General features: G+C 36.8%; 1 protein-coding gene and 1 non-coding gene across 2 annotated transcripts; one reads left to right on the top strand and one right to left on the bottom strand.

Moving 5' to 3' along the window:
• Positions 1–16,981: 16,981 nt before the first annotated feature.
• LOC131854030 (U12 minor spliceosomal RNA) lies at positions 16,982–17,130 on the bottom strand. Its single transcript, XR_009358013.1, has one exon. It is a non-coding gene; the product is annotated as a U12 minor spliceosomal RNA (small nuclear RNA).
• Positions 17,131–49,945: 32,815 nt separating this feature from the next.
• On the top strand, positions 49,946–70,899 carry LOC131853986 (calpain-D). Its single transcript, XM_059205104.1, has 21 exons — positions 49,946–50,187; positions 52,353–52,484; positions 53,268–53,326; positions 53,825–55,127; positions 56,010–56,167; positions 57,227–57,343; positions 58,762–58,915; positions 59,534–59,655; positions 60,663–60,750; positions 61,113–61,255; positions 62,270–62,382; positions 62,820–63,051; positions 63,737–63,936; positions 64,282–64,378; positions 64,833–65,020; positions 65,682–65,944; positions 66,421–66,585; positions 67,680–67,791; positions 68,779–69,051; positions 69,530–69,672; positions 70,623–70,899. Exons 1-21 carry the CDS (start codon positions 49,946–49,948, stop codon positions 70,810–70,812), a joined length of 4,494 nt encoding a protein of 1,497 aa, XP_059061087.1. The 3' UTR covers positions 70,813–70,899.
• The last annotated feature ends 1,190 nt before the right edge of the window (positions 70,900–72,089 follow it).

The following is a 72,089-nucleotide window of genomic DNA, read 5'->3' as shown; positions in this document are numbered from 1 at the left end:
AATAAACTGACAAACTTATCCTGGCTGTCAACTCTGTTTCTCGTCCTGTATCGTTGCTACTTAGGACAGGACTTCGAGAACACAGGCTTTTGTGAATACAAAGGTAGCCTAGGCTAGACACTTACTGCCAGAGGGCAACCGCGTTATAGTCCCTTGTGAACATTAAATCGAGCAAAGAAAGAAAAATAGATATAGGAGAGATATTTGTTGCGGTATCTATTTCTTTTTTTTAATAAAAAAAGGTTTGTTGTGTTGTTGTGTTGATTATTATTTCTTATTAAACCTCTGGTGATAGTAAATACCATTGACGTCAGTGCTCTAGCGGTTTCGCATACCGCTTTACTTCCAATGGTCGCAGGTTCGATTCCTCGCACGGTGCAAACATTTTTATTCATAAGTATGATTGTTTGCATCAGTCCGGGTGTTTTGTATGTATTTAAAAAAAATATATCTAAGTATTTATATCAGTTGTCTAGTAATTAAAACACAAGCTCTGCTTACCGTGGGACTAGATGGCGCTGTGTTAATTGTCCAGGGAAAAAATACAAATCAAATTTAAATAAAGTCCGCGCTAGACTGGTCTTTTGCCACATTCGATTCAAATATACTGAACGAAATGTGAGCTTGTCAAGTTTTTTTTTTTTATAACACAGGGGACAAAACGAGCATGCGGCTCACCTGATGGTAAGTGATTACCGCCGCCCATGAGCACCCGCAACACCAGGGGAATTGCAAGTACGTTGTCGGCCTTTTAAAAAGGAATAAGCTCTTTTCTTGAAGGTTTCAATATCGTATCGGTTCGGAAATACCATTGCTGGAAAGTGATTCCACAATGTGGTTGTGCGAGGCAAAAAGTTTCTAGAAAACCGCACTGTGGAAGACCGCCATTCATCCAGATGATCAGGATGGTATTTCAGTTTCTGGCGGGTGGTACGGTGGTGAAACTCAGCAGCTGGTATTCATCCGAACAATTCCTCAGAACACTCCCCGTGATATATGCGGTAGAAGATGCACAGAGATGCAATATCACGCTGCAAAGCCAATGGGTCGAGTCTGTCACATAGACGTTGATTACCAATGAATCTGGCTGCTCGGTTCTGAATGCGGTCAAATGGAAGTAGCTGCTATTGTGAGCTTGTCAAGTGTTGCATTCATAACAACATTGACAATATTGTCTCTGCTACGGGGAAGGGCATTATCAGTAATATGAACTAATAACCCCATTGCATTATTTATATTATTACCATAACATTAGTTCGTGTTAAGACCCGGTTAATAATATAAATAATGCATATTAAACACGAAAGTTTAAAAATAACAACCCCATTGTACCACATCAGGTTGACATCCACGCGGTTTCCCCTGGAAACCATCGCGGAAAATTCCCATTTGCTAAGATGTGCTAACTGATTTGACTTCATACTCATCTTATCATCCTCCACTGGTCCACCGCCAGCGTAAACCGTTAGCGCAGGCGGGTGCATCATTTTATTGTCATCCATATAAAAAAAAGCTTCTGCCTACCTTATTTATACATATAAATAAAATTGGAGTGTCCGTTTGTAATATTGAAAAATAACCGTTTTTTACTACATGCGTACGAATATAAATACGATACATACAGCAAAATAACATTTTTTACAATCTTTGTCTGTCTGTCTGTCTGTCTGTTTGTTCCGGCTAATCTCTGAAATGGCTGGACCAATTTAGACGGGACTTTTATTTGCAGGTAGCTGATGTAATAAGGAGTAATTTAGGCTACAATTATTTAAAAACAAATGTTTTTTTTAGAAAAAATAAAAATAATTTCCACGCGGACGAAGTCGCAGAAACAGCTAGTCAGATATAACAACTGTGATTGTATATATTGCCTATGTTCATAATTGTCGTTATTTTCATTGCATTAGTGAAATCTGAGGCCAAGCTAATATTTTTCGTACTCCGTCCTAATTCAGAACTTTGCAATCAAGGAAGTTTCGAGGCGACAATGGAATGGATTAGTTTTGCTTTCTCTAACTGCAAAATGTTTTTGTTATTTATTCCAACCAATGGCATTTATTGTTAGCTTTGTTTGTCTACATGACGTAATGTTAAAAATGTTTGTATTTATAATCACTTAAATATGAAACAACATATGTAAATAAGTGTACATAAAATCTTAGGTAATGATATTTTGGATCTCATCATCATCATCATCGCAGCCCGGAAGACGTCCACTGCTGGACATAGGCCTCCCCCAAAGATCTCCACGACGATCGGTCCTGCGCTGCTCGCATCCAATGCCTTCCAGCGATCTTGACCAGATCGTCGGTCCACCTTGCTGGAGGCCTTCCCACGCTGCGTCTTCCGGTCCGTGGTCGCCACTCGAGGACTTTACTGCCCCAACGGCCATCTGTCCCACGAGCTATGTGCCCTGCCCATTGCCACTTCAAGGTCGCAATTCTTCGGGCTATGTCGGTTAATATTTTGGATCTACCTTTTAATAAACCAAAATTGTTATATGAAATTCATATTCAATAAAATAAATAGCAAAAAGGTTAGTCGACATCACAGGAGACGGAAGAGCTGACAGCTACCTCGGACAAAGAATTAGTCTAGCTATTCAAAGGGGGAACGCTGCCAGTATCTTCGGAACCTTGCCTAAAGGGACCCCTTTTAATAATATATTTTAATTTTTAGTTTTTGTATTGATTGCCGCATGCATTCTTATGTAAAATGTGAATACTATAACTATCAGATGGCAATTGTAAGTAGCTTTGACGTAGTCTAGTGTTTTGAGTAGTCATGCTCACTAAAATGTCCAGACTTGTGGCGGCGTGGTGGGCCGGGTCATTGGGCTCCCTAAAATATGGTCGAGCGCAGTGATGGCTGGCTCATCCGTCATACTCGTGAACAGGTGCTGCTTGTAGGGACTGGTCTGCTCTAATCACTATGACTGATTTCCTCTGATTAATTGTTTAACCAGTTGGTTATATATTCAATATTTTTTCTATTTGAGTATTTAATAGAATTAGTGCTAATTGGTGGTTTGTATTCACACACTTAAACTTAAAAATGTAAAGTAATAATAAAATTATTTAAAAGAGCAACACGCAAGTTTCTTGCTCGTTCTTCTTGTGATGAGACAGCTTTCCGAACGAGCGGTAGATTAAAAAATGTAATGACTATTCAAAAGTGCTTCAATGTAAGTTTATTTGAATAAATGATTTTCTATTCTTTCTATTCTATTCTTCTTTCTAGTATTATACAGCACTAATATATGAATCAGCATTATAGCCCGGAAGACTCCATCCAAGATCCACCGCTGAACAAAGGCCTCCCCTAAAGATCTCCACAACGCTGGCTGGCTACTAATGCCAGACAAGATCGGATCTCAAATAGTCATTTACAAATTTATAGACTTTATTCAAATTTTATTCATATATCATTAGGCATTGGATGCGAGCATCGCAGGACCGATTATTAGTAGTTCAGGTATTTTCAACATTTTATATGTGTTCGAATACTTGATCGCTAAATAATATTTTTTAAATATTGAATCTCTGACTTAAATATGACGATGACGATACTCCGCAGTTGTGGATACGCATTTTTTTGCTTTGTTATTGTTTTTGGTTTATGTGTTTGTATATTTTTAATTTTCTTTTGTTTGATTTTCTTGTTCGCTTTTTTTTCTCTTAATGATTTGTATTGTATTTATTATTTCTATTTTATAATAATTTATATGCTGCTGTGAGTATCGTCATTGTTGTGTTGTGATGTGTGATTGTAAGAAATATTATTCTATTCCATTCTAAATAAAAGTTCATTTGAAACATACTACTAAAGTTTCTGGTCAGTTCTTCTCATCTGCAGTAGATAAGAGAACTAGACAGTAGAAATAGTGAAAAAAAAATGACATACATAAGCTGCCGAAAGTGACCTATATGTTTAGACAATTTTGAGTTTGAATATTGATTTTCTAGTACATTTTTTACTAAACTAATTTTCAGGTTTACTTCCAATGGTCGCGGGTTCGATTCTTCACGTGGTACAAACATGTGTATTCATGAGTATGATTTTTTGTACTGGTCTTTTCCTGTGTATTAAGTTACTTATCAACAAACTGTTTTTTCAGTTTGTTTATAAAGCTGATGATAGTTCCTAGTTTTCAATAGTGGGTTGTCAGATAGTTCGCCATTTCTATTATTAAAAAAAAACAATATCATCCATCAAATTCAGTGCACACTTATTGGCGCCATTTTGTTATTCGCCCAAGAAGTACCAACGCAATATACAGTTGACTGATTCCCTTGGATTGATTCCCATTCCTTTATATTCCTCATTCTTACAACAATTTCGCTTTGCGGCTAGCTTCTCATTATGACAGAATATTGTTGTTACTCTTCCATTTATTCCATTATTACTAACTACCCACCCCGGCTCTGCACGGGTGTACATGTTTTATATTATACATATAAACCTTCCTCTTAAATCACTTTTATCTATTAAAAAAAACCGCTTCAATATCCTTTGCGCACTTTTAAAGATTTAAACATACATAGGGACGGACAGACAGCGACAGCGACTTTGTTTTATACTATGTAATGAAGCTTATTTATAGCTACCGGCCTCGGGTGTACATGTAGTATACACATAACTAAAAACTGTATAAAAATACATTGCGTACTTTAAAAGATCTAAGCAAACAGACAAATTTTGCACAATGTTGTCTGTGTTGGTATCTCCTTTTTTTTAAATGGGGAAATCAGTCGTAGATACCAGTCCGCTCAAGGTTACAAACGGGTACTGCTCCTAAAACCCTAAGGTACTCCCACACTAAAACCCTAAGGTTCCCAACTCAACCCTCCATCGCTGATTGCCGGAGTCACGGGTATTTGCGACCATTCTTCCTCAGCTCCTGACGGCGGTGAAGAAGAAGAATAGTAGCCAGTCTATAGATCTCTCTCTCTATATACGAAGATTTATATGCATAATACTGGTGGTCATTCTTTTCTCCCAAAATTGAATTTAAAAATGAATCTGTATTATTGTAAACATATACAAGCTCATTCGAATAGACTAAGAGCCGAGTTTCCTGTCAGTACTTCTTAGCTCAAAGGCACTCCGAACTGACGGTAGATTTGACATATCATAAGTCTGTAATTGACCTATATGAATAAAGATATTTTGATTTTATTTATATTCAGTTATTCTCAGCTCGAAAGCACTATGAGCTGACGGTAGATTTGACGTATTATAAGAGTCTGTAATAGATGTAATGTATAAGATATTTACATTTGATTTAATACAAGTACACACATGCGAACATGGAATAGGAGAACGGGACGGCAGGCCAGCGAAGTCGGGACGGGGCTAGCAATAAATAATTTATTTGTACGTCAATATACGTCGGAATTGAAGCGACGAATCTGTACGATATGAAAAATGTAATAAAAACGTCGGACGTATGTCCGTCTGCGCGGCAATAAAACGGAAGACGCTGCAGGAACGTGGAGCATGCACCGTTAAAGTTATTGCAATGTTGTAAAATTTAAACTCCGCGTAACGACAGTGTCTTTTATATGTGTAGTACCTACTTATACAACTTTGCAATGTGCCCTTTGTTATTTTTAACACACGGTGCAAGTGTCTCTGTATACAGGGTGTCCCAAAAGTGGACGATAAACCGCAAGTGGAAGATAGAATAAGTCTAATAAGTTAAAAAAAATCTAAACCCTGTGGTTGTGAAACTATAGGCATTTAAAAAAGCTGAAATATCAACACCCTGTGATGATTACTTTAACTTTGTTCTACAAATTGTAACTTGGTGGGGGGAAGGGGATTGTTAGTAATGTGGACTAATGATCCCATTGCTAGCAATGTACCATGTCAGATCGATCTCCACGCGGTTCCCCCTAGAAACCATCGTGGTACATTCCCGGTGAATTTGTCACGTTGGGCTAACTGATCTGACTTCATGTTCATCCTATCATCCTCCACTGGTGCCCCGCCAGGGTAAACCGTTAGCGCAGGCGGGAGCACCATTCCATTATCATCCTTTAAAAAAAATTGTAACTTGGTGGGGGGAAAGGGGACAATATACCATGTTAGGTCAACCTCCACACGGTTTCCCGTGGAAACCTTCGTGGTTAATTTATGGTCATCACGATGGGCAAACTGACCTAATCTCGTGCTTATTATCCTCTACTGGTGCCCCGCCAGGGTAAACCGTTAGCGCAGGTGGGTACATCATTCCATTATCATCCTTGAAAAAAAAACTGTAACTTGGTACGATGTGCTAACTGACCTGATCTCATGCTCATCTTATCATCTTCCACTGGATATTATTAATATTATGGATAGATAGATAGATGTATCGATGTTTGTTAGTCTTTCACGCAAAATCTATTTAACGTATCAGAATACATAGGCTATAAATTTCATGCGGACGAAACCGCAGGAACACCTAGTCTAAAATAAATCTACTTATACTGATGGAATATAGTTAAATTTATATATATATATTTAAACGCAGGACCGTATAATAAAAGGTTCTTTGTTCTAATGAAACCACAATTTACCAACATTTCTAAAGAAGAAACGTGAAAAATTTTAAATGTATACAATTTTCTACCTAAAATACGTGCGTTTGTGATTAGGCTTACATATAAATATTTAATGTGCACGAAAATAGACTGCCGAGATGCTTTCTCGCAGGTGAGACGTTACAGAGCCAGGGACGCAGATGACGTAATACTTTCTAATTTTTTTATATACCTGGAATGAAATGCTATGGACCCATCTGATAGATAGATAGATAGATAGATAAAAATTTTATTCACGTTAAAGGCACACACACACAAAAGGCACTGTAATAATAAGAACAAAAATAAAACAGATATACACACTACATTAGCAAACAAAATACAATACACAACAATTATACCGATAAAATAAAATGCAATACAGATAACAAAAAACGGAATATATAGTGGGTGTCATAGCCTTTTATTGTTTGCAGCATACAAGCAGCAATATTCAGGCACTCAGAGACATACGCCATGTAACAAGGCTTGTAATCAGCCCTATTACATTATCATAAATATTAATATATTAAAAAAAAAACTATAATAAAACAAGAAATAGATATTAACATATAGGCATAAAATATATAGGAAATTATTATCAATTCATATAATAAAATAAATATGAAAAACAAAAGAGAAAATAGACAGCCTAAGACTGTTAAGGTTTAAAAGGAGTAGTGTTGGTTCAGCAACACCCTCTCATGCATTAGCATTCTGAAGGTCTTATATGTCATGCCTTTTATCCTGTAATTTCACTGTATCTATTACTTTGATTGGGTATAGCGGTTCAGCTGTGTAAATTGTCTTCTAAGTATTTGTATTATTACTTTTTACAGATGCTGTAAATTGTCTTCAGTTATTATTACTATTTACATGCTTTTAGAGATAAATAGCGTGTACAAAGAGAAGTTTATAGATGACAATCCAAATCCTTGTACAAAATCATCATCGCAACCCGGAAGACGTCCACTGCTGGACATAGCAGGTCCTGCGCTGCTCACATCCAATGCCTTCCAGCGATCTTGACCAGATCGTCAGTCCACCTTGCTGGAGGCCTTCCCACGCTGCGTCTTCCGGTCCGTGGTCGCCACTAGAGGACTTTATTGCCCCAACGGCCATCTGTTAGAAAAGTAGTAAGAAAGAAAATGTAGAAAATGATGGGGCTGAATTCCAACTTCTGCTCAACCAATATGACTTCAGTCTGTAAGCACAAGATAAATAGTAGGGATTCGAATCTCAGCTCAGTCCTTCATAATTACGATCCATTTGAATGAGTCAGGGTATTGCACAGTGGGGAATTAATGATATAAACTAAAAAACAGTTTCATCTTTATAAAGTCGGGTGGACACTCTAATTAAAGCACTATTCACAAAGAGCCGAGCGTAATCGTCAGGGCGTGTAAAAAAGCCGGTTTCCGCGGAACATAATAGGATTTGCTTTGTATAACGTAACTGGTGAAAATGCATGGTCGTTAATACTACGCTCTCAATGGAAGAGACCTATTAAGAAGGAATGCGGGCGTGGAAACATTTGAGGAATAAGTATTTAAGAATTGTAGAGTCTTATAGTACTCTCTCAGATAGTAACACGAAAGTGTCTTGCTCGTTCTTCTAGTGATAAGACTGGTTGCCGAGTGAACGGTAGATTTAAAAATATTTATTTAGTTCAGGCTACACGGCCCATATTAGAAATACCTTAGACATACATAAGAAAAAACAATAAAATATAAATTCAAATAAACAATAAAATATAAAAAAGGGACTGGTCTGCTCTAATCACTATGACTGATTTCCTCTTATTAATTGTTTAACCAGTTGGTTATATATTCAATATTTTTTCTATTTGAGTATTTAATTCAATTAGTGCTAATTGGTGGTTTGTATTCACACACTTAAACTCAAAAATGTAAAGTAATAATAAAATTATTTAAAAAAGCAACACGCAAGTTTCTTGCTCGTTCTTCTTATGATGAGCTTTCCGAACGAGCGGTAGATTAAAAAAATGTAATGACTATTCAAAAGTGCTTCAATGTAAGTTTATTTGAATAAATTATTTTCTATTTCTATTTCAAATAGTCTCTATGGTCTCGGCACGCTCCTCCCCTTAGGCCAGTAGTCCTCCTTCATGAAGGTGGTCAGCATGTTGGTGGGAACCTGGGATATGAACGCTTTAAAGCTCGCGTTGTGACTTGATTTCAGCTGCGTCACCCTCGACGTCAGTTTACTTTTGGTCCGTATGTAGTCGACAATATCCTGTTCTTTGGTGGCGTTGTGTAGGCGGGACAGGTACATTGCTGTGGTCGATGTGTCGGCAGGTATATGTGGCGGCATAAAAGGATGTCTATTCATAATTCTGTTCTGAATGTGCCTGAAAAAAGATTTAAACGACGTATAAAACACTTTCTCTGTAAAAATGCGTATCATAAAATTTAAAGGTTTGTAAATGATACTAATGTTTTTGTAGAAAAAACTTAAAATTCATAGTGCTGACAATATTATCTGATTGTACTGGCAATGTGTGCGTAGTGATTTCTATGTTAATTATCGCATGCCTCTTGCTTGTTATTGTGTAATTATTTATTTAAAAATTTATTAAAAAAAAGAGCAACACACAAATTTCTTGTACATTCTTCTTGTGATGAAGCTGCGTTCCAAATGAGTTGTAGAATAAAAAATATGACTATTCAAAAGTGCTTGTATTGTGTAGTTTATTTGAATAAAGATTTATTCTATTTCTATTTCAAAAGTGCTTAAACTTAAGTTTCTTTCAATAAAGAATTTTTATTCTATTCGCAATGTCTGTCATCCGTCATACTCGTGAACTAGAGTTACTTGTGAATGGACTTATATTATTTATATGGACTGGTCTGACCGGGTTGCGGTCACTGATTCATTTATATCCTTTTGACAATAATGCATAATGCTAGTTGTCACTACATTCTCCCTAATTTAAGTTAATAACGAATCTGTATTTTTACAATCATGTACATGCTCATTTAAAAAAAATAAGAGCCGAGTTTCTTGTCAGTTCTTCTTAGCTCGAAAGCACTATGAACTGATGGTAGATTTGGCATATCATAAGACTAATAGACTGACTTGTAAAAAATATATTTCAGTATTTATATAAGTTGTCTGGTACCCATAATACTAGCTCTGCTTAGGCTGAGCTAGATGGCGCTATGTGAATTGTCTTACACTATTATTACGTATTATGTATGTAGTTTTGCCCGCGATTTCACACGCCTGAAATTTATAACCTATATGTTATTCTGAAGTATAAGTTATACAGCCACGAAAAGACTTGTTCACGGACCATCACGTAATAAATCGTCTATAACAGACGCATGGGCCATTATATATATATAATAAGCCCAAATATACTACTGTAAAGTTTCATCAAAATCCGTTCAAGGATGTTTGTTACTCTTTCACGCAAAAACGTACTCACAAATTTTCGCGTTTATAATATTATTAAGATACATACGAGATGAACAGAAATATATTCCTCTTTCTTACATGAGCTTTCTTATTTTCTAGGACTTTATACCAAGCACGCGAGTCGCGTTTGTGTTCAGAATACTAAGTATTTAGTTCCATTTGCAACTATTATGTAACTTGGTTTCTTTGTTGGACGCATATTTCTTTTAGATTTCCTTTTTCTTCATACAGCGCTGGGAATGGAAAAAAATGACGCAGCTACATCCCTACCGCACAGTGTGTATATGAAGTAAGTCGAGAGAAATAGTTTTGCGAAAGTAACACTTAATGATTTAAACTTTAAATGTGATTTTCTCAAAACAACCAAGTTGGATTTATTGTTAATGTAAATTGTGGGGCAGATCGGTGCTGAAGGTCTACTTGAGAGAGATATAATAGTTTTTTGGGATATCCTATTAAATATTATTATACTATTTAAGACGGTTTTCATCTTATTAATATTATAAACGCGAAAGTTTGTGAGTGTACATCGATGTTTGTTACTCTTTTACGCACAAAGTTGCGTAAAAAAGTGTTCCGCTCGATCACACAAATTTCCGCGGAGTTTCGAAAAACAAAACAATTTTGTGTCCTCAAGATATCATTTTGAGGACACCGGGACTCGTAATTATAAAAAGGGACATCCGATAACGTTTTGTATACTAATATTTTTGCGAAAACAATGCGAGAATCGATCCTACGAGCATGGAAGATAAAGCGCTGTGTTAAAATTGCTAGATTGTAGAGGCCGTTAAACTATACAAATTAGATAAAGAACCTCTCGAGCATTTTTCACCAGTTCTACCACGTCCGGAATCGGAACTCGGAGACATTAGCCCGGGGCGGCACATTTCTCAAACGGAGAACCAGTTTTATCTGGCTATATTCCATTTAAGCCAGTATTGAATCAGATATGTTAAATTTTCTAAGTTTTTTTTCTATATCTACTAATATTATAAAAGATAGAGGTAAAGGTATAAAAGGTATATTAACGAGTGATATATATATATTGTGTAAATGTACTGCCTCAATGGTTTAGTTTAGCAAATTTCAAATTCAAATTCAAAATATCTTTATTCATGTAGGTCTATTACAGACTCTTATGACATGTCAAATCTACCGTCAGTTGGAAATGATTTCGAGATGACAACTGACAACAACTGACAAGAAACTCATCTCTCATCTCTCTCGTATTTTTTTTTTTAATGTTGTACTTTACTTCCGATGGTCATGGGTTTGATTCCTCGCACGCTACAAACATTTGAGTTATTCAAGAGTATCAATGTTTGTATTGGTCTGGGGTTTTTTTATGTACATTATATATGTAATACATATACAAAAATAAATAACTGATACTAGTACATAAGTACTAGTATCAGTTGTCAAATACCAATAACACAAACTCTGCTTAGCTTGGGGCTAGATGGCGCTGTGTAAATTGTATATAATATAAAGTTTGTGAGTGAAGCCGAGGCAATCCACATAGAAAACGCGAACACTTTTAAATGTATCTGTCCCTTTTCACCCTTAATTCAATAGAAAAATTAAATTATACACAACCTATTTTCAAATTTTAAAACCATAAAATAGATCTAATGATATATTATGAATGTGACATGCGGACGTAAGGAATGATGAACGATTGAAATAAAAATATTAATTACACAATTAATTGTACTTAAATCTCGATAAATACAATAAGTGCTTAATTTAGTGTGGAGTGGTTTACATTACATAACTAGCTACTCGCCCCGGCTTCGCACGGGTGTACATGTATTATATATATAGACCTTTCTCTTGAATCACTTGTATCTATTTAGAAAACCGCTTCAAAATCCGTTGCGTACTTTTAAAGATTTAAGCATACATAGTGACGGACGGACAGCGACAGCGACTTTGTTTTATACTATGTAATGATAATGGTAATGAATAATTTAATCTATTAATGAATAGTAGAAGTAAAGTTCTTGATGTTGGTTGTAGTTTATCTTAAGTAGAATAAGATAAACATGTATATAAATATCTTTATTGTGATCTGGTAAAGTTGATACAAAAAATATGCAACGTCTCTATGTTGGAACATAGCATTTTGCAATACCTTTTTGAAATACGCTCCAATAGAATAGCACAGCAATAGGCATATATATAATATATATATATATATATATATATATGTACATTTTCATTTGTCAGGAATAAAAGTATAGTTATCTGTCAGTTCTTTTAAGTTTATAAATTCAAAAATCATTTATTCATGTAGGACATTTTAGCCGCTTATGAACGTAAAAAAGTTTTTTCCCTACCGTACAGTTCGCTATATAGATTCAATTTAAAAGAACTGGCAAGAAATTCAATTGAATTACTTTTTTTTTAAAAGGCAGTTTATTTACAATGTATATACATATAATATGTATTTATATAAGTGTCTATGTTTAACATTAAATGAAATCCCGTGCATTAACAACTATTGCCATGCACGCTCGTCATTCAAGTAATCGTTTAGTGAGTCGCTTTGCTCAGTAAATATGATTATACTACTATACGATTAAATGATATATTTTACTTACCATAATATCATAAATTAGAGGTTTATATTTTTTATATTACTGGAATGGCAAAGAAACAACCAGATCCTGATTTTACTGCCACATCTCACTCTCTAATCGAAAACAGCCTTCAAAACTGCTTTTGTGAGTAAGATAGAAGAAGAAAAGAAGATAAGGTAGTTTATTTACTTCTATCATGCTTTATATTAGTTAATAAGATCCGAAACTACCATGTCATTCAAGCAAATAAATAAATTATTATTATTGAATAAATTATTATTATTATTATTATTATTTATCTTCTTTTCTTCTTCATTAAGACTATTTTGTCTTCCGGGCTGCGATGATGATGATGATGATGATGAAGACGATTTTGTGCAAAGTCAACCTGTATAAAATTTTTAATTTTGATGTGTAAAGATGTTATCCAACTGTAGGGACCGTGTGTAGTATTCCCCTAAGGGAGTCTTAATAATAAGCTACGCGTTCATAAATCATCTGCAACATAATTAAATATTAAATCATTTTTATTCACACGGTAAATCAGAGCGGCTGATGACACGACGTCGTGATGCATGGCTTTCATATTAGATATATTAATCGATAAACATACAGTAATAATGTACAGTGTTATTCATATAGAGTATGCTAAGCTGAAAGCCAGGTACCATACAGATATATCCGTGGACAATTCACACAGCGCCATCTAGTCCCAAGTTGAGCAGAGCTTGTGTTATGGGTACTAGACAACATATACAAATACATAGAAACTTTTTTTTTCAAATACATACATAATATATATAGAGAAAACTCAGATCGATATAAACAATCACACTCATGAATACAAATGTTGGCATTAGGAATAGAACCCGCGACCATCGAAAGTAAAGCGGATTGCTAAACCGCTAGGCCTCGGGGCGTCGTCGCCATCAAATTAAAACAGAAACATCACAACGAAGCGGGTGTAGTTGTGAAATACATTTTTTTTTCGTTAACCATCTATAACAGTTAAACAGTGGTGTCAGTTAAAGAAACTGTAAGTTATCCGTCACCGTCTAATTAACTCTCCCTAATGATTTAACTGCAGTTACATCTGTTTGGTTAATTTTAACTGCTGTGTGACGCAAGATGAAGGTTAATATATTTTGGGAAATGCATCGGTAACTGTTGTTTAGCAGGGTTTACAAAATAATGAGACAAGAATTTATTATTTTGGAAAAAATAGACTAAACATAGAAGTATAAAGTAACTGTCGCTGTCTGTCCCTATGTATGCTTAAATCTTTAAAACTACATAACAGATTTTGACGAATGTCCGAGTGAGTCGCGCCTTCAGCCTCGTGTATAAAACGAGCAACTGCGTCTTCTCGATTTCTCGTATAATATACGCAGTCGCCTGTGTGCCTGGTGATGGCTACCACGGCATGAGAGTAGCTGCCATGCACTTCCAAGGGTTTACTTCTTTTCCAGGCAACCTTAGGATGGAGTGGAGTGATTGACTTGAGTCTGGTCGAGGTGTAGTAATAATAAATAGTGAGAAGTGATACTAAAATAAGTTTTATCATATTCTGCTGTTCCCAGCGTACAAATATGAATTCTATAATCCAAGCATAATAAATTCTAAACATTAGTCATCATAACTTCTTACTTTAAAAACAATAGATAAAATATAAAAATTACTTTTGTTATTGTTATATGTAACAAACTAATTTTCTTTCTTTCTTTCATTCTTATATTATTCGACGACCTCGATGGTCCAGCGGCCTAGCACACCGCTTTACGACTGATAGTCGCGGGTTCGATTCCTCGCACGGCTCAAACATTTGTATTCATGAGTATGATTGTTTTTATCTGTCTGGGTGTTTGGTCTATGTATAATATGTGTATTTACAAAAAAAAATCTATGTATATATCAGTTATCTAGTACCCATAACACAAGCTTTAGTTAGCTTAACTTGGGTCTAGATGGCGCTGTGTGAATTGTCCTGAGATTATTATTACTATTTGTGTGTTTCGCTTTCTCAGCCTGTTTGCTGGGATTTATTTTTATTATTATTATTATTATACCCATAAAGGACTCAGAGTTTTCTAAACGATACTTAGGAAAACTTTGTCTAAATCCAGTATTAATGCTATGATATTCATGAAAGCAGTCACTCCCCTGGCTCTGCTTTCGTCATAGTGCGCCCGCGTGTGTGAATATGTTATATGAAGTCTAGTGGACAATCCGCATAATGTCCACCTCGCAATGAGCTCCCGGACAGACGCGAGCGGAATATGAAATGTGTACGTAATTGGAAAAGTCCACAAACAAGAGATTAATTCCTGTACTTATAATAACTAGGTGACATATATTGTATGAATATACAAAGAAAAACGTATTTTTATGAAACAATTTGTATAATATATTTTGCTATGTGTATATATATTAAAAATATTGTTAAATACATATAACTAACATATATTGAAATAACATTTTTATTTTTTATGAAACAATTTGTATAATACATTTTGCTATGTGTATAATAATGTGTATTGAATAAAAATATTGTTAAATACTTATAATAACTAGGTGACATATATTGTATGAATATACAAAGAAAAAAGTATTTTTATGAAACAATTTGTATAATACATTTTGCTATGTATATAATAATGTGTATCGTATAAAAATATTATGTTCAATCTACCTATTTGTAACTAGTCCCAAGATAAGTAGAGCTTTAGTTATGGGTTCTAGACAACTGATATAAATACTTAGTTATTTTTTTTTGTAAAGACATATATAGAAACACACAGACAATAATCTTATCTCAATAATATTATAATCAAGAAAGTTTATGATTACGGATATTTGTTACTCTTTCACGCAGAAACTACTAAACGCATATAACTTATACATCAGAATAACACATACCGTGTGAAAACCGTGGGCATAGCTATTATTAAATGATATTAAGACCCGATTCACTATGTCAATATTTAAAAAGAAACCACATCAACCGAGTAATGTCACAAGCAGGGATCAATAAACTTTCCGCGTATCAACATACTAAAATGATTTCCGACAAACAGGAAATTTAAACGCCTCCAAATACGATATACGGAGCCCCACGGAAGTGCCGGGAGGGTGAACTAACCCCGATTTCCCCAAATTACTAGAACATAGAGGGATGACGCACTGGGGTGGAGTCGGGTATAATGTACACTATGGATTGTTTGAGTAATAAACAAATTGAAAAGCAAACATAAGCACAGAATTCGACGTTTAATATGGACCTTTTTTATAACTGGATTGGCAAACAACGACGGCCTCGGTGGTCTAGCGGTAGCACACCGCTTTACTTGCGATGGTCGCGGGTTCGGTTCCTTGCACGGTGCAAACATTTGTATTCATGAGTATGATTGTACCGGTGTGGTCTGGGTGTTTCCTGTGTATATTATGTATGTATTTAGAAAAAAAAAGTATCTATGTATTTGAAACAGTTGTCTAGTACCCATGACACGAGCTGTGCTTACCTTGGGACTAGATGGCATTGTGTTAATTGTCCAGGGTTATTTATTATTAATTTATTTATATTGTCTCTTAGTCTATACATCTGTAATCATGTCTAGATGCACTGGTTTTGCAGCAGTAGAGTGATTGAGGAAATCAACAATAATTTAAAATTTTTGATTGTATTGACAAAGGATACTGTTTATTTTGTCATCATTGACCTTGTGATCATCATTGAACTCATAGCGCTGACAATATTATCTGATTACACTAATAATGAGTGCGTAGCGATTTCTATGTTGATTATCGCATGCCTCTTATTTGTTATACTGAAATTATTTATATAAAAAACATCTATTCAAAAGAACAACACACAAGTTTCTTGCTCATTCTTCTTGTGATGAATCTGCATTCCGAATGAGTGGTAGAATCAAAATATGACTATTCAAAAGTGCTTGTAATGAGATTATTTGAATAAAGATTATTGCTATTTCTATTTCTTGTTTTTTTTTTCTAAACCAAGTGATGTATAAAGGCAGTAAATGTGAAACCCGTTAAGTCACATCGACTGTGATAAAAAAATTTATATTTATTTATTTAAGATAAAGGAGATGCATTATAATGTTAATAGTAAACATAATAATATATAGTAATTTATTTATAACTTGTTTATTAGCGTAATATGGATGAATATACGAAATAAAATAATTAATTATGAAAGAATACACACATAAAAAAATTAATGATTAATGATTCATTAATTTTTTTGTGTAATGATTGATTTTGATGTGTGTAGAAATAAATAAATTGTTTATAAAATTGACTATTCATTATTAATGAATTTCTTATGTTATTACATGAAAATTGTTAAGTAAGAAGTAAAGTTAAGTAAGAAGGGCAGATCGCTTCACCCAAACCGCTCGCAAAGTAGGCGAGCAATTCAAGGGGACGACCTGTACCCTACAAAAATACTTTCGCCCTATTAGGACATTGCCGAGAGTTACCAAGGCCCAATAATTTCCTTACTCAATAGATTGAGGCACGAAGAGTACCGCGTTCAGCATCGTATATACATCCAACGCAGTTACAAAACATAGCGCCGTCTAACTCGATCCCAGCGCCATCTAGTATCAGTCTGATGTACTTCTCTATACTAATGTAAAGAGGTACAATTCTATATTTCTTTGTTCGATGTAAACACCGATTCTGCAGATCCGATTTAAAAAAAAAGCTTTTACTATTAGATAGGTATGTTATCTCCGAGTGCTATAGGCTATATAACATCACACTACGACCAATTGGAGTAGAGCAGCAATGAAAAATGTGGTAAAAAATATTCGTTTTGAGAGTTTCCGCTGAGTGCGCTGTGTAAACGGTTAATGTTACGCAAAGGATATGTATGACGGAATTGTTCTCCTTTAAATGTTCTAAAAAAAAGTCTGCGACAGCATATGTCTATCTTTTAAGGTTAAATCACTATAACCTTATTTCATTGTAATCGAATTTCTCCTAAAATAATACATTAGTTGAGAAGCTGTTTTAATAACACGATATTTATTATAAGTATTAATTAATTTTTAATATTGTCCTTTACATAATTGTATTTAATAGAACACTTTAGGAGATATTTTAGTTTTAGTAAAAGGAGAACTTAGTTTTAGTAAGCTTTGAACAATATTTTTAAATTACAAGTGGTCAAAATTTATAATTTAAAATTATGATCGAATTTTGACCTTTGTGCGACCACTAGACATAGTATAGACTACATATAAATAAAATTGGAGTGACTGTTTATAATATTCAAATAACCATTTTTTACAACATACATATGAATGTAAATACGGTACATACACCGAAATAACATATTTTTGGAATTTTTGTCTGTCTGTCTGTTTGTTTCAGCTAATCTCTGAAATAGTTGGACCGATCTTATAGGACTTCTTTTGACAGGTAGCTGATGTAATAAGGAATAACTTAGACAACTTTTATTTTAGAAAAATGAAATAAATTCCACGCGGACGAAGTCGCGTGTACAGCTAGTGTAAAATATAGCATAAGCTATATTACTATAGCTTTTAATGTAAATCCGTTCAGTAGTTGTTGCGTGGAAGAGTAACAAACATCCGTACTTACAAACTTTCGTATTTATAACATTACTAAAAAATATTTATTTTGTGCAGACAAACAATACCAATTAGGTATATTGCTTAGCAGTTCTATTTATTGGTATGAACTTACCTTAACAAACTAACGGACCGTATGTTCATTGTCTGTCAAATTAGGAATGATATTCTGTTAGATTAACTAGTAAGGGTTAAGGTAGTATGACCATGCTAATTTTCACTTCTATACATGGTATAAAATTGTGCCTACACTTGTAATATTTCTGCCAACGCTCGGCACTTCCATTAGTTCACCTCTCCTAAGGGCTTTTTGGGCTGCAGCCAAGGGCCCCGAGGATACAAAGGGCCCCCAGTCCCCACTGAAACGATATTTAGAATATAAAAGAATATCTAGAATGTTAAAAAACCTACCATAAGGTTGGCAACCCTGAGATCAATCAACCTATGCGAGTACGCGTCTATCGAAAGGAACGGGGAATTTCTGGTCCCTTGCTTATTGTCGGTGTGTTTTTTTAGTTGAGTAACATAATTAGGTAGGCCCCTAAGTAGATTTAGCCCAGGGCCCCACAAATTCACGATTTGCCCCTGCTCTCCAGATAACATAGATTTAAGTGAAGTGCAAAGTCAGTCTACGTCCTGACTCCGCGTCGAATGTACGCGTTACTAATAAGCCATGTAGCACACTACCAAATAAACTTACTGCTGTACAATAAATAGTACAATTATATCACCTATATACTAAAACTAGCTGTTCTCGCGATTTCGTCCGCGTGGAATTTAACTTGATTTTTCTAAAATAAAAGTAGCCTAAAGAACTAAAAATTATTTTGTTCGTCTTAATTTATTCGTTCCAATAGGTTCAAACTAATACATTTACATCCTGCATCACCCATTATTTTATCCCCATGGGGGTCGAATTTATCAAAATCCTATTTAAGCGAACGTCTTCATCATAGTAGCTCCAATCTTTAATTTCAATTCAATCAGTCGAAAATCTAAGAAAATTTATTCAAACTTCATCAGTGTATATATCGGATAAAGTAGGATAAATCCTTTCTTAGGGGATGCCTACGTCATAGTAGCTTTATGCATGCAAAGTCTCAGCCCGATCGGTTTAAAATTGACAAAGTTTCATATAAACTTTCATCCACTATAATATCCCCTTGGGAGAAGAATTAATCAAAATCCTTTCTTAGCGGATGCCTACATCATAACGTCTACCTGCATGCCAAATTTCAGCCCGATCCGTCCAGTAGTTTGGGCTGTGCGTTGATCACTATGTCAGGCAGTCACCCTTGAGTTATATATATTTAGATAAACATGATGTATTATGTACAGACATCACATCATAAACAACGATACAGTAGTGAGGTGAAAGCCACCGCGTTACAAAATAAAGTTGCATCCGCTGTCTCTACGCTTAGATCTTTTAAACGACGCAACGATTTAATGCAGCTTTTAGCAATAGATAGAGTGATTCAAGAGGACGGTTCATATATATATTACAGCCTCTGTCGTCTAGCGGTTTAGCACACCGCTTTACGTCCGATGGTCATGGATTCGAGTCCTCGTATGGTACAAATTTTATGTCCTAAGAAAGGACGTAGGCTACTTTTTAATGCAATAAAAATGTTATAACGTAGAAGCTCGAACTTATTTTTTAGGCTGTTGATAAATGAATATGACATACAAAGTTTGTAAAAATTTACCCTTAAGGGGGTAAAATTGAATAAGGTATATAAGTTTTAATAAAAATTAGTCATTTCTTGTCTATTCCACGCAGACGAAGTCGCGGGGACAGCTACTTATTTGAGCTACCTCTTTTTAAAGTGGGTAGAAAGTATATCATGGACGTACAACCTTAACAAATATACAATAACGGTATATGCGAGTGGGCAAATACTCCCGGGGATATGTCAGCATGATCCAGAAACTAGCACGTACCATGCCTGACATTCATAATGTCGTAACCGCCAACTGGATGTCACGTGGGCTTTGACGTTTTTAACCTTATTAGTTATATTTTTTATGACGTGGTTCTTCCACAAAACATGTGTAAAGCAATTTGTGTAAGGGTTTTAAAAATCACATTTATTTCATTGAAAGGACATTTCTTTATAGCGCAGGGGACAATCGACCTTATGGATTACCTGATAATAAGTGATAACCGCCTTCCGTAAACACCCGCAACATCAGGGGAATTGCAAGTGCGTTGCTGCTCTTTTAAGAACGAATAAGCATTTCTTGAAGGTTTCGTATTTCAATATCGTATCTGTTCTAAAATACCATTGCTAGAAGGTGATTCCACAATGTGGTTGTACGTGGCAGAAAAAATCTAGAAAGACACACTGTGGAGGACCGCCATTCATCCAGATGATCAGGATGCTATTTTAGTATCTGGCGGGTGGTACGGTGGTGAAACTCAGCAGCTAGTATTAATTCGAACAATTCCTCAGAACACTCCCCGTGATATATGCGGTGGAAAATGCACAGAGATGAAATATCTCGCCACAGAGCCAATGGGTCGAAAAATGAAAAAAAAATTGAAAAGCAACTAAGTACCAAAGGCGGGTTTACTTAAGCTGCCAAGCATAATCATTCATACAAATGTACTCATGCCAGGAATGAACCCGCTACCATCGGAAGTAGATCGGTGTGCTAAACCGACCACCGAGGCCTTCTATATACATATAGTAATTCACTCATAACTTGTCTGCTAATGTAATATATATTAATATTCGAAATAAAATAATTCATTATGAAAAAATAAATATTACACATCAAAAAATCAAAGAATAATCGATTTTATAAACAACTAGCTTTTGCACGTGGCTTCGCTCGCGTTAATTTATCCCCTTGGGGGTGGAATTTATCAAAATACTTTCTTAGAGGATGCCTACGTAATAGTAGCTTTATGCATGCAAAGTCTCAGCCCGATCGGTTTAAAATTGACAAAATTTCATACAAAATTCATCCCCTATTTTATCCCCTTGGGGGTAAAATTAATCAAAATCCTTTCTTAGCGGATGCCTATGTCATAACATCTACCTGCCAAATTTCAGCCCGATCCGTCTAGTGGTTTGGGCTGTGCGTTCATAGATCACTATGTCAGTCCCCTTTGAGTTATATACATTTAGATTTCGTATGTTATGAAATGAAAATCATTAAGGTAAGAATGTTATCCATATCCATTACATAAAAAAACTTAGATAATAATATTAGAAATGGCTACTAGAATTCCTGGCTAACTCTCGATAGTGGTCTGCAATTTGTGAAATTCAGATGCCTAAACTCTTAGCGGTAGAAATTCTGACTTAATTTACATGTGGCTACGAAATCTGTATATATACATATAAATAACAATGGAGTGCCCGTTTGTAATATTTAAATAACCGTTTTTTAATACATGGATATGAATATAAATACACATACTCCAAAATAATTCTTTTTAGAATTTTCGTATTCATGACTATGATTGTTTGTCTGTTGATCGGTCTGGGTGTTTTCTATGTATATTATGTATGTATTTTCAAAAAAAAGTATTTATATATAGTGTTGTCTAGTACCCATAACACAAGCTCTGCTTACCATGGAACTAGATGGCGTTGTGTTAATTGTCCAGGGGTTATTTATTTATTTATATGGAAGGACTAACCATTATAGATGGAAGTACAGTAGAGGGAAGTACATAGGATGTTATTTTGTTATCCAAAAAAAGGCAGTATCCAAATTGTAGGATTGCACTACGCTATTTTAGTAGTCACTCTGTGATGTTGGGACCAATTATTACACGTGGAAGGACATAGGATGTAATTTTATTATACAAAAAAAGGCAGTATCCAAATTGTAGGATTGCACTACGCTGTTTTAGCAGCCATTCTGTGGTGTTGAGACCAATGATTACACGTGGAAGGACATAGGATGTTATTTTGTTATCTAAAAAAAGGCAGTAACCAAATTGTAGGATTGCATTACGATGTTTTACTGGTCACTCTGTGCTGTTGGGACCAATTATTACACTTTATGTTATTTTGTTATCTAAAAAAAGGCATTATCCAAATTGTAGGAAACTATACACGTGGAATAGGATGTTATTTTTTATTTAAAAAAAGTTAGTATCCAAATTGTAGGCTTGCATTACGCTGTTTTACTGGCCAATCTGTGGTGTTGGTGTTAGGAATATTCAAACTTACACCAAGCCAGTTGATTGTATCTAAATTGCAGCGGCGTCGGATGCTGAAATCTACCTAAAACGTACCTTAGTACCGTGATACCCAACTTTATGATCTTATCCTTATTATCCTCTAGCTACCAAAATGAAATAGAGTCTAAGTTCCTCTTATAAACTATTTCCTCTTTCATGGATGATAATAGAATGGTGCACCCGCCTGCGCTAACGGTTTACGCTGGCGGGCCCCAGTGGATGTTAAGATGAGCATAAGGTCAGGTCAGTTGGCCCATCGTGACAAATTCACTACGAATTTATCACGATGGTTTCCAGGAGGAACCTCGTGGAAGTCGACCTAACAGGGTATATTGCTAGCAATGGGGGTTATTAGTTCCTATACTAACAATCCCCTTCCCCCAGCTGTTCATTTGGGTAGCCCAGAGCCAAGTTACTAATAAAGCAGCTTCCTGAATACGAAAGTATATGATGGAGGGGATTATTGAGGGAAATAGAAGCCAACAAGCTGACGATCTCCGGATGTTAAACGATAACCATCTTCTATATAAATAAATAAATAACCTTGAACAATTAACGCAGCGCCATCTAGTCCCAAGCTAAGCAGAGCTTGTGTTATGGTTACTAGACCACTGATATAAATCTTATTAATATAATATTACTAGCTGTCCCGGCAAACGTTGTTTTGCCATATAAATTAATAACGCTATAAAAAAATAGGGGTTCATGATAGAAGGGTGAAAATTTAGGATTATATGTATTTTTGTATGTTGTATCATAAAAAAATAGAAATTAAAAAGGTTGTCTTAAAAATTAAAAAAAAAAATTAGGGATGGACTACCCCTAACATTTAGGGGGATGAAAAATAGATGTTGGCCTATTCTCAGACCTACTCAATACGCTCACAAAATTTCATGAGAATCGGTCAAGCCGTTTCGAAGGAGTATGGGAACGAAAACTGTGACACGAGAATTTTATATAATATTATATTATAAACGCGAAAGTTTATTATTATGGATGGATGTTTGTTACTCTTTCACGCAAAAACTACTGAATGGATTTTGATGAAACTTTATAGTAATATAGCTTGAATAAAAGGTAAATGTAAGTTGGAGTCAATTTTCCGCAATTAGCCTCTCATCTAGGCCGTTATACATCTGAATAACATATAAGTTATAAATTTCAGGCGGATCAAACCGCGGGCACACCTAATATCTGTTTAATTTTGTTTAACAGCTTAGCTACTTACATATTTTATCTTTATAGTAAAAAAAAAACTGAACGCAGCTAACAAAGTACAGACTGTAGAATATACAAATAAACATATGTACAACGACTTTATACAAAGTCTGATAAACATGTACAGGAGTTTTATTTACAAACAGTAATCTGTTTTTATGTGTACACATAAGAGTGGGTGGCGAGATAATGTCGTAACTTTTATGGTTATCATAAATTTTACCCCCTTTTTAATAGAAAAAAAAACTCTTACGCACAATATGAGTTTTTACTTAGCGAGAGATTTGTCGCGAATTAAATTAATGGCTTGACGCTGCTATATAATGTAAGAAGCACTAATTAAAGATCACAACTTAGGCTTTGAAGCCGGCTACCGCAAGGGAAATCCTAAGTAGAGCCCGTGACTTGTGACACGGGTGTAGGTTTAAAAGGCCCTTTTAGAATGCATTAACACTCACCCCCCAGGCCCAACTATGACCGGGATAAACCCATTTCTAATACAATTCACTTTAGTATCCAAAACACAACCGGCACGCTTTGTGCTCGTAGACTGAATGCCGCAGTTCACCCAACGAAATAGGATTATTCAACTACCGACCTCCATTTTTATAGACCGTAGTCAGTGTAGTAGGGTAGAAGCGGGGGTAACGGTTATCTTGTGATACACAACTTAGTTCGGTCTATAAATACTAGATGGCGTTATTTACAATATTTGTAATAATTATTAGTACTAAACCAAAACTAAGGTAGTTTTGGTTTAGTTTTGGTGTAGTACTTTTAATATATTTTTGAAATATATATTAAAAGAAAATAAAATATATAATGAAATGGAATATATATTAAATATAGACTTTTTCTACAATATTGATGTGAACTCCAACAATAATAATAATAACCCTGGACAATTCACAAAGCGTTACCTAGTCCCATGTTAAGCAGAGATTGTGTTATGGGTACTAAACTTCTGACAATTTTTTTGTGAACACATAGAAAATGCCAAAATTAACACAAACAATCGTATTCACGAGTACAAATAATTCTACTGTGCAAGGAACCCGCGACCATCGGAACTAGGGCTGTGTGCTCAACCACTAGACCACGCGACTACCTAATTCAAATCAATGTAGTCAAAATATCTTTATTCATGTAGACTCTTATGATATGTCAAATTTACCGTCAGTTCGGAATGCTTTTGAGATGAGAAGAACTGACAAGAAACTCATCTCGTATTCTTTTCAAATATGGTTGTACATGTTTACAATGAATATATATTATCCCACTAGCAGTGTTTAGATTGTCACACTGCCATACCTTCTGATGGTCATAGGTTCAATCCCTACACAATACAAATATTTAAGGACCTCTATGGATTCCAATTAGGACTTTATACAAGATTTCCTTACAGTAAATATATTATGCGAAATGTGTGAAAGTACACTAGAGTTGCGTAAATATTTAGAGTTTGTTTTGACTTCCGTTTCCACTTCTAATATTGGCGGGAACTCTCGAGGTATCCTTCAGTCAGTATGCTGTCAGTAATGTGATATCAAATATCATTAGCTGTTCCGAAAGTGTAGATTGTTACCCACCCATTTTAGTCGTTTTGCTATGGAACCTATTTCGATTTTTATCTATAATAATAATAATAATATCAGAACAATTCACACAGCGCCATCTAGTCCCAAGTTAAACTAGCTAAAGCTTGTGTTATGGGTACTAGACAACTGATACAAATACATAGATATTTTTTTTCGTAAATATACATATTATACATAGAAAACACATACCTATTAATACAATAATACCGTACAAGGAATCTAACCCGCGACCATCGAAAGTAAAGCGGTATTCTAAACCGAAACACCACCGAGGCCATGTTTGTACACATGCTATCTTTTAACTCTTAAAAAGCAGACGAGGTCGCGAGTAATAGCTTGTATATTTTATATAATGTTATGATATATTTCCTGATTCTAGGAAAATATGTTTTAATGGCAGCAGAATGATGAGGGTTCAAAGCAAATTACCAATTAAAGTTTGTATAACTTTGTTTATATACTTACTATTGTTACTTAATATACATATATATATATATACATAACTAGCTGTGCCTGCGACTTCGTCCGCGTGGAATTTAACTTTATTTTTCTAAAATAACAGTAGCCTAAGTTACTCCTTATTACATCAGCTACCTGCCAAAAAAGTCCCGTCAAAATCGGTCCCGCCATTTCAGAAATTAACCGGAACATATAGACAGATAGACAGACCAAAATTGTAAAAAATATTATTTTGGTGTATGTACCATATTTATATTCATATGCATGTAGTAAAAACGGTTATTTCAATATTACAAACAGACACTCCAATTTTATTTATATGTATAGATGAAATTAAATTAAACAATCGCATCAAACAATTAAATCACAAAAAAAAAAATCCTAAAAAATATATATCACGACTTTTCATAAATCTATTTTGGGTGGTGATTCCTGTAAATTGGGATAATCAATGCGAGTGAAGTCATGAATAAAAGTTAGTATCCGATGAAACTCTAAATACAAATAGGGTTCTAGTAAAAATATCGTTCAAAGTTAACTGGCGCCCAACGTGGGCTACCATTACCTACATCTGTTCCCTAGATTTATCCTGACACCCTTTGATGGATCATGTTTTACCGCAAATACCATTTTACTTTAAAAGAAACGCGAATATAAACCTTGTGATTTGTGGAATAAGGGCGTAAATTGTGATGTAACATATTCGAGTTTATTTGAATAGTTCGTAGCAAGTTAGAATTGAGTTGTGAGAGATTTGTGTATTCAATCTACTGAATTCATATATGATATGATTTATACGATAACAGGTGGTTGTAGACAGTTCACATTTGTGGAAGAAATAAAACAAATCATTTGTTTATATACAAATAAGGTAAATTTATCATTCTAACTACCTACTCGCCCCGGCTTCGCACGGGTGCACATGTATTATATATATGAACCTCCCTCTCGAATCACTCTATCTATTAAAAAACCGCTTCAAAGTCCGTTGCGTAGTTTTAAAGATTTAAGCATACATAGGGACAGACAGTGACAGTGACTTCATTTTATACTATGTAATGATTAAACTCATTCAACTTCCGATGGTCGCGGGTTCGATTTCTCTACTTCTCGATACTTAGATACATTTTTAGATTACATACTTAGAAAACATCCATACCGATACAAACAGTCATATTCATGAATACGATTGTTTACATCTTCCGAGGATCGAATCCGTCACTATCGGAGGTAAGGCGATGTGCTAAATGACTATACCACCGAGGCTATATATATATCTATTATATAAAATTTTCGTGTCACAATGTTAGTTACCATACTCCTCCGAAACGGCTCGGCTTATTTTTATGAAATTTTATATTCATATTCAGTAGGTATGGGAATCGGCTACTCTATACCTATGTATTTTTCATACTCTTGAGTAATGACCTATACATTTGTTTTTTTTATTTTTTTTTACTTTTTTTATAATGTGGCATTTAAAATACATTTTCACTCTTCTATCCTATTTATTATATATATATATTTCTTAATAGCGATTTTAATTTATATAGCAAAACATTTGCGGAGTCAGCTAGTAATATATATAAAGACTAGCTGTCCCGGCAAACGTTGTTTTGCCTTAAAATAAAAAAAAAATTAGGGTTGGACTACTCCTAACATTTAGGGTGAAGAAAAATAGATGTTGGCCGATTCCAGACCTACTCAATACGCTCACAAAATTTCATGAGAATCGGTCAAGCCGTTTCGGAGGAGTATGGGAACGAAAACTGTAACACGAGAATTTTATATATAAGATAAATTAACATCCTGACTATACATATAGATGCCGGAATAAACTGGGCCGTAAAATATGGAATTTTGATTAAAATATAACATTAAACTGATTGAAGTGGCGTATTTACGAGGCGAGGGACCCAATGGTTGCCTTAAATTATTACGACGATGCATGTTAATTTAACATTGAACATTTTATTAGAAGATTCTCCAGTGAGACGTTTTACGATGTAAGCGCCTTTGTTTTAATAAATAAATAATGTTGATGCCTTGATGGTGTAGGGGCCGGGCCGTATGGTTATTTCAGGCTCCAGGCTGAGGCTTAAGGAGTGGACTAGTGCAGGGGAAGAATACCAGCTCCCCTTCTAGCGATCAAGGAGATTTAGATTGCTACCGGGCCAGGTGGGGATCTCACCCCACCGTAGCAGGTCTGAAGGAAGGAAGGAAGGTAGAAGTAGGATGTTATGCTTTGTTAATAGTGGAGGGGCCGTATGGTTATTTCCAGGAAGGCTCCAGAACTAGAAGGAAGAAGTAGGATGTTAGATGCTTGGGTGTTAATAGTTGGAGGGGCCGCATTATTATAGGCTATATTTCAAGATCATCTAGATCGTTACCGGGCTGAGGCTCGAAGAAGTTTCGCATGCAAAACCTTTCCTTTCCCATGAAAGAAAGGGTAAGATGCGGGTTCCGTTAAGGAACCCACAGAGATGAGGTTTTCTTCAATTAAAAAACAAAGGGGCGTATGCTTGAACGGGGCATAGATCGGCAGATTGTATTCAAATTAGGGTTCATGATTTCTCGAGCTTTTCAATTTCTCGGGTCTCGAGAATTCTCGAGGTCAATTTCTCGGGTCTTCTCGGGTTGTCGAGAAATTTACATTTACACCCCACGTCAAAAAATTCAGTGGTTTTCCTCTCAAATAAAAGTATCAAATTAAACTTTTGAGTATATTTAAAAACATTAATATTACATATGTATAAATTATTATTTTTTTAAATAGAGAAATAATATTAGATCCTTACATATGAAATTGGCGTTTTGTGGATGTTATGATCTCTTTGGTTAATTCCATTTCCAAATTTATACAGCTATTCACTTTGGGTCACTCACAGCATACAAAATGAAAAAACTTAAAATATCGCGTTATTTACGAGTACGAGTTCCGTTGTGGCACCAGTGCTAAACGGTGCTAAACGCAAAAGAAAACACGTGCATTTTTGGTTCCAACGTTTTTGTTCTGGAAATTTCGACCTGCAAAGCAATCTCCGTGGTCGGCCGGAATCCAAGGTTGATAATAAGAATTGAAGGCTATTGTGGAAGCGGATCCATCGCAAACCCGTCCGAGTTAGCTGCAGGCTGAAGTGACAAAACTGTTTTAATTTTAGCAAATTGGGAAGCGAAAAAGCTACCGGGCCAGGTGAGGAGATCTCACCCCACCACACCGCTAGGCCTGAAGAACCCAAATCTCCATCGGCGTTTTCTTTGCTCATTCTCCATCAGGAAAGAAGAACGGTTCAAGATCTAGTAGGATGTTATGCTTTGTTAATATCCTGTGGAGGGGCGTTGATATATCATGGTTTTTCATTTGCCTCCTCAAAGGCTGAGGCTTAGTGCATATGGAATAGTGTTCATCTCTGGGGAAGAATACCAGCTCTTCCATTTGACCGCATTCAGAACCAAGCATCATTGGTAATCAACGTCTAGATTTAGATTGCTCTCTACTACGGGCATATATCACGGTGGGGATCTCCACCTTTTCACCATACCACCCGCAGGAAATACCATGATAATCTGGATGAATGGCGGTCTTCCAAGGAAGTTTTCTAGAAACTTTTTGCCTCGCAGGATGTTCCAGCAATGCTTTTCCGTTAATAGTGGAGGGCCGACAACGTATGGTTATTTTGGGGTCTCATGGCTGAGGCTCCATCAGGTGAGTCGACTAGTGAAAAAAAAAAAGGGAAGAATACCACGCGCGTAGCTCCTTCATTAATCAACCGGCATAATAATGAAGGGATTTTAAATCAAATCATTTCCTGTGGTGGAGATCTAGATAATCGCTTAGCAATGTGGCGAACCAACCAAATCCTGTTATGGCTCAAAAAATTGTTGGTGGTGTATTTACGGTGTTCTTATGGTTAAATTATAGGCTATTACGGTGTATTGTCAGCAATTGAGAAACCATGATGGAAAAGCTGATCAAGAACATCTAGATCGTTACCAGCTCCAACAGCCATTTTTTTTCGGTGGGATAAAATTACCCACCCCAAAAACAAAAGGCGCATAAATAGAAATGGTACATCTTTGATTAAATAAATATATTTTATATATTATTTACTTTGATATATTTTGAAAAAAAAAAATACGGTTATTCCATTACAAAACGCAAAACCTTTCCTTTCCCATGAAAGAAAGGGTGAGATGCGCTTATTTAGATAAAAAAAAACAATGTAAACAAAAATAGTTCCAAAATAAAAAAACACAGAGACAAAAACGTTTTCTTCAATTAAAAAATAAAGGGCAATTTAATTTCTATATAGTATGCTTGAACGATTTCCCGGGCATAGATCGGCAGATTGTATTCAAATATATCACTTATAATATTAGTAAGACTAATATTACGCGTAATTATGTATAAACGCGAAAGTTTCTGAGTATATATAGATGGATGTTTGCTATTCTCTCACACAAAAACTACTGAACGGATTTTAAGGAAACTTTACTGTAATATAGCTTGTACATCAGAATAACATATAAGCTATAATTTAAAATGGTATTATGTAAATTGCGCGAAATATAATGATGAATGTCAAGTAAGTGTGATGCAGACAAAGTTTCACGCGTAAGCCAGCATTCAAATATTGCGAACATGTCCCTCATAGTGGGCAGAAGCAGTGGACATCTCAACGGGACACAAGGTCACTAGTGACAGGTAATAATAATAATAATAAAGCCTTTTATTTCCATAACCATCCAGAACTTTGTACAAATATAAAAAAAGAAATTGTTATTAATTTTTTATGATCTATTTGTTAGTATTATAGTATTACAATTATAATTATATTATTTGTGGACATGGACCCCTCTTTGGGTGAAGGCCTCCTCCATCTTTTTCCAATATTCTCTCGTCTCGTTTTTTCCTATAGCTAACCAGTCTTTTCCTATATAGTCCACAATATCATCAGCCCACCGTTTTAATGGGCTTCCAACTTTCCTATTTCCCTTTGGTCCTTTCCTTTTTGTAGCTTTAATAGTCCATCTGTCATCTGTAACACGTGAGATATGACCTGCCCATTGCCATTTGAGTTGCATGGCTTGCTTGCTTGCTAGGTATAGTGACAGGTAGTAAATAATTATTATTATACAAAACGTTCCAAAACATTTTATTCTTTGAACCTGTATAGAACTTCTTACTTTAACACATCACACTAATCCTGACCGACCTAAGTCTAATTGATCCATAAGCTCGAGCCCGCAACGACGCCGACTGTCACTTATTCAAGATCAAAGGCATTTATTTTTAAAACGAAATGGCAAAGGAACGTATAACATACAGCTTTGTTTCGTTGCGGTAATGTTCATTCTTTATGACCAAAATATAACTGATAAAAAATGTTTATTTGTGTTGCTCTATATTTCGTTGGCTTTAGTTTTATTTTTACCTATTTATAGGCCGCTTGAAATACCGTCTCACTCTACTGAGCACACCTAACTTTTTAGAGGCTATTTTAGCCTTGTCCTGCAATTGACCGCAAAACTGAACGTCACTGGATATATTGACGCCAAGGATCTCGAGATTTGGATTCATATCAGGAAGTGTCTTGAAACTGAGGAGATACAATAAGTGGAGATTTATCGTAACAAGACACTCATATGGGATAAATTCACCATTGTACAATACTTATTTAATTTATTTTGTATCCTGTTATTTTAAATGTGTTTACTGTACAAGAAAGTGTTAACTAGCGTTGCCAGACGTCCCGTATTTCCCGGGACGTCCCGTATTTTAGGCTTAATTTAAAGTGTCCCGGCGGGACTGACTCTATCCCGTATTTGAATCGTGCTTCGTTTTTATTATTAAATCAATCGATCGATGCTGGTCAAGAATACTCATATACGCATCGTTTGTACCCCTAATTTAATAAAAAGCGAGTTAATGGCCGTTTTTAATTACGATTATAATTGTATTGATTTTTAACCAATAATACTTTTATTGGTTAAAAATCATTCAAATCATTTATTGTTAAAGACTTGCTCCTCAGAAAAATATAAAAAAAATAAAAAATATCACTCTATAACTTTGTTTTTTATTTGTCCCGGGTAAAAAACTAAATTCCCATATTTTTTGCTTATTTAAGCATTTGCCTGATTTTTTTCCAGCCTATAAGGATATAGGCTGGAAAAAAATCAGGCAACTCTAGTGTTAGTGTTAATAAACAAAGATAATTTAAATTGAAATGAAACAAACGTGTATTTAATAACGTTTTTTCAATTAGCTGAAGTTAGCGAGAAAGTTAACTGCAGTCATAACGTTTCTTTTTAATTCATAATGAAATCCCAGTACAATTAATCGTACAATAGTGAGCAATGAAGCACTGGCCGGCTGCCAGCACAGCTAGTTAGTTGGCACATTTGTCTAAACATAGATATATACATCTAGAAAGAGTAAGGAAGAGGGAGAATGGAGGCCGTCATAACCGTATAAACATAGGTGTAATTGTAATCAGTGAAACAATATTGTTTGGATACAGCGGCAATAGATGGCGCTGTAACAAAATTGAAACACGCTAATGTTTCGTTTTATTGATTTGTCATCTGTTATTGCCCCTCCGATAGATCCCCCGTCCAATTACGGGGACCGATGTTACGACGGCCTGAGTCGAGGTTCGAACCCCTAGTGGTGCCTTCAAACTAAAGTCGTATCCGTCAGGCGGGAGTTCGCCTTCAGCCGCTCCATAAGTCCTTCCGCGGGTTTGGAGTGCCATCTGCACTCGCCCCCTATCGTCCAGTGAAGCTGTAAAGGCCAGCTGCGGCTAACAGCATTAGAGTAGTCCGAAAAAAAGTACCTGAACCTGTATTTGAAACCAGCCAATAAATCTTATATACACGAGTGTAGTGTTTTGGTTTATACGACCTTATGGTTTTAACAACCTAGTTTAGTTTATCCCCAATGTGAGAAACATTGGGTTACTTAACTTTCTGCCATTTAGTCTTAATTTTAATTATTATGTTTTGCTCCATTTATTTTTAATTTTTTTATTTATATGTTACTAGCTTCACGTCCTGGTATCCCATGAATTACCCATTATATATATAAACGTAAACATAAAAGTGTTGTAGTTAAAAATATTACGCGAACAGACTACGACTTACGTTTCATATTATGAAAAGATATAGCAATTATAAGCAAAAATAATAATGATCATCACTCCCGGGAAAGAAGCAGAAAGCGGTGCTCTTAGATTCTGCCCGCATTGTACGCCGGTTTCTCTCCCTAGGACCCTGAACTTCGGTTGACTGTGCTTCTGCCGGGGGTAAGTGGCAACTTACTTCTCCTCTCCTTAAGAGGGGAGAAACTTTATTGGCCAATAAAACACTTTTACATTTAATACAAATAATAATAATAAACAGAATTTATGTTAGGCCAATAAAACACTTTCTACAGTTAATACACCGATGGTACGGCGAACCACACACTTTGACATGCAATTGTTTGTATCGGTCTGGGTTTTTCTATGTATAATATGTATGTATTTACAAAAAAAAAATTAGTATATGTAATTGATATGTTAGGTGCTCGGGTCTAGATGGCGCTGTGTGAATTGTCCTGAGATTATTATTATTATTATTAACTTAATAATGTCATGCAACACTTAGATAAAGCATTAATGCTCATTATTATTTTAGAGAGAGAGAATTAGGTTAACTAGTGAATCTATACATTGAAACCCTAGTAAAACGAGTATAGAGAAAAACATAAAATAATAAATAGACAAGAACGAAGACAAATCAACAAGGACAAGGACGGACATATTTTTATATAAAAATCATGACAGCTTTTCTTTGCTGAATGTTGCAAATAGAGTATATTCTGTCTATCTGTCTGTCTATCTAATTTCTAGTTTATATATATAAAGTTTTTTATATTAATCAATCTACTGAAAAATTCCAAAAATGTATATGATGTATATTTTATAATTTTTTATTTTATATTCAGTTATTTAGTAAACCCCTCTTGAATAACACAAGCTTTATTTAAGCATACATAGGTATGTATTTACGAAAAAAAATATCTATGTATATTTCAGTTATTTAGTACCCATAACATAAGCTTTAGGTAGCTTAACTTGGGACTAGATGGCGCTGTGTGAATTGTTCTGAGACTATTATTATTATTATTATTATTAACAATTTGCACGCTCAGATGACTTTTCTGTTCGGTTCTAACTTAATGCTGCGACATATTAGGGGAACACCTGCAACGCAAGCAGATGTATTGTTACATTTCAGTTTCAGGTACATGGTACCTTAGGTACTTCATTTATGTTATATACGTATATAAAAAGAATATGTCAGTACATAAAACTTTTTTAAGTTTAAAATTAATGCTAAAAATTTTAAATTCAAATTATTGTGATGTACAGCTAACAAAGTAGATACTTATGTACTATTTGTTATTATTGAGTTGTTTTGGCTATTGTCGGGTGCTTAGAACTATAGCACTGCGACCTACATAGATCTATTGTGCTCGCCCTTTTTCAGAGATCGCTACCTATACCCGTCAGGGACAAGAATTGAAGGATATTCTTAGGAGCGATGGTTTTTATCTCCTCGGGATAGAGTGTAAACTTTCCAAAGGAGATTACGTTTATCCATGAGTGGGCTACAACGACATAGGATACGTAGTGGCATTTCTTCTCCAGATTAGCAAGCTTGTGTAAAAATAATATTTATTTATTTATTCTTTATTGCACTTCTAAGAATTGTACAATTTGGCGAGCTTAATGCCATATTGCATTCTCTATCAGCTAACCATTAGGTAAGAACTGAAAGCGGCTGATGGGCAGTGGTGAGAAAGGACTAACCTATATAACCATTGGGCATAGGCACATTTATACACCAATAAAAATAAATAAAAGAGATACAGATAATATATAAAATAAAAAACAATAAATAGTAATAGCTTGTTTCATTATCATCAAATTGTCTAAAGGTCCATGCCTGTTCCTACCTTCCAGTAGCAATGGTCAGGTATCCGCACTGAATATTTGTGGTCATACAATGGCAATGGTACCGGAATTAAACAAAATATTATAAATCCATTGAATAGTGAAATATTTATGTATATCCGTTCAGTTTTGCGAGTTAAATTTCCATATAGTAAAATCCGTTTTCGCACTTTATAATATTAATATACTTACATAATTCCTAGTATTAGGATTTTATATTAAATCTAGTAACATGTGAAAATATAATATTAGATGAATTCAGACAAAATATCAATATCAAATATATTGAAATTAAATTCAGAATTGTAAAGCTGCTCTCACAAAGTATGTTATATTTAATTAAAAAATAATGCCTATTTGCAAGTAACTAAAGTAAACTAAATGCTGTATGAGGTAATCTTATTACAGACATTATTTAACGGCCTCGGTGGTGTAACGGTTTAGCGCGCCGTCTTAGTTCCTACGGTCGTTGGTTTGATTTCTCACACGATGCAAAAACAAACGATCATGCTCATGAAAGTATTTGTATTCTTGAGTGTGATTGTTTGTATTGGTCCAGGTGTTTTCTAGGTATATTATGTATGCATTTACAAAAAAATAAACTTGTGTATTTTTATAATTTTTTCAGATTTGTTTAATATAAACCTATATACATTACAGAAGACTAAAGTGTAATATTAAACAAAAGACATATAAGGCTGTTTGAGGCTAAAAATAGGAGAGACAAGGTGCTGTAGTCCTATGACATATGTTATAGAATATATGATATGTATATCATCATCTTTTGGGGAGGCCTATGTCCACTGCTGGACATAGGCCTCCCCAAAAGATCTCCACGACGATCGGTCCTGCGCTGCTCGCATCCAATGCCTTCCAGCGATCTTGACCAGATCGTCGGTCCACCTTGCTGGAGGGCTTCCCACGCTGCGTCTTCCGGTCCGTGGTCGCCACTCGAGGACTTTACTGCCCCAACGGCCATCTGTCCTACGAGCTATGTGCCCTGCCCATTGCCACTTGTATATAATATATGATAATTCATTTCATTACATAGATATACTCATACCTAGGTATATATATAAATTCACGCTCCATTATACCTCGCCAGGGCTCTACAGAAACCATTAATCCATCCAACGTGCCACGAAAAATTTGTCAAATGCAAATCTCGTTTCAACAAGAGACGCCCACAATGTTTACTTCCAAAATTGGCGGTGGACCCTCCAATTACTTGTCGTTTTGGGGTCCCGGGGACCCTCCGTCTTGTTTGTAACTCTGCGAGATCGCACCAAATGTGATAATTTAATTCATTAAATTAATTGATGGCATTAAATTACTGTATTTTTTATGGTTGATACTAGCTACTCGCCCCGGCTTCGCACGGGTGTACATGTTTTATATATATAAACCTTCCTATTAAATCACACTATCTATGAAAAAAAACCGCTTCAAAATCTGTTGCGTAGTTTTAAAGTTTTAAGCATACATAGGGACAGACAGCGACAGCGATTTTATTTTATACTGTGTAATGATGATGGAATCGTGTACCTACCTGCGCTAACGGTTTACGCTAGCGAGCACCAGTGGAGGATGATAAGATGAGGTCAGGTCAGTTGTGACAAATTCACCAAGAATTTAGCACGATGGTTTCCAGGGGATGGAACCGTGTGGAGGTTAACCTGACATGATACACTGCCAGCAATAAGATCTTCAGTCCACATTACTAACAATCCCATTTCCCTCATAAATTGCTGTGTTGCAATATTACGCCGATGCCTAATTGCGGTCTCTACGAAGTTCAAATCTAGCAGATACATTTCTTTCATATATTAGGTCTACAAAACTGAATGTCTTGTAGAAAACTTACATTGTTATTTTACATTGATAACTTGAACTCTTTAAGTATGCGTCCTATTAAATGTAGAGACAGCGAGCATTGCTTAATATTTACACACATAAAATGAATCTATACAATAATAATTAGCATTAACAAAGGATTTCGACGACCTCGGTGGTCTAACGGTCTAGCATACCGCTTTAAGACCGATGGTCGCGGGTTCGATTCCTCGCACGGCGCAAACATTTGTATTCATGAGTATGATTGTTTGTATCGGTCTGGGTGTTTTCTATGTATAATATGTATGTATTTACAAAATAATCTATGTATATGTATCAGTTATCTAGTACCCGTAACACAAAGCTTTAGCTAGCTTAACTTGGGTCTAAATGGCGCTGTGTGAATTGTCCTGAGATTATTATTGTTATTATATTATGGCTACGTACCGCTCGTCATCGACAGGGAATTCATTCCTACACGCTAGAACCTAAGTGGTCTCGGACAGTGCGGTTTCAGAGGAGCTTTGCTTCTGCGTATACTTAGATTGTGGAATGAACTACCTGCCGATGTTTTCTTGCGAGACTACAGCGTGGCGTTTTTCGAAAAGGGTATATTAAGGTTTCTTAAGGGTAGGCAATGTACATGTGAGGCCCCTAGTGTTTGAGATGTCCATGGGCTACGGTAACCATTTACCATCAAATGGGCCACATGTTTGTTTGCTAACATCGTAGTATAAGAAAAAAATACGTAGTTTTTATCTGTATTCAGAAAGGGGTGCAAATTTTCTTGTATTTCAAGTACAATTTAATGTTCGTTTAATATTAGCACAGATAAGATAATATCACATATCTTATCTGTTTTATTTATGTTAATTTTATTTATTTTTGTATATTCTATTATAATTATATATATAATAATTATAGTATAATTAGAACATTATTCAATTTGTTGAATTTTAAATTATTTTTTTTATCAACTTTTGGACATTTCTATATAATAGTGTTAATTGCACATGTGTTATCCACTCACTAATAGTTATGCCTCACTGTTGGGTTGACTGGTAGAGATCTCTTTTAGAGATAAGTCCACCTTTGCTCACTCTGTATATATTTAAATTTACAACAGTGACTGTATTTAAAAGTGCAATAAAGAATATAGATAATATTATATAAATGACATACCGAAATGAAATATCAAATATGTGTATGACATTATTATAATTTTCACATTGAATGCTAATTTATATTTTCTACTGATGCCCCGGGAATAGAAATATAACAATGATAACAGACTATATTAAATCGGGAATTCTAACGTAACTTGTTCATAGACGAGATTTTCACTTAATGTTAGAGATACACACCTACATAAGAGCACAACGTATATAAACTGGCGATAAAAAAAAAGAATTTTAGTTGAGTTACTTGGCATTCTCAATCGAATCTGTATATTGAACTGGAATATACAGATTCAATTGAGAACTGAATAGGGAAGAATTATTAATAAAAAATATTGACGTTTATAAGCGGCTACAATGTTCTACATGAATAAATTTGATTTGATGTGATAAGTTATATCCTATCATTGAATTTTAAATTGAATATATTGAATTGAATATTCAATTGCGTTACAATTCATTCATTTATTTATGGCTATCGATGCAATGAATTTCAATATGAAATCCAACTCCATTTTGTTTGTCTGTCCATTAGTTTCTATATTCCCGCAATGTCTATGATTCAAACAGTCTATAAATAAAATTATCCGCAGTTGCCACATTAAAGTGGAGGATCATTTACGAAATCATAGACAAACCGATTCGGATCTCTTTCATGTTTTAAGTACGGTGTAAATGAATCTGTTACCAACATTACATCTTACCACACCATATCGTGGCTGCAGGTGTAAATGAATATTAAAGTCGAAGTTATTTCTGGAGAGTTCTGTTTCTTATTTTCTACATATATCTTTTTTCTTGCTTTTCAACAGCGTTTGCTTCTTCCTTATCCCGTTTATTTGGGGTTGATCCTCTTCCATTCATCCCTGTTCGTAGTCATTTCATTAATTACTCCCTTTCTTACCATATCATCTTTCACACAGTCTATTCATCTTTTTTCTTGCTTTTAATCTTGCATAACATTCAGTCAGTCTCTTATTGACCACCTTGGTAGTCTAGGTGGGTTCAATTCCTCGCACAGCACAAATATTTGTATTCATGAGTATGATTGTTAGTATCGGTTTTGGTGTTTTCTATGTAATATGTATGTATTTACGAAAAAAATATCTATGTATTTGTATCAGTTGTCTAGTACCCATAACACAAGCTTTAGCTAGTTTAACTTAGCTGTGTGAATGATATATTTAATAATTATAATAATAATATCAGTACAATTTACAACTGTATTTATTAAAATTCACCTCTCTTTCAATGTAAGCGGCGCTAATGATGTTTTGTTAAAACATGAAACATTACTACGAGATACTGCTTAATTCAAATGTCTAAATGTAATTAATGGATTCTAGATAAATCAACAGCACCCGAAGGCTAGGGATTTTGTATTGAATGTATAATTTATTACTCCATACAATATTGTTTGCGTTGTATTATATTTTAATTATAATATGATTGAAAACGTTTTTGATGCGGCATTTTTTGTTAAACGGTCTTAAATGTTGTGATCAATTAAATCATGATTTGCTGTGTTAGTACCCGTGACTTCGTCCTCATGGAGGAGGTTTAACTTTTTTTTATTAAAGAAGTCATCATCTGCTTGTTCCTTAGCCAATGGGCTAACAACAACAAATGTGTTTGCCCATATTTTTCTCTTCCATTCGTCTATATTAAATTAAATTAAAATTCTAAAGTAAAAGCGGCTTAAGTTACTACTTATATGTAATATTATGTTATCTGTGCTACTTATAAGATTAGCTACTTACGAGTGAATGTCCAGAGATTAGCAAGAAAGAACAAACAGTCAGACAAACAAATTCAATATTAATGTAAGTACCGAATTAAACCGAAATAATTTCACACGTATTTTTTGAAAAGCTATCAATTTGATTACAAACACACTTCATTTTTATTTATATGTATAGATCTTACTAATCGTACTACAATAATATTATAGACGCGGAGGTTTGTGAGTGTAGCTGGATGGATGTTTGTTACTCCTTCACGTAAAAACTACTGAACGGATTTTAATGAAACTTTACAATAATATACCTTATACATCGGAATAACACATAGGCTGTAAACTTCAGGCGAGTGTTACCGCGGGTACAGCTAGTGTAACATAAAGTTTATATCTCGAAGAACCGGATAAGTGGTCATTATACTAAGCTATGCCCCCCCCCCCCTTCCCCTTCTATCTCCCACCCTCACCCTAAACCCAATATATTACAATACAAGTGTTAGCAATAGGTGGATTACGCCAACGTTTATGATGCAATAAATTTTCGAACCCCTATTGCATTTGGGGAGTGCATTACCTGCATTTCCCCAGACCCCGGCCGTCCCTTCGTAGATATTGCCCATTCTGTTTTCTTCATTATGTTACAACATTTATTTATTGATTTTCGGAAGATTTTCAAGTATTTCATAAGTCCAATGATATAATCTTATATATAAAATTCTCGTGTCACGATGTTACTCCCAATTGGCTTCACCGATTTTTATGATATTTTATATGCATATTCAATAGTATAAGAATCGGCTACTATATATTTTTCATACCCCTAAGTGATAAGGGATGTTCATCCATAACTTTTTTTTTCACAATTTTTTTTTATACTGTAGCATTAAAAAATATGTACATGCAGCTCTAAATATTCACCCTTCTATCACAAAACCCTATTTTTTGATAGCGATATTAGTACTTACATTTATAAAGTAAAACAAATTTAGCTGTAACAGTTGACATTATATAGTGTCTTGCCATCTCTCTATGTAAATACTCTGTCAATAATAGATTGTCTGTAAGAGATTGCTGATAGCGATAAGACCGCCTTTGATATAACTTTTAATGTACTTTTATTGTTTTTTGTTTATCTGTGTCCTATAAAGACTTATTATTAATAGATGTACCTGCGACTTCGTTCGCGCGGAATTTAACTTTATTTTTCTAAAATAAAAGTAGCCTAAGTTACTCCTTACATCAGCTACCTGCCAAAAAAAGTCCCGTCAAAATCAGTCCAGCAATTTCAAAGTTTAGCAACAAGCAGACAGACAGACTGATAAAAATCGCAAAAAATGTTATTTTTGTGTATTTACCGTATTTATATTCATATGCATGTAGTAAACAACGGTTATTTCGATATTACAAACAGACACTCCAATTTTATTTATATGTATAGATATATAGATAGCTTTGTCGGCCGCGCAACTTTGTCTGCATTACACTTACTTAACATTTATCATTATTCAGTAGCGTTTAGTAGTTTTTGCGTGAAAGTGTAACAAACATCCCTCTATCGATAGAAACTTTTGCGTTTATAATACTAGTCGGTAAATGAGCTATTCAATACTAAAATAAATTTTCAATTCTAACCAATAGTTCCTGAAATTTGCGCGTTCAAACAAACGAACTCTTCAGTGTTATAATATTACTATAATACAGTATAGCTGGGAGTATAAACTATTCTCGTAGATCACAGAGCAGGATGGATTACTCTCACTGTAAAAAAACACAAAAGTTTATGTACGTTTGTGTTTTTTTACAGAGAGAGTTTCAGGTGCACATGCGGGAGATTGATTGATGCTGTTATTCGACCTCTCTCAATAGGTCCCTCACACAGAAACTCATACCCTTTGTATAAACCTACACTATTCTCTAGACTAATATTCGATTGATTGACATTGAAGTCTTCAGCCAGTATTCGAGCTGTCAAGCTCTGGTCTTCTACCACGGCTGCAGAAGAGCCTGATCATCGAAATCCGACAGCTGAGCTCTTGTACAATCCTTACTAATATTATAAATGCGAAAGTAACTCTGTCTGTCTGTTTGTCTCGCCAAAACTACTGAACCGATTTAAATGAAATTTGGTACAGAGATAGTTTAGATCCTGAGAAAGGACATAGACTAGACAAGACATAGGACTACTTTTTAATGCGAAAAAGGGTTGTAAGGGAAGATGAAAGTTTGTATGGAAATATTGTCATTTTTAAAGCTAGAAGGTTGATACTTTTTTCTTTGTATTTTTTGGATAAGATTATTGAATATTTTTTCTTTATTCGGTGAAGGTCACTATAACATGCGGACGAAGTCGCGGGCACAGCTAGTTCTATATAAAAAGTAAATGTAACTGGCAGCCTACAAATATGTGCGTTGCTATGTCCGCAAAACGTAATCAAAAAAGAAAGTTGAAAAAATAATAATAGATATATAATCGAAACATTGCATTTTTATTTCATAAATATGATTCAAAATTTTATCAACCATCCCTCAAATCCTCGATCAGGTTAAACATCTCCTCCTGACTTACTCTCTAAGCTAGTATCAGCTGATTTGAAACCACTAACTTTCGTTGATTGTTTCTTTGAAATGACTGTACTGCTTCCCATCCTTTCTCGAAGTGGTAGAGCATAATATGGCGAATATGTCTATGATTTTCGAAACGCATTTTCTTAAACCAATAGAAAAATATAATTTATAGCGTCATACTCGTGAACGGGTGCTGCTTGTGGGGGCTGGTCTGGTAGCATATGCTAGTTGTCACTCTATTCTCCCAAATTTGAATTTATAAATGAATCTCTATTATTGTAAACATGTATAATATTAATTTGAAAAGAATAGTAGCTGAGTTTCTTGTCAGTTCTTCTCATCTCGAAATCATTCCGAACTGACGGTAGATTTGACATATCATAGAGTCTGTAATAGACCTACATGAATAAAGATATTTTGAATTATGTACTACGGTTACTTTTTTAATATTTACTGTACAGACACGTTTTATTCTTTATTGTATCTATGATTGGAATAATGTTTACTTCTATTCTATCTTCTTCCACGCCGGGGGCGAGCGTTTTCTTAATAAACCCGCTTATAAATGCCCTTTGAACTGCCGCCACGCGATAGTGTTGCCAAATCAAATTATGTCATCTCAAAGGCAAATTCGGCCGGTCGAAAACTACCCTAACTGTGGTGTAGGATATAGTTTTACTTGTCTAAAGTAACAGTACCACCTGCTTCTTTTGCACCGCAATATATATATATATATATCGCTATGACCATAAGATATACTATACAAATATATTATATGTATATTACTAGCTGACCCGGCAATTGTTTTGTCATATAAATTAAAATCGCTATTAAAAATAGGTGTTGGTGATAGAAGGATGACAAATATTCAGTTGTATGTATTTTTAAGGCTGAGGTTGGCCCTTGCTATTAATAAAGGCATGACCAAGCTTATGGTAATCGATCACTTTACATCAATCCAGCGCACTGACCTACTAGGAGACTATGACATATAATAAGAGTCTGTAATAGACCTACATGAATAAAGATATTTTGAATTTGAAATTTGAATATGAAAATAATTAACATAACACTATATTCCATTGATGAAAATCGCGCTGATATACACTGTAAAACACTACATACTTTCAGGTACATGAGGGAGATGAAGATTGATTGATGCTGTTATTCAGCCTCTGTGCAGAGCAAATAGTATACGAGATAAGCGAGAATACGACCCTCACACATAGAGATCCGTTTTTATATAAACCTATTCTATTGTCTAGACCAGTGTTTCTCAACACTCGAAGTAAAACGGAAGATTGCATTAATGGAATATATAGTCAAAGTCCTGAAAGGTAAAATATGTAATCAACAACATACATATCTTTAATAATAAAAAAATAATTGTTCACTTAAAAAAAGAAAATGACAGGTTTTCTGTAGAAATCACTAGAAAATTGTTAATGAAAATGCTAGGAATTGTTAAGTAAATTTTCAAAACAATGAAAAATTCAAATTGATATAAATTTATTAAAGAGTCTATTTTCGAATTGCCCCCCTTAACAATCAAACTGCCCTCTGCGGAGCGTGGGCCCCACGTTGGGAAACACTGGTCTTGACTAATATTCAAATAGTATAAAACATATTAGCCGTTCGTCTATCTGTTTTTGCTTACTTCTTTTAAACCAAACATTTTGGATTTTATGTGGTTTTCATTGTATTTTCCAGAATACATGTGAAAACCGCGGTAAGTCGAGTTAGGTTAGTTGAAATTAATTACATTAAAGAATTGTTTATTTTATTACACAAGATATAAACATTTTTTCAGGCATTTATTGTACAACGAACTACCTCCGAGCTTTTTTAAGGGTCGGCATAGCGCACTGATAACCACCATAGATAACCACCATAGGTCTTATGGGGATTACCACTTAAGACCTATGGTGGTTATCATATATGGTGGATATCACCTATGGGGATAGTACGAATGCTTATTTAGCACTTTGGTAGTAGAATAAAATATCTCAAAAACTACTTTTTGCCGCTATTATCATAATATAAAAAAAAATAGTTACTTAACAGATTTAAAAGAAATAATTCATTTTTTGAAAGTTACGCTATTCTATTAAGAATACTCGTACCAAATTTACACTGTCGTGAGAATCCGTGCGATACCGGGTTGGATAACTAGTTCAATATAATTATGGACAATGTCCATTGCATGGTTGGTAAGTGGACACGAGTGGCAATTGGTCGCAGGCGCGGAAGTGTTACGTAAATTATACCATGCACATGACATATCCAGTTGGATCGTGTTAACTTGGCTTTGCAATGTTTTAAATAGATTTTCATTGGATTTTACACCTTAATAACTGGTGGTAGAAGTGTCCTTTTTTAGTGAACAATATTGATATGACAATGGTATTGTCAACCCGTTGATGCTAAGGGCTGTTGCTGGCCGGGCACCAGTTGAAGGTTGTGGTATAACCGTGAAGTTAGGAAAGTTAGCCTAGGGGCCGTTCAAGTATTACGTAAGCACTATGAGAGGGCGGGGGGTCTTTGTTTTGCTTATTTTAAATGACATGGGGGGTGGGGGAGTCTACCCACCAGGTGGGGGAGTCTACCCCCCAGGTGGGGGAGTCTAGATGATGATTATGTTGTATCAACACACTTTCTACACGTGCCACCATCCACTACCTAGAATCCTTATCGCACGGCACGTGTAACATTAGAAACGCAGCTGTGCGACCTTCAAGCCGCTGTTACCTGCAGCTGCGCTTAAAAGCGATACGTGTAAAATGATATATAAGTCCCGAACATTTTTATAATAAAACAGTTCCACCCCGACCACACTTTTACACACACACACACGACACCGTCCTCGCCGGCGAAGACGACGACCTCAAACACACATTATCGCTCATTCAACCGGGCGCCTGTGCGCGCCCGGGCGCTCCACACTCCTCCGATCGATCCCCCGTCCAATTCAAACGGGGATCGAAATTACGACGGCCTGAGCCGAGGTTCGAACCCCTAGTGGTGCCCTCAGACTAAAGTCGTATCCGTCAGGCAGGAGTTGGCCTACAGCCGCTCCATAAGTCCTTCCGCGGGTTTGGAGTGTCATCTGCACTCGCCCCATAACGTCCGGTGAAGCTGTAAAGGCCAGCTACGGCCAACAGCATTAGAGTTGTCCGAAAAAATATATATATAATAAAACACTTATATTCTGTCTCTCGGCTGTATCATTACAAGCTCCCAGGTTCTCAACAAAGTAGGTCATAGACCTAACCCTAAAGGGGCGTGTACATACACCTCCTTAAAACTTCATTGGCAGTTTTTTACTTTTTTACACTAATGGCAACCCTCACAATGCCTTTCAAATAATAATACATTAATTGAAAAATGTTTACGTAAGCATGGGTAAGAGTTTCACTCCGCCAGAAGCTGAAATACCATCCTGATCATCTGGATGAATGGCGGTCTTCCACAGTGCGGTTTTCTAGAAACTTTTTGCCTCGCACAACCACATTATGGAATCACCTTCCAGCAATGGTATTTCCGAACCGATACAATATTGAAACCTTCAAGAAAAGAGCTTATTCCTTTTTAAAAGGCCGACAACGTACTTGCAAATACCCTGGTGTTGCGGGTGCTCATGGGCGGCGGTAATCACTTACCATCAGGTGAGCCGCATGCTCGTTTGTCCCCTGTGTTATAAAAAAAAACTCACTGTTGCTGACAAGGGGGATGGGGGTAAAATAATTGTAATAAATCTGCTTACGTAATACTTGAACGGCCCCCTATCAGTTAGGGCAGTTTTTCTTGTCCCTGACAGGTCTAAGAAGCGAATAGATCTATGCAGGTCACAGTGGTGTAGGTCTTAGCACCTGACAATAGCTCAATAAAGAAAAAATAGGGCAGTGGTTCTTAAAAAGTGTAAATATACATCTAAACATATAAATAAAATTGTAGTGTCAGTTTGTAATATTGTAATAACCGTTTTTTACTACATGCATATGAATATAAGTACGGTACATACACCAAAATAACATTTTTTTATTTTTTTTTTTATTTTTGTCTATTTGTTTGTTTCGGCTAATCTCTGAAATGGCTGGACCGATGTTGACGGGACTTTTTTTAGCAGATAGATGATGTAATATGAAGTAACTTAGGCTACTTTTATATTAGAAAAATAAAGTTAAATTCCACGTGGACGAAGTCTCGGGTAACAGCTAGTACTTAATATTTTAGAATATACATATATCTCGGTAATATATTAATGCTCATATGTATTCACGCGTTATTATAATAAATTCCACGTTTGTGTGAAGTTTTATTGTTTTATAACGTGAATGATTCGAGATTTATCTGCACACCATTTTCCGGTGGATGCTTTAAAATTATTGCATTTAAATTGTTACGAATGACTGCAGTGGAGGCATTTCGGGTTTTTGAATTACAGGTAAATAATAATAATGTATGAGTGTGTTACTAATTCATATTATTTACAATTTCCTATGTCAATTTAATTTTATTTCTCCATTTATAGCATGGGTTCCAGGGAGTCTGCGAGAGTGCTTTAAGGAATCAAATATCCTCACCGTTGCTTCTCAATATATTTATGAAAATATCATGTATGCCAGGAAGAATATAGACAGTTTCAAAAGAGTTAGTGATTGCACTAATAAAAGCTTACGTAACAATAACAAACTGATTTTACCTAAATGTCGTTTGGCTAAAGTTAGTAATTCGTTTTATGGCAATTGCGTAAGGTTTTACAATAAAATACCAGAGTCTGTTATAAATCTGCCAGAAAAAAGATTTAAATGTCAAATAAAACACTTCTTTTGCAAAAAGCTTACTATAAAATTGAAGAATTCGTTAACGATAATAATGTTTTTGTAGAAAAATTTTAAATACATAGCACTGACAATATTATCTGATTACACTAATAATGATTGTAGTGTAGTGCGTAGCGATTTCTATGTTGATTATCGCATGCCTCTTACTTGTTACACTGTAATTATTTATATAAAAAAAACATCTATTAAAAAGAGCAACACACAAGTTTCTTGCTCATTCTTCTTGTGATGAATCTGCATTCCGAATGAGTGGTAGAATCAAAATATGACTATTCAAAAGTGCTTGTAATGAGTTTATTTGAATAAAGATTATTTCTATTTCTATTTCTATTTATTTACTAGCTATTCTAGCGACTTTGTCCGCGTGGAATTTAACTTTATTTTTCTAAAATAAAAGTAGCCTAAAGTACTAAAAATTATTTTGTTCGCTTAATTTATTAGTTCCATTAGGTACTGATAGGTTGAAACTAATATATTTACATCCTGCATCATCCCTTATTTTATCCTCTTGGGGGTTGAATTTATCAAAATCCTATTTAAGCGAACGTCTTCATTATAGTAGCTCCAATCTTTAATTTTAGTTCAATCAGTCGAAAATCTAAGAAGATTTATACAAATTTTCATCCCCTTATAAATCCCACCCGGATTTATCAAAAGTCTCAGCCCGATCGGTATAAAATTGACAAAGTTTCACACAAACTTTCATCCCCTATTTTACCCCTTGGCGGTAGAATTAATCAAAATCATTTCTTTTCTTTCGTATGCCTTCGTCATAACATCTACCTGCATGCCATGTTTCAGCCCAATCCAGTGGTTTGGGCTGTGCGTTGTCTATGTCAGTCAGTCACCTTTGAGTTATATATATTTAGATTTCCTTCTTTCAGGCTACGAATGAGCTATATTATAAATACCTTATAGATCAAAATAGGCATGTAATGCATAGGAATGAAGATAATATTTTAAGAAAGGTGTTACAAATTAATTTAGATGGTTATAAGGCTGAAAAAGATATGGATGGACTGTGCGAAAGATAATATAGTTTTTATATTTGCACCGCCAACAATTATTCTCTGCACCACCCATGGTTGACTGGTAGATAATGCCGCATGGTGTTAAGTCCGCCATATGTACTTTCAATTATGTGCATTAAAGTTTTAATAAAATAAATAAATAAATAAATATAGTAAGAAAGGGGGTAGATAACGTGATGACTGCGAACAGGGATGAATAGAAGAAGAAAACATATTACGCCGACCCCAAATAAATGGGATAAGGAAGAAGCAGATTATGATTATAGACTAACATACATGATAAGAAAAATCTGCATATTACGAAATAAAGGGTTTTAATTCACTAAAAGTCTACTGCCATACATACATGCCAACACAAACCAACTTTGAGAAATAAAAGACAGAATATGGCTATTTAAATATCTCAAGCGATTCGTATCATTACAATACATATAAATTAATATTACAATATTGATATAACATTGTCTCTGTCTGATGACGGCAATCTGCCACGGTAGCGCCGATACACCATCCCCTTTAGCCAGTAGTCCTCCTTCATGAAGATGGGAACATGTTGGTAGGGACTCGGGGCACAACGCCTTGAAACTCGCGTTGTGACTCAACTCCTGCTGCATCACCCTCGCCTAGTCGGCTATCTACTGGCAAAACACTCAACTAATACATTGCTTTTATTCATTCATAACTTTAAAGCTCTTCTCGATGGAGCTCTTGCCACTTTCCGCGATCTTCCTTCATGCTCTTTAATTCATGATACGACACGAGTCCTTGTCCTTAATTTGTTTGATGTAGCTGTGCCTTGGTCTTCCCCTCCCCCTCTTTCCTTCTATTTGTCAATAATATCTTTCATTGTTTTTATATTTTTGTTAATTTATTTAGTCAGTTTGAATTCTTTAAAAGAAACATAGCATTTATTTACTTATTAAATATTCTTTTTCGGTTGAAGTGTTGATACAGCTGCAAAATCACAGGGTATAGAGGCAAACTCAACTTTAGTCCTCAATATGCCATAGCGTAATTACCTTATGTTTGAACTAATGGATTACTTATTTCATTTACTCAACCAAATTGTAGCAATTTCCATATGTATACAACATACAACTGCACTGGATATATATGTAATGAAATTAATAAAATTTATTAATTTATAGTGCCATCTATGTAAATTTAATTGTACTGACTATGCTCACTTCTGAGGACGGTCATAAAATAGTCTGAAGGAGTACTCATAGATGTCGCTGTACAGCATAAAAATAATATAAAACAAAGAATTTGAATATAATTCAAATTTTGTACTTTTTTATAACAGAATCAGTTGTTTGATGTTCAAATAATCGTATAATTGAATACAAACAATCAATACCTAATTTTTCACTTATTTTTATGTTGCCACTTATAGTATTGTATATTGAATTAGTTTTGATTATTTTTTACTGTATATCGATTTAGAAAAGACGTCGAGCCATCATTATTGATTCAAAAGTATTACTTTTCTCTTTACTAGACTGTTTATTCTATTACTAATTGATTCATCTCTAATTTTGAATAATAGATCAAAGTTTGCAAGAAATTTCATTATTTTTAAAGTCTAGTCTCCAACCAACATTTAATAACATAAGTACCTACATATGTTTTCTCAAAATACGTAACTTTTTAGGTAAAATAATAATAACTACGAATTTAATTTTTTCGATAACAAAGAATTTTTCCGATTTATAGGTACTAGCTACTCGTCTCGGCTTCGCACGGGTATACGTACATGTATATAAATCAGCCTCTTGAATCATTTTATCAATTAAAAAAACCGAAAATAATATTTGCAAATTCTTATTAATTGATTATTTCATCTTTGCAATAAAATATCATGTAATTCTTGGCCAATAAAATGATTAACAATTTCTAATTTCTTGTTCGAAAACCGGCTATTGGGTTGGCAACACCAATGCCTACTTTAAAAAAGTTAAACACAAACAACATGGAGGATCAGCTGTTTTCATTTTTCTTCATTGGATATTTGTTTTTATAAAACCGCGTACTGTTATGGTTTCATAGCCATGTGTGAATTAAAATGGGCTCCATCGCGTCGGTGCTGCAATGGCATTGTCAGACATGTGGCCAAATCAACCCTACGGAGAGTGTGAAGTGTTTAAAATGTTCAACGAAAAGAGTGTCTGGTCATGACAGTGGCCCGTCTAAGGACACATTTAAAGCCGATTCGTCACCGGAACGCACAATTCGTACTGGAAAAAACGAAGTAACTACCCCTGGGTCGGAGCCGATAGTCGTTCCCACGGAAAACAAATTCAATAGGTGAGTTTTTCACACATAACTAGACCCATCCATTGTTGCAAATGTCACTTCAATATCGATTTTTCTTTACCTTTTATTTAGGTTATATTTCTATTGTATTTCATTGTTGCGTAGTCTTTAAGGAAGTTCATTAGATACATTATACATTGTTAGGCTTTCCATTGCGAGGTTTAGTCAGTAATTGAATGAAAATCTAACGTTGATGTTGAAAGTGGGTGTACAATAGTTTTATTCTAATATATATTTTCTATCGAGACTTCTAAAGCATAAAAGAGTATAAAAACTTATATTAATGAAGATGGTATTACTGGTGGGTGAAATTTATATATAAATACGTTTTTTTACATTCATGCTTTAACACCATTATCAATTTTTTTATACCAGTTACATCAATTATTCTGCATGTTCTTTTGTTATTACTATGAATTCGATGTTTTTTCTGCAGTGTGTTCTATATGCCTACAGCTAATTTCATACAGCAAAATGATGCTTTAGATCAATGAAAATCTCAATAAAATCAGAATTATTGATTTAATCAATCAAGTTGTGAAATGTGTACATTGCTTAAGTTAATTATGTTTCAAAAAGCAATAAATAATGTTATTGCAATAGAAAAGAATATTCAAATTACCCTATATGTTCATTCATTCATAATTTAGGAGCTGCTCTTGTAGGTGCGGCTTGCCATTTTCCATGATTTTCCATCAATTAATTGTTGATAGATATGACCCAAGGAAGTTAAAAAAGTTGGAGTTGTATCATATCAACCCTATATACCATATTGACGGGAGGAGGGATTGATAGTAATGTGAATTAATAACCCCGTTAGCGTGGAGATCAATCTGACAGTACATTGCTAATGTATGATGTCACATTGACCTCCATGCGGTTCCTCATGGAAACTATAATGTTAAATTCTTGGTGAATTTGTCATGACGGACTAACTGACATCACCTCATAATCATCTTATCATCCTCCACTGGTGTCCCAGCAGCATATACCGTTAGCAAGTGCACCATTTGATTATCATTCCTGAAAAAGAACCATAGACACATTTGTAGAATATAGAAATTATTGTTCTAAGGATCAATATAATAATAATAATAATCTTTATTTAATTCAAGAGGATCCTTACAACATTATTTATACAATAGGTACACTTTCATAAATTCATTATTGATTTATTTCAATATGACATATATTTTTTAAAATTTTAATAAAATATAGATTTTACATAGAATTTTATATATCACTTTAAGATTAATATTTTGTAATTCTGAATGAATATTAAATTATAAAGAACTGGTAAGAAACTTAACTGATATTTTTTTATAGCCTGGTTTTAATTAAAAGATGAAGCTACCAGCGAAATGACAATACTCACTATAGTTATTTACAATTTGTAAGTTCTTAATACTAATTTTAGCTGAGGTAAAGAAAATAATGAGTACACCTTTTGTTTTCTAAAAAGTAATTTGTCATTTTTAAAAGCATATAAATATATTTTTTTTATTTCTCTCATGCATTTTATATAAATGTAGATACACAGAGCAATTAAGATTATTCTGAGAGGTGGCAATATAGGCCTCTGTGGTAGAACAGTTTAACACACTATGTTACCTTACTTTCTGATGGTCACGAGTTTGATTATTCGCAGAGTGCAAACATTTGTATTCATAATTATAATTGTTTTTATCAGTCTGGATGTTTCCTATGTTTATATACTTATGTATTTATAAAAAATGTATCTATGTATTCATACCAGTTGCCTAGCCTAGATGGCGCTGTATGAATTGTCCTGAGATATTATTTATACTGGAAGAGTATGTGAACAGTACGTTGTTGTGATGAACAGTGGATGGTTGTGTCACTTGTCTAGCCCATAACACAAGCTACTGCTTAGCTTGTACTATATGGCGATGTGTGAATTATTTGTGATATTGGAAGTGTATGTGAATGATTCCATGTTGCAATGGGGTGCCCATATTACTAAATTGACGAGTTGATTTAATTCTGCTGCTTATGCGGTAAGAAGAATTAGACAATTACCAGATGTGGCAATGGCTAAATTTGTCTACTTTAGCTATTTCCATAGCATTATGTCGTATGGTATTTTGTTATGGGGCAAAGCAGCGGATATAACGGTACATTGTTTTGATGTACAGCGGATGGTCGTGCGTGGGTTCTGCGCCGGAACGGAGCCGCGTGTGGCGCTGCGGTTGCGGCCTGAGGAACGTGTCGGCGGCCTGGCGCTGCGCCGCCTGTGATGCACTCGCGCCCCACGCGCCTGTCTACAGGTGCGCCCTTTTTTCTATTTCAACACTTACTATATTTTTAAAACTTTTTTTTCTGACTGACACTGCTTCTCTTAATCTGTGGGTGTATTTTTAGTAATCCGTGTTTTTTGAAAAAGGAAACATATAGATTGAAGACATCACAAATTAATATATACAGGAATGTATTTAAAATAATATATTTCTTCCATCTTCTCTTTCCGTCTTAATCCTTCTGTTGGATTACGAATCCTTATAAATTAATATATAAAAGAGAGAGTGGACTTTATTAATTGAAAAGAAAATAATTAATGGAAAAGGAAGTAAAAATACGATTTCGACCTGGAAGAACGTCTTCCACACTCCGAACACCCCAAAGTAACCAAACTTACTAACCTTTGCTCAGGAACGTCCCGATGTGTAGTACTGTTTAGTGGCCACGCACTCTAGAGTGTATATTTTCATCAAAAACTATATTGTGTTAAATAAATCCTTAATTATCTCGTTTTATGTAGATAAAAATACGGAGCGTCCTTTTAATTCCAGTTCTTATTTTCAATTATTTTATTATTCTTTTTTCGAAATTTAAGTGCCCACATGTTTTTATATGTGGCCAGTATTACCGAGCGCCCTTTGCTCCAGTAAGCAAGCCGGTGATACAATCTGCTTAGACTAAGGAGGTTCGGAATACGGAACACCCTCCTATAACACGGTAGATTTGTTCCACGTTACAGAAAAACGAATATAAGGGCCGCGTTCAAATTTAAAAGAGTATAAAATTTATATTGTCATTGTTACTTGTTTCAGACTTTCTGATGATGAGGATCAAACTTCAGGGATGACGGATAAAGATAAGTCTGCCCAAGGTTAGTCAATATTTATTATAATGTAGAATTTTTTTTGTGATTATAATTTATGCATGTATCACAAATAAACAATGAAGTAAACACTTAATGTTTGCACCTATTCTGTCTGTAGTTATATATTGACCCGTTTGCCATAATATGGTGTTTTTGATGCAACCGTTTTTACTAGATATAGTCTGAGAAAAGATTCAAAACACCGTCGTGCACTGTTTGCCTGTAAACTAAATTATAAAAAGTATTTTTAACTTCCTTACGTATTTGTTTTTTTTTTCTTATCTATCTGCGATCAGATTTTATAGCTATCATTATCTGTCGCTTTGAGTTACCACATTCAATAATGTGGTCCTCCTTTTATATACATCTGCGGTTTTAAATCGTAGCCAGACGTGACCTTTTTAGCCTGCATACGTAATCCCTAGAGTACAAGAGAGTTGTTGCTACGTACGTTACGCATTTGTTATATGTAAAAAACTAATTGACATTCTTTCTGTTTCTTAGACCACACTATGATAAGATCCAACACCCTGGCTGTCCCATCGTATAAGCCTACTTCGAGCTTCGCCGACGGCCGTCCTTTGAATCTTGACTTGCAATCATTGAGGTTGTCCCCCACGCAGCTCACTGACCACGCACACGGTGTGACCAGGTCCCTCTCTCACGGATCTGTGATCAACTCCCAGCAGAAGTGGTGGAAGGTCGACGAGACCAGGGGCACCATCAACAGACCCACGAGTCTTATGGTCTCAGAGAGATTCGGGTACAATACCCATTATAATCCCCGTGAGTCTTTCCTAAGAAGTCTCCACACTGTTACGAGGAAACCGAAAAAGTGCAGCGAGAGCAAGTCAAATTGGGAACTCAATTACGTAAAAGAATATCAAAGGGAACAAAGCAGAGCGTTACATTTGAAGAAGTGGGCTTGTACCAAATGCACGTTAGAGAATTCTGGTATCAGAACCCACTGCGAGGCGTGCTTATCTCCCAGAGCGTTACCATTGGCAAGAATACCCAACTCTAGAGGGTTGAGTGTCACCACTTTAGGAAGACATGAAACTCTAAGTGGTAGGGACGGAGCGACGTCTCTTCCTACATCGGGTGGTGTTATGATCACCGTGCCCGATTGGCCTCAAACTGGAAGTACCACTTTAGGCAGCACTTTCCGTAGATCGATCAGCGCGCAGAATTCTCCAGAAATCCGGCCTACTTACAGAAGATCGTTTTCGGAGCAAACTCACGCTGAGAGGCCAGTTGGCAAAGTGATTTCAAGCAGACGGAGTTTGAACGAGTATCAGCGTTCTCTTGCGAATTACTGCGGCAGTTTAACGAGACCTGACGACGGTAGAAAGGATCTGATTGAAAAGAAAATTGACGAGAACAACGCGGAATTGATTGATAGAGAGTGCAGTTGGGACACGAACGCTGAGGGTGTGATATACGCTTTACCAAACAAAGGTAAATACAAGGACTTGAATTTGCAGCTGCAAGTGAATAATAACGGTACTAGATATTCGTATGTCTCAGTGCAAGATATGAAGAACATGATGAGTAACTCACATAACGAAGTGTTGTACTCGAATGATATTAGTGACGGTGATTACGCTAGGATCGATGAGTTGTTGGGCGCTGAGAACTGTATATCGCCAGTGAGTGAGACGGTGGCAAGTAATATACGGACTTCACACATAGGGGCCCCGGTGCCTAAGGACCCGAGTACGAAAGTGTTCAACATGCTGCCATCGGTCGGGAAAGTGGCCCACAACCCGCGGGACCCGTCTAAAGTGCCTTCATCACAGCAAGCTTCGTAAGTATAACGTTTCAACGTTTTTATAAGATTCATTTGAGAATATTTGAATTTATTGATTGAAAAATTTATATGTTAAATAAGTTACTAAATAGGTAGATTTTTAAATTATTGTTATGCTATTAGCAATAGCTGTTTCTTTACAGTTTCACCAGATCAATATGTGTACCTATATATTTAGAAAAATGCCTTACTCCTATACTAGTACTTTACTCAGTAACAATATTAAAGAAATAATATTGGAATTGTACTTTTTTAATGCGCTTTTTTTTATTGATTATAATAAAGGCTCCAATGGAGGATGATATGATGAACATGAGGTCAGGTCAGTTAGCACATCGCGGCAAATTCACTAGTAATTTATTACGACGGTTTTAAGGTGGAACTGCTTGCAGGTCAACCTGAACTGACATTGCTAGCACTGGGAACAGTCCAGATTACTAAAAATCCCTTTTCCCCTGCACATCACGCATGTCACCATGGTTTACAGGCCAACCACACACGAAAAACCAGGGGAACTGCAACATAGTTTCATGTCGGCATTTTAAGAAGGGATGACCACTTCTTTAAGGTTTAAATATCGTATCATTGTTGGATGCTGAAGATGATTCTACGATGTAGTCGTGGGTGGCAAAAAGTTTCTGGAAAACCGCACTGTGGAGGATCGCCGTTCATCCAGATGATCAGGATGGTATTTCAGTTTCTGGCAGATAGTGCTATGGTGAAATACAGCAGCCGGTATTAATCAGCCGGCATACGCTGAACGAAGGCCTATTTGGTACCACAGATAATGGTCAAAATGGAATTTCAATATTCTAGTTTGTTTATCAAATAAACGTATTTAGTTTCTTTCTAATCTATTCTTTATTAACTGGTGTACAGACGCGAGAATCGCATGTGGCAATGCAACGAGTGCTGGTTCGCGTACAACGCGTGGTGGGCGCGGTGGTGCGACGTGTGCCGCAGTGGCCGTCCGCCGCACGCGCCCGTCACGCTCGCGCACCGCACCGACCGCACCGACCGCACCGACCGGACCGACCGCACCGACCGGACAGACCGCACCGACCGGACGGATCGGACGGATCGGACCGACAGGCACGATCGGCCCGATCGGATGATACCCAACAGGTGTGTTTATATTTTTAGGTGTAGAATCGCATATCCTTAACGTAATACAACTGCGTAACTAACTAACGTAATACAAATTCTGCAAGCGTTTTATCAACTGATTTCATTCATCGCTTCACTCAAGGCACTCGTATCCATTTGCAAATATAAAGTTCCTTAATATTAATGAGCTAACGAGTATGCCTATATTTAAAAAAAAAATCGCTGGTGCCTGTTTTACCTCCATACCGCTATCGAGAGTGCAGCACTGAAGTCGATTCAAAAGAATAAGAATAATTTATTGCTGTTAGTGAAATTATATAAAAGAAAATACATTTAAAGGATACTTCATTAAGGATGGCAAAAGAACCCGGTTCAGCGTATGCCGTCAGCTTATGCTCGTGTGGTGCGCTACCAAATTTAATTATATAAAAATAATCTAAAATGAAACTAGAGTACAATTCAACTATAGTACAAATAAATTTTCATTTTATATCAATAACTTGGCTACAACACTGTTTTATGTTGAACTACAACATGTTTAAATTAACTTTGTTGATGTTCTTAATATTCTATTCAATAAAGATACTATATATTACCTAGATAAAAGCAACATATAATATCTTCAACTTTCTAAAACTGTATAAGGGACCGTCCAAGTAGTACGTAAGCAGATTTATTACAATTATTCACCCCCCCCCCCCCCCATCTCCCTTGTCATCAAAAGTAAGCAAAGTTCGTAAGCAAAGTTCGTATGATTACGTAAATATTTCAATTAATGTATTGTTTTTTTGCAAAGACATTGTGAGGGTTGCCATTCGTGTAGAAAAGTAAATAACTGCCGATGACGTAACGATCATCTAGAGTCCCCTACTCCCCATGTCATAAGCAAAATAAGACACCCTCGCCCTCCCATACTGCTTACGAAATACTTGAACGGCCCCTAAAGTAAATTGTTCTTGAAATGGAAAGTTCCAGATCGATAACATCAGAGGCGAGCAGTAGCAGCAAGTCGTCGGAGTCGACCCGAAATGAGCCGAAGCGACTGACAGTGCCGATCGCATCTCTTGACCACGATCTGAACAGCGACGAGTTGCTGTTTGCCGTTGGTAAGTTAACACTTACTCATTGAACTTGTGTGTGGATAAGTGTAATACATTTTTTTTTCAAATTCGAAATATCTTTATTCAAGTAGGTCTATTACAGACTCTTATTATATGTCAAATCTACCGTCAGTTCGAAATGATTTCGAGATGAGAAGAACTGAAAAGAAACTCAGCTCGTATTATTTTAAAATAAATGTTGTACATGTTTACAATAAGAATTGCGACTCTGAAGTGGCAATGGGCAGGGCACATAGCTCGTAGGACAGATGGCCGTTGAGGCAGTAAAGTCCTCGAGTGGCGACCACGGACCGGAAGACGCAGCGTGGGAAGGCCTCCAGCAAGGTGAAGGCATTGGATGTGAGCAGCGTAGGACCGATCGTCGTGGAGATCTTTGGGGGAGGCCTATGTCCAGCAGTGGACGTCTTCCGGGCTACGATGATGATGATGATGATGATGTTTACAATAATACTCACATATTCATTTTTAAATTTAAATTTGGGAGAATAGAGTGACCACGTATATGATATTGCAAAATAATAATAATTACCCTGGACATTTCACAGTGCCATTTAGTTTCAAATTAAGCAGAGCCTGTGTTATGGGTACTACATACTAAGTTTGGATGTTATAAAAAAATATAATATCTATGTTCTGGAGTAATCACAGCGGATTTTCGGGAATAATGAAATTAAAGACGCAGAGTAACTTGTACGACTTCTATATTTTAACTTAATAAAAACTACAAAATTGTATGAGCACAAATAATACAAAAGTATAATATTTGTGTAAAAATAAATAGTAGGCGTTTTGTCTTCACAACAGTCTACTTGTAACTAAATCAGTCGTATATGAGCTAATAGTAATATTTCAGATGTTGTTATTTAATAGGTTCGTCGTTCTATCACTTTACTTTCGATGGTAGCAGGTTCGATTCTTCGCACGGTACAAACATTCATGAGTATGATTTGGATTGTTTGTATTGTATATTATGTATTTACAAAAATGTATCCATGTATTTATATCAGTGGTCTAGTACCCATAACACAAGCTCTGCTTACCTTGGGACTAGATGGCGTTGTGTTGTTGTTCCAAGAATATTATTAGTGACACACCGATTTACTTCCAATGGTAGCGAGTTCGATCCCTCGCACGGTATAAATAGTTGATATCGGCCTGGCTGTTTTCTATGTATATTATGTATATATTTACGAATATCTAAGTATTGATATCTGTTATCTGACGATCGATAGAGAGTAGTGGAAGAGAATGACATACTGCGCCGCCCCAAATAATGGGATAAAGGCAAGGCAATGATGTCATCTGTTATCTAGTACCCATAACACAAGCTCTTCTCAGCTTTGGGACTGGATAGCGTCGTGTAATAGTCTAGAGATATTGTCATTATGATGGTTCACCAGCAGACTCGTCGGCGCCGGCCGGTGCGGGCGGGCCGGAGCCGGGCGCTGCGGGCGGCGGCGCGCCGTGGTCGTGCGGTCGCTGCACGCTCGAGAACGACGCGGCCGCGGCCGCCTGCGCCGCCTGCGCCGGCTCCAGACCGCCGTCGCTCCACCACTGGTATGCAATGCTCTATTCATTTGCCCTTTCCTAATTCCTTCCCCTACGATCGGGATCCTTACATTCATTAATTACTAGCTGAACCCGCAACGTTGTTTTGCCATATAAATTTAAATCGCTATTAAAAAATAGGGGTCGGTGATAGAAGGGTGAAAATTTAGAGTTGTATGTATTTTTAATGCTACTATATAAAGTAATACAAATATTTCAAAAATTAAAAAAAATAAATTTAGTGGTGGACAGCTTTTATCACTTGGGGGTATAAAAAAAATTATACTGTTTCTTTCCAGTTCTCCTCAATTGTATCTGTAACTGGTCGGAAAATAATATGGATTAATGTAAAAAATGTGACGTTCATAAGCGACTAAAACAGTTGTGCCCACGCCCCACAGGGGGCCGTTTGATTTTTAAGGGGGCCAATTCGAAAATGGACTCCACATAAGTTTAACGCTTTCGCTTCGGGCCTGGCATAAAAAAAAACACGCAAGTTTCTTGTTCGTTCCTCATATGATGAGACAGCTCTTTTAATGAGCGATGGATTAAAAATTATGACTTTTCATTTTAATTTTGAATAAAATGTGTTCTGTTACTATATATGAATAAAAATCTGCATTTCAGGTCGTGTAGTTCATGCACTCTACAGAATCCTTTATCAGCCTCATTATGCCTGGCGTGCAAGACTCCGCCAGTACCCAAACACGGTGTACCAGGGTCTTCCTCGGATGCCAATTGCAGTGTTGGTATGTACCTAATACGAGTATATAGAGTTATACATAATTAACAAATCTCAAACTTGTCTTTGTAAAATAAAATTAAAAAGAAGATGACTTGAAACAAATGCGCTATCATGCGCGTATGATCACAAAAAATAGTGAATTCGCTTTCCCGCGCTAAATCGCGCGCATTCCTGAACGCGTGTGAAAGAACGTGTCATGTAAAAGCACCTATTATGGTCAGGTCGCTCAGAGTTTGCGTTTCTGACAGGACGGGATCGAATTGGCGATGTAACTTTAACTTCCGTACGTACATAGTTTTTAAAAGTCAAACCACATCAAACTGCGCTGTTTCAAGGTTATTTGGTCACATCACTACAAAAAAACACAGTTGACATAAACTTGAAACAGTGCAGTTTGATGTGGTTTGACTTTTAAAAGTTTTTACAATTTAGAATAGCCCAAAATTAATATAAGTTGCAATAATTATGAAATAATGTTATCACTCGTTAATAAGGCATATTTAAAATTTTGCCGTAAATTGTACGTCAGTTCAAAGTTACATCGCCAATTCGATCGACCTGTCAGAAATGCTAACTCTGAGCGGTCGAGCTGTAGCTATACTACTTGTTTGTACGATTTGTTTTTATACATAGTTGTTCAAAATCTACCCTGTATCATCGTAAGCACAGATATTATATTATATTAGAGTCCGTTAGTTTTCTGTTCCCGCGCGTTCCCTTCCCCTCCCTAATAAGTAACAAACGGACCGTACAGCGGCCTTGACGCGCGCGCGCATTTGTTGTGAATTGAAATAAATTAGAACTGTGTTAAACCTACTGTGAACCTGTGAAAGTGTGTGAAAGCTAGCGAAGATATCTTCGAGACCCTGAAGCCCAAGAAATCCGCAGAACCATACAGGTACGAAACTGACGCTTCCCTAATATTTTGGTAGCAGAGTAGTTTCCCAAACATAGTGTTACATAGCTTTTGGTTACTAAATAAATAACTAACGACTGGTTATTATGCAGTAGGTCGCAGTCCGTCCCCGCGACGATCACGGCACACTCCGGCCCTACCGCGGCGAGGCTCCAGACAGAAAACTCCACCGCCTGAACCCAAGTCAGTTGTATTTTATTTTATATATACTAGCTCATACCTGTGACTTTGCTCGCGATAGCAAACGCCAAGTAATATGTAATAACATCTGTAATATATATATATGGTTTACATAAGTGTAAAAAGTAGGGTTCTGTACAAATAGGAAGGTAAAAAAGTGCGGTTATATTCTGTTAGGAAGGTGCGGTTTTGTTCAGATTGGAAGGTTAAAAACTGGGGATCTGTTTAGTGAGGATGGTTTCAGATGGGAAGATATAAAAGTGCAAATTCTGTTCTGGTAGGAATGTCAAAAAGTGCTCTTGTGTTGAGATAGGAAGGTGTGGTTCTGATTCGATGGGAATGTAAAAAGTGCGTTATCTGTCCAGGTCGGAGGGTGCGGAGTGGTCGTGCGGCGAGTGCACGTTCGCGAACAGTGCGGGCGCGGCCGCCTGCGACATGTGTCAGACGCCGCGCCCCCGCCCCCTGCCCCCCGCCCACCCCGCGCACGACGCCGCGGACGACGACGAACGTCAGTACACACTCATATAGTAGGCCGCCAGTACCCCCCGCCCCCTGCCCCCCGCCCACCCCGCGCACGACGCCGCGGACGACGACGAACGTCAGTACACACTCATATAGTAGGCCGCCAGTACCCCCCGCCCCCTGCCCCCCGCCCACCCCGCGCACGACGCCGCGGACGACGACGAACGTCAGTACACACTCATATAGTAGGCCGCCAGTACCCCCCGCCCCCTGCCCCCCGCCCACCCCGCGCACGACGCCGCGGACGACGACGAGCGTCAGTACACACTCATATAGTAGGCCGCCAGTACCCCCCGCCCCCTGCCCCCCGCCCACCCCGCGCACGACGCCGCGGACGACGACGAGCGTCAGTACACACTCATATAGTAGGCCGCCAGTACCCCCCGCCCCCTGCCCCCCGCCCACCCCGCGCACGACGCCGCGGACGACGACGAGCGTCAGTACACACTCATATAGTAGGCCGCCAGTACCCCCCGCCCGCGTGGACCGGTGCCCAGTCGTTCCCGCGCACGACGCCGCGGACGACGACGAGCGTCAGTACACACTCATATAGTAGGCCGCCAGTACCCCCGCCCCCTGCCCCCCGCCCACCCCGCGCACGACGCCGCGGACGACGACGAGCGTCAGTACACACTCATATAGTAGGCCGCCAGTACCCCCCGCCCCCCTGCCCCCTGCCCCCCGCCCACCCCGCGCACGACGCCGCGGACGACGACGAGCGTCAGTACACACTCATATAGTAGGCCGCCAGTACCCCCCGCCAGTACCCCCTGCTCGCATAATACCGCGCATATTGCAATATTTGTTGTCATTACACACTCATTTAGTGGCCAGATTCCCCCGGAGAGAGACAAGAGACCCCTCCAATGCGCACGACGCCGCGGACGACGACGAGCGTCAGTACACACTCATATAGTAGGCCGCCAGTACCCTGCCAGTACCCCCTGCTCGCATAATACACTACATATTGCAATATTTGTTGTCATTCTTTCCTTTACAGTGGAAGATTCAGACGGAGAGAGACAAGAGACGACTCCAATGGAGATATTGCGGCTGAGGGAAGAAAGTCACGCCTGGACTCAGTGGCAGGAGGTGCTGGCACAGTGTGCTGCGGTAAGTTCCTCGTACCTTCTACATTTTCCACTAGTTGACCCGTGCCACTTCGTCTGCATCACACATACTTAACATTTAATATTATATTTCGCCCAATTTACATATATTTTTACATTAGGTATAATATGCCTATGTAATATTCTGAGCTTGTGACCACGGCTAGTGCAACCTAATCGAAACATCGAGAAAAGACCTTTATTTGCCATAAAATTATTCGTGTTAAGACCCGGTTAATAATATAAATTCGTTAGATAAAAGATAGCTTATGTCCCGTCTTGTAATACTAATGTAATCCTTCCGTCCATCCGTTCCGTCTTATAATAGTAATGTGTACATATAATTTCAAAATTGACTCAGCCATTTAGTCTTGAAAAGATAACAAACAAACAAACCCATTTCCGTATGTCTACCATTAGCATGCTAGTGTATGTATACAGACGGGCGAGCCGTACGTGGACGAGTCGTTCCCGGCGAGCCCGCGGTCGCTGTACTACGGCGGGTCGAGCGGCGGCGCATCCGGCGGGCCGGGTGGCACGGCCGGGCCGGCCGACCGCGCGGACGGCGGCGCGGCCGCGCGCTGGCTGCGGCCCCACCAGATACACGTGGACGCAGACCCGCGCCTGCCCTGGGTCGTCTTCAGGGACCCCAAGCCATCCGATATATCCCAGGGTAAGCATGAGTTCCTTCGTCTTTGTAGACAGCGCTGGGACTTGACTTGGCACGAGAGGAGTTAATGCATCCAGCCGGCCGGACGTTATTTGTACTCGTAGCACCTGTTTGCACTATAGCTTGGCTTCTCTGGCGGGGCTAGTGACTTTGCATCCGGCCAAGTGAGCGCATGGACGCATATGCGCAGGTGGGGTTGCCATGACCATCTCCAGAGACCACAAGCCGTCGGATATAATATAGGGCAAGCACGCGTTCCTTCGTTTTTATACTCGAGAACTCCCGCTGCACTATAGCTTGGTTTGACTTCGACGTTAGTGGCGTTGTACCCGACAGGCGAGGTGAGCGCAGACCCGAGCCTGTCCTGGGTCGTCCTCAGGGATCGCAGGGTAAGCACGGGTTCCTTCGTCTTAGCATTGGTGAGTGCCCGACACTATTGCTTGGCTTGACTTAGGCGGAGTTGATGACACTGCTTCCAGTGGACCGGATGTTCTTTGTACTCTTGAGCACCCACTTGCACTACAGCTTGGCTTGACTCGAACGGAAATAGGGCATCCGGCGGGACACGTGAGTATATACGCATATACGCCTGCCATGGATCAACAGAATTTGAAGACATCAAAAATACTTGAACATTATTTCGTGTTCACTAAAATGCATTTTAAAATGTATTACTCCGCATTTCTAGGTGTACTTGGCAATTGCTGGCTGCTATCAGCTCTGGCGGTACTTGCTGAACGGTCGTCACTAGTCCGAGGTGTCGTGGTCCGCGGGGACCCCAGCGTGGGTGCGTACCAACTGCGGCTGTGCAAGGACGGTAGGTGGCTGACGGTCACCGTCGATGACTTGTTACCGGCCAATAAGAAGGGACATCTTGTCTACTCGCAGGTATGTAGACCATTAACTTTGGACGGTCGACTTAAAACTAGGAATAATAAGAATAATTTTTATGTGTCGTTTCTACATCAATATTATATAAAAGAAAAATTTTAATTTCTTGTATATTTGTCATTACATACAAATATACAAAAAAATCAAATATTTCTTATAAATTAAATATTGTTTCTTATAAATTAAGTATTGATTCGTAATTTCGTAGTATGAGTAGATTATTTTATTAGTATCTTTTGAATTTCTTGATTCTATCTATCGATGATATATATTTTCAATAATCAGTGCGATTTATTGAAATCAATATTATTATCCTAATAAATAAATAAACTTTTCTTCCAGGCAAAGAGAAAACAGTTATGGGTGCCGTTAATAGAGAAGGCAGTAGCGAAGTTACACGGGTGCTACGAAGCTCTGGTCTCCGGGAGAGCTATAGAAGGTAAGTCAATTTTAATTTATAAAATATTGGCTGTCCCGCTCAACTTCGTCTGCAACACACTTACTTTACATTTATCATTATATTTCGCCCAATTATATTTAAATTATAGCCTAAATGTTATTCTGATGTATAAGCTATATTACTGTAAAGTTTTATAAAATCACAAGGACGTACATAGACATATTTTCTTTCAAAATTGCAAAGGAAGTCACAGGTAATTGCAAGTCTTACTAATATTGTAGATTCGTGAGTATATGTGTAATTATAGATGTTACTATTTCATGGAAAAACTACTGAATGGATTTCAGTGAAACTGTACAATAATATAGCTCATACATCAGAATAACACATGCTTAAACATGTGAACGATACCGCGGGGATACCTATTACCTGTATATATGGCAAAAGTGAACAAAACAAATGACGTACTGTGAATGGTGACGACGCGTCGTAGGGCTGTGCACGCTGACGGGCGCGCCGTGCGAGTCTGTGTCGCTGCAGGCGGGCGGCGGGGCGGGCGGCGGCGCGGGGGGCGGGCTGCCGCTCGAGCAGCTCGACCGCGACCTCGTGTGGGCGCAGCTGCTCTCCTCGCGGCAGGCCTGCTTCCTCATGGGCGCCAGCTGCGGCGGCGGCAACATGAAGGTATCGCATAACTTTGGCCATCGATTGTGGGTTCCATTAAATTGTGGTAGATAAATTATTGGCAGATCTAATATTTTTCGGCTTCGGTGCCGCATAGCACTTTTGCTGTGTCTTTTCTTGAGCGCGTGCCACATGATGTCCTTTCGTACTCCGTTTCCAGTGCTAGTGATGCAAGAATTCTCGCAGCCTCTAAAATTGTCCTTCAAAGACACCCAGTCTTAGTACAGTGGAAGGTCAATTTAACAATCAGTTGGTGTCGGTTTTGAAGTCAGTTGAAGGGGCCCACTTTATTGATGTTTTTTTTTTTATAATTCATACAGCGGTCATCAGTAAGCAGTACCAAGCTAAGCAGAGCTTGTGTTATACATACTAGACAACTGATGAAAATAGTTCGATATTTTTTTTGTAAATAAATATATAATATGTATAGAAAACACCTAGACTCTCAGAATACAAATGTTTGTACTGTACGAGGAATCAAATCCGCGACTATTCGAAATAAAGTGGTGTGCCAAATCGCTATGTACACATAAAAAAAACATCCAGACCTATAAAAACAATCACACCCACGAATACAAATGTTTGTACCGTGCGAGGAATCGAACCCGCGACCTGTGAAGCGGTGCTCGAAACCGCTAGACCGCCGAGGCCGTACCTACAGGTGGACGAGGAGGAGTACCAACGACTGGGTCTGCGGCCGCGGCACGCGTACTCCGTGCTGGACGTGGCGGAGCGCGCGGCGGCGCGGCTGCTGCGCCTGCGCAACCCGTGGGGACACTACGCGTGGCGCGGGGACACGCCGCGCGCGCCCCGCGAGCCCCGCGAGCCCCGCGACGCCCGCGAGCCCCGCGACCAGCGCGAGCCCCGCGACGCGCGCGACCACGACCAGGGCGTCTTCTGGATCAGCTTCGACGACGTGCTCAAGTAAACTTTTTCATATCCCTGGATAATTCACGCACATCTACGACGACGTGCTCGAGTAAACTTCACATTCATTTATTATTAATAATAATCCTGGACAAATCGCATTCCGTCATCTTCGACGACATGTCCAAGTAAACTTCACCGTCATTTAATAATGACTAGCTCTGCCCGCGACTTCGTCCACGTGGAAAAGTGACCTTGACAAAAATGATAAAAAATATTTAATAATTTAACCCAAAAAAAATACAGAAAAAAGTTACATCGTTCTAGCACCAAATATGACGAATTTTCATACAAACTTTTGTAAATATTATATATACATAGAAAACACTCAGACCGATACAAACAATCATTAATGTAAATGTGTGTATCGTGCGAGAAATCGAACCGGCGACCATCAAAGTAAAGCGGTGTGCTAAACCACTAAATCACTGGCCGTCAAGTACTAAGTAACAAAATTAACACTCTCTTTTCAGATATTTCGACTGCATAGATATATGCAAAGTGCGAGTCGGCTGGCACGAGGTGCGGTTGGCCGGCATACTACCGCCTATGTCGTCTACAAGACACTTAACTTGTCTATTGCTGACCGCTACACAACCCACCGAAGTTGATTTCACACTGTTCCAGGAAGGCCAGAGGTGACTAAGAAATATATCTTCTTTATAAAATTCTAGTGTCACAGTTTTCGTTCCCATACTCCTCCGAAACGGCTTGACCGATTCTCATGAACGAATATATAACGGAAAGATGTCGAGGATATAGTTCAAGAAACGTGAGAAAGAGTTACAAATATCTATACTTGTTACTGTTTGATAAAACAGAAAGACACCGTCGATACATTGTTTCGTTTAGTGATGGGACTTATTGGAACCCACTCTTAAGTGGGGTCTTACTGTATTATTTGTGATCACACTTTCGCGCGTGATAGCCCGTGTGATTCGTGTCTTTTTTATTATTAGAATAGAAAAGAATAGAAAATCATTTATTCAAATAAACTTAATTTAAGCACTTTTGAATAGTCAACATTTTTTTAAATCTACCGCTTATTCGGAAAGCAATCTCATCACAAGGAGAATAAGCAAGAAACTTGTGTGTTGCTCTTTTAAACAATCCTTGCAAGTTCACATTTTACAAGTCGTAACGTGTGAATACAAACTACCAACCAGCACTAATTTATTTAGGCTCAAATGTAAAAACACAATAAGATTAAATCAGTCGTAGTGATAAGAACAGACCATTCCCTACAAGCAGCACTCGTTCACGAATATGCCGGATGAGCCAGTCATCACTGCGCTCGACCATATTTTAGGGAGCCCAATGTACCGGCCCACCACGCCGCCACATGTCTGGACATTTTAGTGAGCATGACTACTCATTCCACTCGACCACGTCACAGCTACAAAATTTACTATATGGTAGTTACAGTATTCGCACTTTACATGAGGATGCATGCGGCAATCAATACAAAAGCCGCTACGCTATCATATATCAAGAAAGCAGTATGAAAAATAAATTATAACGTTCTCCGCAAATAAACTAATACTTGCTATATATTGCTATCATCTATAAATTCATCTATCCTATAATAGGCTTTTTTACATAACATTTGTTTAATATAAAATTTGATTATTCCATACAGTTTATTTTCCAAAGATTTTTATTTCTCTAAATAGATTAATTTATCTAAATATCGCCAATGTATCATTCTTATGTTACATTTTTAATATTCCAGGAATTCTGCCAAAAGCCAGCGCTCGCAGCTGGATCTCTGCGTGGTGGTGTTTAGGACCCGGTCGGGCCCTACCGCTCAGGTCGGGAAGCTGGTCGTACACAGCAAGAGACAGGTATGTAGATGGCCTTTTTAGTCTCCTCTTGTTACGGCAATTTGTGTCATTAGTCATTTTTTAGTTTTTTTTATAAAGCAGGGAAGTTGACGCACATGATATGATCTCAATTGTGATGATTTTCGATTTTTTTTTATGTATTTCGAGGAATTTAGGAAACGGTGTCTACACATGTCTACATTATCAGGCACTTCATGTGTGGCCACTTCGGAAAAACTCTGTATCAAATGTTCACATCGATATTGTCGAAAAATCTGATATTTAAAAATATTAGAAGAAGGTAGTTTCATTATTACTCGGTATCGTTCAACTAGTTGCGTATAACCCCCACTCATATCTTCTCTGTATAAAATGGAGGATTTTTGTTAACCACGGCAATCGGTCTGGTTGTATTTTAAATGATAAAGTGAATTGTATTAGAGACATAGTTAAATTAATGTTATACAGTTGTTATTTTACTATAATACATACTTTTACTAGTTGATATATCTTACACAAATAATATCTCATTCTGCAATGCAAAATAGCTTTCTAGAAAGTCTTAAATCTACTAAACTTCACTTAAATAATAATATATTTGGTTTTATGTCTAACAATGACTTTTAATATTTATAATAATTGCTAATATCTTAACAATATTATAAATACGAAAGTTTGTAAGTATGGATGTTTGTTATTCTTTCACGCAAAAACTACTGAACGGTTTCTGATGAAACTTTACAGTAATATAGCTTATACATCAGAATAACACGTAGGCTATGATTTTAAAAGATATTATGTAAATTGGGCGAAATATAATGATAAATGTTATGTAAGTGTGATGCAGAGGAAGTAAATCAGCAGGTCAGTTAGGAAAATATTAAGAATGACACACATATTTACACATAATTTTATTTTTGACAATATGATTCCAGGCTCGTGTTAGTTGGCTTTTTCCATTAATGATACGTACTGATCTTTTTTGTAGCTTAAGAATTTGTTGTACAGGTACGCGGCTTTGTTGGCTGCCATAAAATGCTGGAGAAAGGCTTCTACCTGGTCGTGTGCCTGGCCTTCAATCACTGGCATACCGGCCTTGAGTTAGCGGACAGTTCGGCCTGGCCCCGCCACGTGCTCGCAGCCCATTCCTCGAAGCCACTCACCGTTGAGAGGCCCTCACTTCACCCCCACATCTTAGCTGATGCGATTATAGGTCTCACATTGGCTAGAGGGCAGAGACATGAAGGGAGACAGGGCATGACTGCTTATTATCTAACAAAGGTAAAGAACCAGACTAAATATTAAATAAAATATATACAGACGGCCTCATTGGTCTAGCGGTTCAGCACACTGATTTACTTCTGATGGTCGCGTGTTCAATTTCTCGGAACGGTACAAACATTCATGAGTAAGATTGTTGGTATCGGTCAATATGTTTTCTATGTACATTACGTACACAAAATGTATATATACTAGTTGTCTAGTACACATATCACAAACTCTGCTGATATTGGGACTAGATGGCGCTATGTGAAATGTCGTGAGATACTACTAGTATAGTACATATAGTAGTATTGCTATGTGCAATAAACTTTACTATTATATATTACACGATTTATCGCCCGATTAGTTCGGTCGATACGTCGGCCAATTGTATTTACAAGCAGATCTACCCAACTGAATGGAAGCACACTACAGCGTGTTCCCAATTATTTAAATTGGTGCTGTTTGTACACTCATATTTATTTTGTTGTTATAGGGTTGGGCAGGACTTGTGGTGATGGTCGAGAACAGACACACAGACAAGTGGATACACGTCAAGTGTGATTGCCAGGAGAGCTACAACGTGGTCTCCACCAGGGGTGAATTGAAGACTATAGATTCTGTCCCACCATTGCACAGGTATTTGTATTGCTAACTTAGATACAGTTTTAGCATAAGATTTTGGTATATTTAAAGTATTTGATGTATCTTTACTAATTCTTTACATAGGATAAAATGAAGTCGTACGTATATACGTGTATGGTTATAAGAGTAGAGGAAGGCTGAAAAAGAGATGGATGGACTGTGTGAAAGATGATATGCTAAGAAAGCGAGTAAATAACGAGATGACTGCGAACAGGGATGACTGACTGTCTGATCTTCCGCACCTCCTAGGGAGGTGAAGGTTGAGGCCTCGGGGCGAACCCATTGCCCCGGCATCTACTCTGGGGTTAACAACCCTGGGTGGCTGGATCAAAGCACCTAGGCAAGTGTACATAAAAAAAAAAGAAATAAAGAAAAACTGCTTAAAGCTTACTATACGTTCTGCCATACTGGGGGACAATTTTTTTTCCTTTTGTGTTCTTTTGTTTTATTTTATGTATTTATCCAAGTATGGCATTTAGAAATATGCCTAAGCTACTTCGTGTCTCTCTCGCCAAGGGAACAGGGATGACTGGAAGAGAAAAACGTATTACAACAATGTCAAATAATGTCAACTTTGTTAATTGTCATATCAGCGAATATAAGATTGTCTATGCTGTTATCAAAGTAATCTATATATTAATACGTGAAGCAAATCTGACAATAGAACCTAATTTACAAACTTATATTTTTTTTTTGTATTTTTGTGTACTACAATCTGTCACAACTGAACATTAGTAGTATGTTTGTTGGGTTATCTCGTCGTGACAGGCTCGGTATGTGTTACACACATCCTACTTTACTTTACATATGCACTGTTTATTTGACAAGGTCCTGAGGCATTTTGAGTTTTAGTCTGCGATTAGATTTCTCTCACTTTCATCAGTGTCTTTGCCAAACTTATAATTATTTATGGTCAAATTAATATAAATACACAACCTTCACAGGCAAGTGATTATAGTCCTGACTCAACTGGAAGGTAGCGGCGGCTTCTCAATAGCTCATCGTCTGACGCACCGTCTAGCTGCCGGCGCCAGGCTCCAGGACTGGGCTCCAGCATCAGACGACGAGCCGCGCCACAGGCCGCCTCTAGCACGAAGACTTTACGGCCTCCACGCTCCCAGACTTATCACATAGGCATTAAGGTCGGAAATTGATTGTGCTATAGTTAGTATTGTACAGCCGTTTTAATATTAACCGTCTTTTTCTACACACGACTACAACTTTCATGGAGGGTATATGATAGTTTATTAAGATATAAGTGCGCTATGATGGTTATAACACACGTAGTGGAGGCGAGGGCGTAATAGAGCCGAGAGTTTAGAAAGCATGTATATCGTACGTTTTTCAACACACTTGATTTTAAATCTGTGACTAAAGCTGTAATGCACACTGTTGCTTTCTTTCAGTTTTACTTTTTTTGAACAGCGTACTGCCTACTAGCGCCGCGTGGCGATCAGTTTAAATTTTTTTTAAAAAATAATTAGTAGTGCGGTTATAGAATATAACTTAATTACTTTCGTTTATAACGCACGCGTATTTATGAGCTGCTTTATACATCGAAAACCGGTGAAATTCGATTCACATTACTGGCAAGTGTGTTGAAATTTCGTAGGATCGGCAACTCGCACGTGACACTCCATGTGTTTCCGACATCCATAGCCGTTTACCATCAAATAATTTACTTGATTGTCACCATAGTTATATAAAAAAACATGGTTATTCATAATAGGTATGCAAAGTCCAATGGTAGTAAAACTGAACTGTTTTTTAGAAACTGAACAACATAAACGAAAAGTTATATTAATTAATGTTTGTATGAAAGGAAAAAATAATACACTTTGCTCTTTGGATAAAGTGATTTAGTTTCAGAAATGCAAAAACTGGGTATTACTCTTATACCAAACTTAGCATACCCGTTATGATATGTCTTTATGTATTAAATCGTAAATCCCCAATACTATATGTTACTAAGTGATACACAAATGATATTATAATTGTTTTTGTATATATAGACTATTGTTAGAGAGCGTTCTTATTTGTGAACACAAATAGTAATACCAAAATTCACCGGATTAATTGTATGTTGCCACAGTGGCTGCTTTTGCACGACACGCGCGATTTAGTGCGTGAAAGACAACGAGCGCTATCGTAAGCGATTGCGTTTAACTATTTTTTGTGTTCACTCGTGATAGCGAGTGAGTTTCATGTCATTATACTTTCACTTTATATTCTATAGACTTTATTATACGAAATCACGTTTCGGATTTATAAATAATAAATAACTATAATTATATCTTTGCTCCATAGTCCGATGGCCGTCAGTTTGCAATGGTAATTAATTATTTCAAATAGGCGCAAAAGAACGCACCATTGACGGACTCGGGAACATGTGCGCGTTCCTCTCTTTTTCT

The sequence above is a fragment of the Achroia grisella genome, unplaced genomic scaffold (genome assembly GCF_030625045.1).
Source record: "Achroia grisella isolate CSIRO2021 unplaced genomic scaffold, CSIRO_AGI_Agris_v1 utg918, whole genome shotgun sequence".
NCBI classification, from domain to species: domain Eukaryota; kingdom Metazoa; phylum Arthropoda; class Insecta; order Lepidoptera; family Pyralidae; genus Achroia; species Achroia grisella.
The sequence above is the reverse complement of the archived record's forward strand: the minus strand, read 5'-3'. Positions and strand labels throughout refer to the sequence as shown.

Bases quoted from the DNA above. Each gene is read 5' to 3' on its own strand.
- LOC131853986 (XM_059205104.1), top strand. From the start codon at position 49,946: ATGGGCTCCATCGCGTCGGTGCTGCAATGGCATTGTCAGACATGTGGC. The intron at 60,751-61,112 runs GTCAGTTGTATT...TTATCTGTCCAG, and splicing joins ACTCCACCGCCTGAACCCAA to GTCGGAGGGTGCGGAGTGGT. The intron at 63,937-64,281 runs GTATGTAGACCA...CTTTTCTTCCAG, and splicing joins GACATCTTGTCTACTCGCAG to GCAAAGAGAAAACAGTTATG.